Below are 72089 nucleotides of genomic sequence, written 5' to 3'. Positions count from 1 at the left end.
ATTTCTCATATTATTTTGCAAACAATCAATTTGTGTTCTGCGATTTCCGAACTTGACTTTGTCATGGAAGTATTTAGTATTTAGGTCATCGAATTTAAGCACATTTTCTTTATCTCTCTACTAGTAAAAATCTTGTTGTACACTGTGCCAGTAGTTAAGTTTGTCCTCCACCTCTATTATCCTCTTCTTTTTTGTATTCTCATTCAAATGCATACTACCTAGTTCATCCCGACTATCTTGAACTTATCGTTTGATATTACCAAATGTTTGGAGATTCCAGGGTTTAAAGGCTGCCTTAAAATGTTGCAGAGATTTAACTAGCCTAAAAGCATAAGAACCAATTGCATTAATCTCCCAATTAATAGATATGATATCGCTACAAGAAGTATCCATAAGACGATATATGCTAAATCTAAGTAGTTTTCTAGTAGGATTGTCTTTCCTATAGCTAATAAGAAGTATAAGAGTATTAGGAAAGTACATATTTCATCCAATCACAATTAGCTAAAGCCTTATCCAACCTTTCTAAAATCAATCTGTCACCACTTATCCTATTAGTCCAAGTATATTGGCCTTCTACAAAGCCAATTTCCATCCTTCCCAGACTATTAAGATGGTCATTAACCTTATCTAATTAAGATTGAGGTATATGATTTCCTCCTAGATTATTTCCATGTTTGTGACAAAATTAAAAACACCAATCATCGTCCAAATACACACAAACCTATTAGACATACTTTCTAGATACTGCCATTGTTGAGCAATCCCTACATCTGACAAAGTACCATACATACAATACATTAGAGCAGTTTCACATCATGCATCAAATTTCACATGCACAATAATAAAGTTATGATTCATATCAACAAGGTTCAAATGTACTCAATCTTTCCAAATAAGCTACAAACCACCAGATAACCCTATTAGATTCAAAAAATGATAGTTCGGAAAGCTAAGTTCCATATAAACCTAGACATTTTTGGATCCTTGGTTTTAGTTTCTGCGAGAAACACTATTGTAAGAGCATTGCTCGGTCAAACTCACTCAAGCTTATTGTCAAATTTAGTTGTTAAAACTATATATTGATTTCTAGTCTATAATTAGTTAAGTCTCGGTCTAGGATAGAGGTAGTTGAGAAACGAACCAGTCATCATTTGCGTTATACCGTTTGAAGGCGAAGATCAACCGAAGATTTTGGAGAACTTAATCAACAAAAGGTAAGTGAAGACTGAACCACCTATTTCTCAAGTTATATTCACTTTTATATCCTTAAGAGGTTTGTCGCATAACTAATTAGACTAGCTTGCATAGACAAGAATTTCGAGTCGATAACTATTTATTTAGTTTACGAATTTCTCGAAATATAATGACTAAGCTTAATGAACATTTTTTCACACTTGATCAATCTCGGTGGAGAACAATTTAATGTTCATAACCAAATCATGATTCAAGTTTATCATTCGAAAATAACCTGAATTAGTGATATATGTTATTGGTGTTATTCAATAATGTTTCGAATTGATTTAGAGAAATAAATAACTACTATATTCGGAATACAAGACAACGTAATCAGTCTTATAAACCGAGATAATTGTTATATGTCTGAAGCTGTATTACATGTTATATCGACTTACAGATTCGCATGCACATCCTGGGAAAATCTGTATGTTTTGTGATCCGGATAGGTATGTATATTCGTATGCAAACCAATTTAGAACTGTGGTAAGGGAACCAGATTTAAGTATCAAACCGGTATGTGAACCAATACAGTTTTATATTCTATAACCAGTTTAAGTACCCAAACCGGTACGCAAACTGAAAAGGTTATGTGAACTCCGAAACCGGAAAGTCTTAAGGTTTACAAACCGGTTTATAAACTGGAAAAGTTCTGTCAACTTCGGAACTCAATTGTGCACCAGAGGTTCGCAAACCGGTACGTGAATTGAACAAGTTCTGTCGACTCCGGAACTGGTTTTTCTCATAAGTATGCAAACCGGTCTGTGAACTGAAAAAACTTTGTCGACTCTGGAACTGGTTTTGCTCATAAGTTTGCAAACCGGTCCGCGTAATGTGACTCAACCGATTCACGCACGACTCATGTACTTGTACCTTATACATTTACAAACTATGTCGATTATGTTCAAATGAGATTAAATTATTTATATGTTATGATTTGCATTTGATCAATTCTCTATTGACACTAGACTCATTTTATCACATGATTGTAGAAAATGAGGGGGTACAACAACCACACCCAACAATTCTTTTGGCAATCTGAGAGGACTTACTGCAATAATATTCTGAGAGTGAAAACTCAATCAAAGAATAATATTAAAGAGTTTATCTCTTTTTCTCAAATCAATCATAAAATCAAACAGATAGAAATCCATGAGCCTGATTGATGTGAGAAATACTTAGACGGTACCAAAGACCAATACCCAAGATCAATGAAAATCATATCTAACAAACAAGGTCGGATTTATCAATAATGATTGATTAACGCACAACCTGTGATATTTAAATTATAAAGATAAACAATATAATGCGGAAAAGAAATAACATAGACACCAGAATTTTTGTTAAAGAGGAAACCGCAAATGCAGAAAAACCCCGGGACCTAGTCCAAAATACACACACACTGATTATAAGATGTTACACCAATTTCCTACTACCTATTCAGACTAGATGTAATACCTTCTTCAGTAGTAATAGAACTCCTAGCAGAACACCGATTCTCTTTAGGAATTATTATCATATAACTTCTAGCAGAACACAAATTCTCTTTAGAGGTTATTCCCAAAAATCTTCTAGCAGAACAAAGTTCTCTTCAAAAGATATAACAACACGGTTGATATTTTTCGATCTTTTGTTTTCACAAAAACACCGATTCGATTTCCCTTTAGAAGTAAATCAAGGTTTTGGAAATCTTGTGTTTGTTTCGAACAACTACCAGATAAAAGTAGAGATACCGAAACAAACTTGTAGATTAGGGTTTTGACTTACAATCAATATGTGTACACACAAGGAGTCTGTGAACCTGATTTTCGTAAGTGAACTTGGGCGATTCCAAAGATAAATTTCCAAGTTAAGAAAACCCTAATAATTCTACAACAAGAACAACTAGAATAAATAGAGATATCTTGTTTAAAACTTCTTAAGGATTTTTACGAGATACCTTAATTGAAGTTTTCTTTCTAGCTTCCGATTCGACTAACAAGTGTTGGTATACGATCGGAAACTGAAATCTATCAAAACCTAGGATTTCTGATCAACAACTTTTGAATGGTTTTATATCAGAAGAAAAAACCTTAGAATAAACACGAGGTGAAAAACCTAGATTACAAATTGTATAATCAATCACGAAGATTAAATCCAACTCGGCTTTGTGATCCCAATACAAATACTTTTATCTCACTCCTGTTCACGAAGAACAAAAGACATGGAAAACAACCTTATGAAGCTTACTCAAATTTTCCAAAGGGGATGAAAACGTGCAGCACTCACAAACCCTTTATTTATAGTGAAAGGTAACTTGAAAGCTACACAAAGCTATTTTCATTTTTCAAGACTCTCCTAATTTGGAGAGTTTTTCCTAAGTTACAACTTTTGCCAAAATAATTAAATAAATAATTAATTAGCAAATATTTTATTTATGTGAATAAATCACATTTTAACTTAGAAAGGAATCACAAACACTTTAATATGGTAATCAAATATGTTTGGAGTAATACTTGCCTAGATAAGGAAACATCAAAAACATGACCAAAAATGGCTTCTAGTTACGTAATTGGGCTCAAGTCCGTGAACCGTTACAAACAGTTAATGGATTGTTTCTTACTAACGAACTGTAACAATTACAGTAACACTTATAATTGTTACTTTAATAAATCACTCATAACTTCATTGTTATAACTCGGAATTGAGTGATTTTTGGCTCGTAGAATTCGTAAGCTCATTCACTATAAGTCGTGGCTCAAATAACCTCGAGTATATATACATAAATGTACATTTACCGTCATAGGAATTGTTCCATAGAGTGAGCATTTGTTTCGATAGATTAGAAAGGTAGAATTGAACAAGAATCCAAATGAAATCAATTAACATATACCTTTGTTGATGAAGTCCTTGTTGATGTCTTCTTGTAGTCTTGAAACTTCATCCTTAAAGGATAGCTTCGATTCTACTTCTTAGACTTAATCTAGTACAAAACTATCTTTAGTATACCAAATCAAGAATGCATTTTGGAAACTATAATTGACAACTAAATTGACATACCAACGCTAGTGGGTTCAACCGAGTAATACTCTAACAATCTCCCCCTTTGTCAATTTTAGTGATAAAACCATTTTACATATGGATTGTACTTGTTAAAAGCATTACAGCTCCAAAATCTGACATGCTTGATTTCCTTGGTTCTTCAACTATGCGTGTGTTCATCCTGTACTTGTTGAAGATCCATCATAGTATTATTACACAACATCAAATTTCAATTGTATCACAACTTTGACAATAATACTACTGTGATATGTATCAATTCCCCGTAGTCAATACTTTATCTCACAATGAAAACCACTCCCCCTTACATAATATCCGTAAACCATATGTATTTGTAGTGTGAACTACATATTAATTCTCCCCATTTTTGTCAATATAAGTTGGAAAAGTTACGAAAACTAGTGGGATCCTCATGAAATTTTCATAGAGGTACTTCATGACCAAAAGAGAACACATGAACTTTACTTTAGATGATATCACAGAGTCAAAACTTAGTGACTTCATCAAGGAGTTTATTAAGATACAAGTTAACCCCTGCATGTTCCACAACCGCTTCTCCCCTCAAAGATATAGCAATTAAGCACAAGTTCATTTAAGAACTCTCCCCCATAAATGTCATTCCCGAAAGAACAACAAGAGTGTCATTTCTCCGGGGAGAAGGATTTATAAATTGGATTTTAGAAATCCCACAAGGAGATACGATCTAAGGACCAATGATTGAAAGTCTCTCATGAGATCGTGTTACTAAAGAAATAGAACTATCTCATGGTAACGATACACAATAAGTAATCATGAAGATCAAGTATTATGATCATGTTTTCTAATTTACAGAATTGTATAAACAAGAATTGATATGCTTAAAAAGAAGAATAACCTTTTCCATAAGGATTTACACCAAGAATGGTTACCATAAGAGTATGAAAAAGCTTCTTTCTTTTTTTTACAATAAAAACTAGCATCCAATGGCTTTGATTATTGCTTATAACCTGTTATACTTAAGAATTTCAATCACAAATCAAGTTAGGTAATTAAAAATCATACACGTGGTATTTAGCCATATTCATCTTTATCACAATTAGTTCACATGACTCAAATGAAACTGTTACAACATTGCCCCGTCGAACTCGCATGCGTTGCTATCTCAAGCATGTTTTTCAATGTTAGTGATCAAAACTATAAGTCTTGATTTCTAGTCTATTATAGCTAAGTCTCGGACTAGGATAAAAAGTGTAGTTGAGCTCAAGGACTTCATGGCGGTTCATCATACAAGTAGAAGAACTACTCAAGGAACCGGTGGAACTTCTCGACAAAAAGGTATGTGAAGACTTGAACTTATCTGTCACTCAAAAGTCTATCTACTCTATCTCCTACTCTTTGAGACAAGAAGTCGTATGCTATATATATAGGCTTGGATTATACACATTTGGAATTTTGAGCCGAGTATACGTCGCCTATCTATATCTCGAAATATGTGTTGGTAAGCTTTTCTCTTTAACCGAGTTTATGTTTACCATGTGACGAAAACCATAATATATTTCAATCATCTTGAAAATTGCTTTGACGAGAAATGGTGTAACAACTATATAACGTCCTCTAAGAATGTTTCAATGATTGAAATGAGAGTTTAGATTACATAACCAATGGTAGACATAAGCATTATTGTGGAAACACATTTATGTATAAGTCTTATTCCTTGAACGAAAGTTTGCGAACATTGTTGATCAAGAGAACCGGAAGAATGGCGTGAGCCAAGTCCGCGAACTGCCGAAGTTCTCAAACCCGAGAATTTCTGCTAGAGTTGAAAAACTACTTGCGTGAAGCTAAGTCCGTGAACCCAGTCCGCGAACCGTCGAAGATCTCAAACCCGAGAAAATCTGCTGGAGTTTGTAAACTCTGCCCGGTAACGTAAGTCCGCGAACCTAGTCTGCGAACTTGAGAAGGTTATATATCTGAAGATGATTTCTGAACTTAAACTTAAAAAGACTAAGGAATGCAGTTTGCAAACCGTGTCTATAAAAGTTCATGAATCGATTCAAGTGAATCAAATCATCTTTGCTTCAATTGTGTCTTGTGTACTACATGAGATTTCCTTGCAATTGAACAACTCTTTAACTAGTTCATTTGAAGTCATTTGAACTAGTTATGGTGAAGAAGAACATGGTTGATATGAAATGCTCATACGGATAACAATTTGGTTAACTGTTGTTGAACCAACAAGTGTACACGTTTGGGTACGGTTAACAAACCTAGAAGCGTGCATTTTTAAATGTGTATAACAAGCTAAGTTTTCGATCGAATGGTTGAGAAATATTAACTTGAATCTAAATAAGGTTTTCATCTAACGGTAAATATTGAAATGCTTTGTTACTAAGCTAACATTGATTGCAAACTGTGATTTGAAAGACTACATAAAGGAGACATCTAGTACTGTGCAAAACTAATCCCCACACCTTATGTGTGATACTAGTTTGCGTGCTAGAGTCGATTCTCCTGTAACCTTTGGTTTTCTTCTTCTAAAACCAGGTTAACGACTTAAAGACTTTATTGGGATTGTGAAGCCAGACCGATACTACTTTTATCGTAGTTGTGTGATCTGGTCTTGCATCTTCTATCGTGCGAGTACAATTTGTCTTGAGATTGATATCTCCGATAGGCAAGATATAAAAAGTAATCACAAACATCTTCGTCTCATTGTTTATGATTCTTGTGAGGTGATTGATAACTCTAGGTTGTTCTTCGGGAATATAAGACCGGATTATCAATTGGTTCCTGTTCACCTTGATTATTATCAAAAGATAGAACAAAACCTTTAGGGTTTATCTGTGGGAGACAGATTGATCCTTTGATAGACTTGTATGTGGGAGACAGATTTGTTTATTGTCAAAGCCTGCGATTTTGGGTCGTAGAAACTCTTAGTTGTGGGTGAGATCATCTAAGGGAATCAAGTGTGCAGCATCCTGCTGGGATCAGATGCGTAGGGAGTACAACTGTACCTTGGATCAGTGGTAAACTGATTTGGGTTCAACTACAGTCCAGTCTGAAGTTAGCTTGGAGTAGGCTAGTGTCTGTAGCGGCTTAATACAGTGTGTATTCAATCTGGACTAGGTTCCGGGGTTTTTTTGCATTTGCGGTTTCCTCGTTAACAAAATTTCTGGTGTCTGTGTTATTTCTATTTCCACATTATATTGTTTTATCTTTATAATTGAAATAATACAGGTTGTGCGTTAGATCATCAATTAGAGTAATCCAACCTTTGATTGTTGATTGTCATTGATTGATCCTTGGATATTGGTCTTTGATACCATCCAAGTTATTCCTTGTGTTTGATTAAAGACTCGCTGATTTCTATTAGCTCGAGTAAATCAAAACAAGAGAGAGATATAAACTCGTTATGTACTTTTAATTGATTGAGTCTTGTTGATTCTCTTAAAAGTATATTCGAGTTTGTCCATACAGATTGCTAAGCGAAATATTGGGTGGTGTTGTTAGACCCCCGCTTTTTCAATTGGTATCAGAGCAGGCAAACACGTTTAAGACCTTACAAGTCTGTGTTTGTAGCGATCTGACTCTATGGACGATAAGTACATCTCTGATAACGCAACACCATTTCAGAGCCACTCATGTGAGTCTCAAAGGGTTGAAACTTCTGAGAAAAACTCAAGAACTTGTCCATTGACTGAATCTACTTTCGACTGGAAAAAATCTCTTGAGGTACAGTTGGATGATCTTTCAGATGATAGTGATTCAGAAGAAGGACAAAGTATTGATGAAGAAGTCTCTCAATATATCAAGATGTTTGATCGTGCCTTGAAAGAAAAGAGGTCAACAACCTTCTTGAGTAAATACACGGGTCCTCTTTGTCAAGAAAACAGAAAGTTGAGAAAACTCTTTAAAGGATACGATGGTGGATATAAACTCTTACAATCTATCGTTAAAGATCGTGAAGAATATGTACGCACAAAAAAATCTGAATGTGATAATCATTTTTGAAATCTCTTCGTGTTGAAAGAAAGACTTGTAGAAACTGAAGCAAGATATGACTCTCAACAAAAACGTTTTTGCGACAAAGAGCGTAGACTTCTCGCCAAAGAAAAATCCTTGGAGACTGAGCTTGCAGCTGCTCTTAATAAAGTAAAATCACTGGAAGAGAGTCTGAGTAGATTCAATTCTAGCTCTATAAAATTATCTTATATGCTTGGAGCATGTAAAGAATACCGTGATACACGTGGTCTAGGCTATAAAGGAATAGACGCTCCAAAAACTAGTAAGATCAACTTTGTTAAAGCTAGTGATAATTCTCCATGTGAAAAACCTTTAGCAGCTTGCAATGGTCCCAAAAACAAGGATTCTGCTCCTTCTAAATCTGCTCACAAGAGAACAGTTAAAAATAATTCCTTTAACTGCTATTACTGCGGGAATAAAGGACATTCTGAGCAAAGATGTTGCTATCGGTTGAAGAATGAAAATCTTCATAACATTCTTACTTGGATGTCTAAAGAAGTCATTAAACCGATTTCACACATTGTTGGAAAAGGCACTTTAAACACTCAAGGAATGTACTGTGATAAGTCCTTTCTTAGTTGTGTGTTCAAAACAAAAAATTCCTATAATGGAAGAAGGAAGAATGGCGAAAGGGTGACTGACCCTGCAAAGATAAAAAGGCATAGGAGAAAGAAAGAAAAGTTGAGTTCCTCATCTCTCCCTGAAGAAAGCTGCAAATCCAAGACTTCCGCTCCATATTTCCTACATATCAACAATCGAGTCTCATATCTAAAAATCAGTGTAAACATACTCAAACGGAGTATCAAGAAAATATGGAAAACAGTTGACTCAGGTACTCCTAACCCTTTTCTTGATAAGACTTCTTCAACTATGATGAGTAATGTCTCTCTAAATATCGTTGATAAAGGAAAAGAAGAAGTGAAAATTGATGAGCAAGATGCTCATCTTAATACACCATGAGTTCTTGAAGCTGCATCCCTCTTTTATGTAAAAGGTGGATGCTCTTTGTTCTCAAGATGATTCATCTTGGGAAAGTTGTCGGGTTTGTATTAAATTCGTTGTTAAGTTTTTTTTTAAATTTTTTTTTTGGTCCTCGTGTTTCTTCATCCCTTCTCCGAGTGTCTGTCTCTCATCAATTCTTTGAATAATTGTGCTTTTCCTTTCCCGGGTCTCACATGTGTGATTGACCAAGTACACATACCGGACCCACACGAACGTCATAGTTCCTAGGGTTTCTTGGAACATCTTTTAAATACAATGTTCCAAAAGGTCAAAAGATTCTATTGGACTTTTTTTGTACACAATGGATGGAAACAACAAGGTTGATGAAGTTGAGAAGGACAATATTCTTGAGTTGAATCATGTTTCTATAACATGCTTTCATGTTGTTGATCAAGAAAACAAACTACCAGTTCAGATGTCAACACAACTGGTAGGAAATCTTCTTCGAGATTTTGAAGTAGTTCGTGAACAACTCGGTATTGCAACAAGGAATCTTGATTTTCTGAAAAACAAACTGTAGAAGGAAACTGATGAGCTCGTCCATGTTCAATCTCTAGTTGCTGACAGAGTTTAGGGTGTTTTAATCATGTTTCTTGTTTTATCTACCTCGTATTTCTTCTTTTTGGTTTAGTTGGAAGAATAATTAGTTCTTTGAATAGCAATGATTGTGACTACACATAGCTATTATTTTCATTCTCTTGTTCTTTTTTTAAGTTTATTGGTTTAAATTCTAAAAAATATTTGGAGGATGATGTTTTTGCAGTATTAAACTTTATGAGTTGTTATATTGCAATGGGTTATGGGATTGGTGTTTACGTCCGTGAAGTATATTTGTCCCATACTTTTTCAAAACTAAAGTCGTTCGTGAACGGTATTCACGTACTGGTAAAAGAATGAATGGACTTTTGACAAATACAAAAGTTAAGCCTATATTGTCAAACATTTGATGGAAGATAGGTTAAAATCTTTTTTTTTTTCAAGGATTATGTCTATTAATTGTCGTTACGCAAATAGTGATTGAAGATATAATGAATCCTTGTGTTTTCCGCAGTATTGATCATCCCTGATCCTTATTTTATGTATTACCGTGAGACTCCGTAATGTGTCTTATGTTGAGCACTATATAACCAAGTTGATTTTTTAGCTTAGTTGGTGTTCCATGAGGTATGTTATGTCGAGCATATTGAACTAAATTAATCATCTTGTTTGGTTATTTAGTTATTACTCCGTAAGTTTTCTTATGTCGAGCAAAACATGACAATTAAATTGATTACCTTTGTAATTAGTTTGGTTGTGTATTCCAATTAGATTAATTATGGGTTCTCTTGTAATTAATCTAGTTGAGTATTTTCATGTCTCCATAAGTTCTCTTATGTTGAGCATAATCAATTGAATTGATCACTTTTTGTGTTTAATTTGATTGTGTATTCCGATTAAATTAATCATGGGTTTACTTGTGATTAATTTGATTGAGTTCTTTGGATATAGAAAATCGTTCTCATGGTTTTTGGTGTCCAATAAAATCTTTCTTTTCTTTTGAAATTAAGGTCGCTCTTGTTGTTCTTTCGGGAATGACATCCAATGGGGGAGAGTTCTTTTGAACTTGTGCTTAATGGTCATATCTTGAGGGGTGTGCGGCTGTGGAATTTTAGAGGGGTTATCTTGTATCTTAAAACTCCTTGATGAATACATTTAACTTCGGCTTTAAGATTGCATCTAAATTAGTTGGTATGTATTTTTTGTTTTAGTCATGAAATGTCCCTTACGGAAATTTCATTATGATCCCGTTCTTGTACCTTTACCAATTTTATTGACAAAAAGGGGAGAATTAATATGTAGTTCACGCTACAAATACATATGGTTTTCGGATCATTGTGTAAGGGGGAGTGGTTTCCATGTGAGATGGAGTATTGAATAAGGGGGAGTGCTACATATCACCATAGTATTATTGTTGAAGTTGTGATACGATTGGACTTTGACACTGTGTAATAATACTATGACATTGTATAACAATGATCAAGACCGATGCTTTCTCATTGTTATAGATACGGATCTTCAACAGCGGTGATGCTAAACTTACAACCTTTGGGATCATTTTATTACTTGGAAGTAACGAAGATTTCGAGGAATGTTGAAGATTAGACATATGGAATAGGAGCTACTAAAGTTTTTTTATCTTTTTTGTATTCCATATATATTGATAGTTTTGTCACTAGAATTGACAAAGGGGGAGATTGTTAGAGCATTGCTCGGTCAAACTCGCATGCGTCGCTATCTCAAGCATGTTTGTCAATGTTAGTGATAAAAACTATAAGTCTTGATTTATAGTCTATTATAGCTAAGTCTCGGACTAGGATAAAAAGTGTAGTTGAGCTCAAGGACTTCATGGCGATTCATGATACCAGTAGAAGAACTACTCAAGAAACCGGTGGAACTTCTCGACAAAAAGGTATGTGAAGACTTGAACTTATCTGACACTCAAAAGTCTATCTACTCTATCTCTTACTCTTTGAGACAAGAAGTCGTATGCTATATATATAGACTTGGATTACACACATTTGGTATTCCGAGCCGAGTATACCTCGCCTATCTATATCTCGAAATATGTGTTGGTAAGCTTTTCGCTTTAACCGAGTTTATCTTTACCATGTGATGAAAGTCATAATATGTTTCAATCATCTCAAAAATTGCTTTGACGAGAAATGGTGTACAACTATATAATGTCCTCTAAGAATGTTTCAATGATTGAAATGAGAGTTTAGATTACATAACCAATGGTGGACATAAGCATTGTTGTGGAAACACATTTATGTATAAGTCCTATTCCTTGAACCAAAGTTTGCGAACTTTGTTAATCAATAGAACCGGAAGAATGGCGTGAGCTAAGTCCACGAACTCAGTCTGCGAACTGCCGAAGTTCTCAAACCCTAGAATTTCTGCTGGACTTGAAAAACTACTTGCATGAAGCTAAGTCCGCGAACTCAGTCCGCGAACAGGCGAAGTTCTCAAACCCGAGAATTTCTGCTGGAGTTTGTAATCTCTGCCCGGTAACTTAAGTCCGCGAACCTAGTCTGCGAACTTGAGAAGGTTATATATCTGAAGATGATTTCTGAACTTAAACTTAAAAAGACTAAGGAATGCAGTTTGCAAACCGTGGCTATAAAATTTCATGAATCGATTCAAGTGAATCAAATCATCTTTGGTTCAATTGTGTCCTGTGTAGTACATGAGATTTCCTTGCAATTAAACAACTCTTTAACTAGTTCATTTGAACTAGTTATGGTGAAGAAGAACATGGTTGATATGAAATGCTCATATGGATAACCATTTGGTTAACTATTGTTGAACCAACAAGTGCATACGTTTGGGTACGTTAACAAACCTAGAAGTGTGCATTGTCAAGTGTGTATAACAAGCTAAGTTTTTGATCTAACGGTTGAGAAATATTAGCTTGAATCTAAATCAGGTTTTCATCTAACGGTGAATATTGAATGATTTGTTACTAATCTAACATTGATTGCAAACCCTGATTTGGAAGATTATATAAAGGAGACATCTAGTATTGTGCAAAACTAATCCCCACACCTTATGTGTGATACTAGTTTGCGTGCTAGAGTCGAATCTCCTTTAACCATTGGTTTTCTTTTTCTAAAACCATGTTAACGACTTAAAGACTTTATTGGGATTGTGAAGCCAGACCGATACTACTTTTATCGTAGTTGTGTGATCGGATCTTGCATCTTCTATCGTACGAGTACAATCAGATTGATATCTCCGATAGGAAAGATATAAAAAGTAATCACAAACATCTTCGTCTCATTGTTTGTGATTCCGCAACATCTTGTTTCGCTACCATACATTAAGATTGTTGTGAGGTGATTGATAACTCTAGGATGTTCTTCGGGAATATAAGATCGGATTATCAATTGGTTCCTGTTCACCTTGATTATTATCAAAAGACGGAACAAAACCTTTAGGGTTTATCTGTGGGAGACAGATTGATCCTTTGATAGACTTGTCTGTGGGAGACAGATTTGTTTATTGTTAAAGCCTGCGATTTTGGGTCGTATAAACTCTTAGTTGTGGGTGAGATCAGCTAAGGGAATCAAATGCGTAGCATCCTGCTGGGATCATAGGCGTAGGGAGTACAACTGTACCTTGGATCAGCGGGAGACTGATTGGGGTTCAACTACAGTCCAGTCCGAAGTTAGCTTGGAGTAGGCTAGTGACTGTAGCGGCTTAATACAGTGTGTTTTAAATCTGGACTAGGTCCCGGGGTTTTCTGCATTTGCGGTTTCCTCGTTAACAAAATTTCTGGTGTCTGTGTTATTTTTATTTCCACATTATATCGTTTTATCTTTATAATTGAAATAATACAGGTTGTGAGTTATATCATCAATTAGAGTAATCCAACCTTTGGTTGTTGATTGTCATTGATTGATCCTTGGATATTGGTCTTTGGTACCATCCAAGTTATTCCTTATGTTTGATTAAAGAATCGCTGATTTCTATTAGCTCAAGTAAATCAAAACAAGAGAGAAATATAAACTCGTTGATATACTTTTAATTGATTGAGTCTTGTTGATTCTCTTAAAAGTATATTCGAGTTTATCCATACAGATTGCTAAGCAAAATATTGGGTGGTGTCGTTAGACCCCCGCTTTTTCAGAAACTAGTTTGAGAGTTGTTCAATTGCTTAAATCTCATAGAAGTAACAAGACACAATTGAAGCAAAATCGATTTTGATTCACTCGAATCACTTCATGAACATTATAGCCACGGTTTGCAAAATATTACGTTCCTTAATTTATTAAATGTATTGTTCATGAACAAATCGATTATAGAATATAACCTACTCAAGTATGCATATGGGTATGTGTACTTAAGTAGCCATACCGAGTTTGGGTTTCTCCAGTACGCGAACGGGTACGCATACTTGGTACACTTCCAAACTCCAGCGGATATCCAAGGAATGTGAACTTCCGCCAGTACGCGTATAGGTACACATACCATGGTTCATGGTTTGGACTTTACACAAATGTGAATACACACATTATGTTTATATCCAATCTTGGTTACTTGTTATAAACTCTCATTTCAATCATTTAAACTTTCTTAGAGGATGTCAAAATAGTTTGTATTCACAAACTATTTTCATCAAAGCGATTTTCAAGTTATTGAAATAATCAATATGACTTCCGTCATGAGTAAAGATGAACTTGGCTAAAGCGAAAGCTTACCAACACATATTTCGAGAAATATGTAAGCGAGTTAAACTCAGCTCGAAACAATATATTGTTTCACATACTCAAAAATTACAACATAATATGTTCTCCCCAATTCTTTTGCAATCCTCACCGCATTTACTAGGGCTTCTTGGTGATGATGCACTTTCAACACAATCAGGTTGTGTTGAGGTGAACAAAATCTTGCTCACCACAGGTATTTGAAACAAAATCATGCATGGACTCTAGGAATTTAACAACTTCCTTGAAACTTTCAGTAATTGTTCCATACCTTTTTAAGATGTCATCCCTTGTCGAACTCTTGTCTAGGAGATCCTTCTTAATAACACTCGTTGCTTTATTGATCTTCTTTGATACCCATTTCTGAGCATCTTTTGGAGCAACGTATTTTTTTTCTCCCCAATATAATTACGAAACTTCTTGGAGGGAATACTAGAAGAACTGATATTATGAGACTCAGTTTTTCTCCAGTTTGGAACATCTGTCATCTTAACAGAATCAGATCTGGTTTTATCTCGTTTAAGATATCTGCAATTCCTTTGCAAGTGACCTGGTTTTCCACAATAAAAGCAATGTTTAGTATAATGGAAAAATTTATGTTTAGTGTTACCTGAATGTGTATTGCTTGCTTTGGAGCTTGACAGAATTTCCTCTTTTCGTCATCGGCAGTTGGTAGAGATACTTCACTTTTGTCAACCGTGTAAGGTTTTGGTTGAGAAGAAACTTTAGCTCTGACAAATTTTACCTCTTTGCAAATACCAGGAGCGTTTATTCCTTCATAGCCCAACCCTCGTGTATCACGATGAATTCTACATGCTCCTGATAGACACATTTTTGTGACCGAATTGTCCTTAATTTTCAATGTTGTTGGTACTCGATTTTCTACTTATTATGGTGTTTTATGTGTTTGTAGGTATTTTTGGAAAATAAACGTTTTTGGAAAATTCGGCTCGAAAAGTTGGTATAGGCCCCCAGAGGACACATGTTATTCGGACTGTCAATTTTGGATAAGGGGCACCTAACTGATAAGGGGAACCCCAGTGAGCCAACTGCTAATCGCACCCCATTACTGGTTAAGGGGGATCCATCTTCTTCCTTGATTTGAAAAGAAAAATTGGCGGGAAATTTGGTTTCAACGGTAAAGGATTTATTATCTTTAAGATTAGAATATCTTCTTGCCTTACAAACATGAAGTTTTGAAGAAAAAGGAAGTTATCTTGTATTAAACAAGAAAGATATCTTAGAAGATTTTATCTTGGATTTTATTCTGCGAATTAAAGAAGATATGGGTTTAGTAAAGACATATATAGAATAAAGAGAAGGAAAAATTCCTGAAGATATTTTTAATTAAAAAGAAGAAGATTTTGGAGTTACGGAAGAATATATTTGAGTGATGTGTATTTGTGTGTATAAATAGAGAGCTAGAGAGCACATTTGGGTAGAGTTTTTGGGAGAGAAAAGAAAATCATTGCTTTAATAATTTCCTCACATTTTCATCATTTGTAAACCATCTTTGAGCATAAATGAAATCAACTTTTGAGCGTGTTTCCAACATGATGAGCTAGACCCCATCACTGGGACGACGGAGGAGGCTGTGTTTCGTACATGTGGTAATTAAAATAATTTTTTATAACTATTTGCATAGAATTTAATTATTTTATGATTTCTATTAATTATTTGTTAATTTGTTTGATGTCGCATACTTGGTTTTAATTACTTTTGATGCGTCATGCTCACAACTTACAACTAATGTTTTATGAAATCTACTTTGGCAAAGAATAGAGTTATTGTTTCTTTTGTTTTGAGCTATAAATGTCTAGGATCAATTTATGAACCCCATGAACATGAAAAGCAGTAGAATCCCGAGTCCCAGTAAATTCTTCATCCCGTGACATATTTTGTATATAATTTCTTATTTTTAGTATTTTTATATTTAAGCCTATAATCAATTCAACAAAGTCCGAGTGAACGACAAACTTATTACCACTATCAAAAATACCATCAGCTCCCAATATTGAGGTTAATTTATCTGAGCTGTTATTTATAGACAAACTCTCTTTTAAGCTTGAGTTTTGTTCTTCCAACCTTTTGACCTTTTCAAGTGCAAAAACTAGATCATTATTGGATGATTCACATTGAACTTTGAGATTTTCTCATTCTGAATCAAATAACAAGTTCATCTCAATGTTCTCCAAGTTATCTATCTTTTCTTGAAGAATAATTTCCCGATCACGACTTCAGGCAATTTCTTATTTAAGCTTTTGTATTTCGTTCAGATAATCTTCTGCACCAATATAATCAAGTTGGTCTTGCAAGTCTTTATTCTGAATACAGAGTCTGTCATATTTTACTTTCTCACTGAATATGGTGCTTTCAGCTTCCGAAAGTTTCTGACATTGCTTAAAAAGTTTATTAGCAACTGGATCTACATGGAACACTTCTTCGTTAGAATCAGTATCCGAAATAATTTTTCCAGAAGCTAATGAAACCTCGCCTGCGTACTCTTGGTGATCATAATATTCATTCCATCATCAAGAGTAGGCAAAGCTGCTGCATATGCCGATTGTCTATGGCTCCAGCTAGGACATACTGAAGAAAGATTCCCGAAACCACGACAGTTAAAGTATTGCACATCATAATTAGGAGATGTTGCACCTTTAAAAAAACTCTTTTTCTTGTCTTTCAAGATTTTTCTAAATTGTCATGGAGTAGCATCCTTAGCATCTGGCGAACCATATTTATCCTTAGAGGATTCAGAATTGTTTGCAGCTTTAAAAGAAATCACTTCTTTTCCAGACCGATGTTCATTATCAAAGATCTTTAACTTTCCAACAATAGTATTTCTGGAGAGTGTAGAAAGATCGTTTGTTTCTTCAATGGCATGTTTCTTAGACTCGTATCTTGATGGTAGAGACTTGAGAATTTTGCACACAATAACTTTCTCCGAAATAGTTCTTCCTAATGAAAATGAGGAGTTAACTATTTGATAAAGTATTTGGTTAAAATCATCAAAGGTTTCATCATCAGACATGCGAAGGTTTTCCAAGTCAGAAGCTAGATTTTGAAGCCTTGCTTCTTTCTATACGACATTCCCTTCGAATACGGTTTCTAAGATATCCCAAGCATCTTTAGACTTATTACACGTAGTAACGTGGTGCTGAAGATCTGTGGTAATGGCATGGATGATAGCATTTAATCCTTCATAACTTTGCTTTGTAGCGAGAATCTCAAGAACACTATGATCACCAATATCCTTTCCAATAGTTACACCGTCTACTGTAACTAATGGAGGATTATAGCCATTAACAATATGATCCCATGATTGAAAATCTCGCGCTTGAATAAAAGCACGCGTAGCAATTTTCCACCATAAATATTTCGTGCCATCAAAGACTGGCGGTACGTTTATAGAGATAGAACTGTCCATAACAATCAGATTGCTTCAAACACAGACTTATAAGGTCTTAGCGTGTTTTGCTGCTCTATATACCAATTGAAAATGCGGGGATACAACAACCACACCCAACAATTCGTTTGGCAATTTGAGAGGACTTACTCCAATAATATTCTGAGAGTGAAAACTCAATCAAAGAATAATACTAAAGAGTTTATCTCTTTTTCTCAAATCAATCAGCAAATCAAACAGATAGAAATCTATGAGCCTGATTGATGTGAGAAATACTTGGACGGTACCAAAGACCAATACCCAAGATCAATGAAAATCATATCTAACAAACAAGGTCGGATTTATCAATAATGATTGATTAACGCACAACCTGTGATATTTCAATTATAAAGATAAAAAATATAATGCGGAAAAGAAATAACACAGACACCATAATTTTTGTTAAAGAGGAAACCGCAAATGCAGAAAAACCCCGGGACCTAGTCCAAAATACACACACACTGATTATAAGATGTTACACCAATTTCATACTACCTATTCAGACTAGATGTACTATCTTCTTCAGTAGTAATAGAACTCCTAGAAGAACACCGATTCTCTTTAGGAATTATTATCATATAACTTCTAGCAGAACACAAATTCCCTTTAGAGGTTATTCCCAAAAATCTTCTAGCAGAACAAAGTTCTCTTCAAAAGATACAACAACACGGTTGATATTTTTCGATCTTTTGTTTTCACAAAAACACCGATTCGATTTCCCTTTAGAAGTAAATCAAGGTTTTGGAAATCTTGTGTTTGTTTCGAACAACTACCAGATAAAAGTAGAGATACCGAAACAAACTTGTAGATTAGGGTTTTGACTTACAATCAATATGCATACACACAAGGAGTCCGTGGACCTGATTTTCGTAAGTGAACTTGGGCGATTCCAAAGATCAATTTCCAAGTTAAGAAAACCCTAATAATTCTACAACAAGAACAACTAGAATAAATCTAGAGATATCTTGTTTAAAACTTCTTAAGGATTTTTACGAGATACCTTAATCGAAGTTTTCTTTCTAGTTTCCGATTTCGACTAACAAGTGTTAGTATACGATTGGAAACTGAAATCTATCAAAACCTAGGGTTTATGATCAACAACTCCTGAATGGTTTTATACCAGAAGAGAAAACCTTAGAATAGACGGGGGTAAAAAACCTAGATTACAAGTTGTATGATCAATCACGAAGATTAAATCCAACTCGGCTTTGTGATCCCCAATACAAAGACTTTTATCTCACTCTTGTTCACGAAGAACAGAAGACATGGAAAACAACCTTATGAAGCTTACACAAATTTTCCAAAAGGGGATGAAAACGTGTAGCACTCACGACCCCTTTATTTATAGTGAAAGGTAACTTGAAAGCCACGCAAAGCTATTTTCCTTTTTCAAGACTCTCCTAATTTTGGGAGTCTTTCCTAAGTTACAACTATTTCCAAAATAATTAAATAAATAATTAATTAACAAATATTGTATTTATGTGAATAAATCACATTTTAACTTAAGAATGAATCACAAACACTTTAATATGGTAATCAAATATGTTTGGAGTAATAGCTATCTTGCCTAGATAAGGAAACATCAAAAACATGACCAAAAATGGCTTATAGTTAAGTAATTGGGCTCAAGTCCGTGAACCGTTACAAACAGTTCATGGATTGTTTCCTACTAACAAACTGTAACAATTACAGCAACACTTATAATTGTTACTTTAATAAATCACTCACAACTTCATCGTTATAACTCGGAATTGAGTGATTGTTGGCTCGTTGAATTCGTAAGCTCATTCACTATAAAATGAGAACCTTTCCGGGGATAAAGGTTATTGTCACAAAATTAGTGGCTCAAATAACCTCGAGCATATATACATAAATGTACATTTACCGTCATTGGAACTGTTTCATAGAGTAAGCATCTGTTTCGATAGATTAGAAAGGTATAATTGAATAAGAATCCAAATGAAATCAATTACCACATACCTTTGTTGATGAAGTCCTTGTTGATGTCTTCTTGTAGTCTTCAAAGTTCATCCTTTAAGGATAGCTTCAATTCTACTTCTTAGACTTAATCTAGTCCGAAACTATCTTTAGTATACTAAATCAAAAATACATTTTTGGAAACTAAAATTGATAACTAACTTGACATACCAATGTTAGTGGGTTCAACCGAGAAATGCTCTAACAATTGTGACTCAAGATTAATGTCTTTGTGTTCATGGAAACGACTATTAGACTTTTAAGTTCAAACCGGCTAGTTTTGGATAACCATGTTGGACATAGTCTTTGTACACGGTTCGGTTACGGTTTACCTAACCAGAGTATATATCTTGTTTATGTGAATAAGATCTAAAGATTTCATCTAACTGTGAATATTGTTTGCTTGGTTCCAAAGCTATCTTATCTTAAACCTAAAGCAACCTATGCTTTGACGTCTATATAAGGGGAACTCTTGGCAACTGGGATCTTTGAATCATGATACTACTTTTTGGTGTGTCATAGTTGTATCTAGAGTCGTCCTCTCCAAAAACCCTTTTAGGGTTTAGTGACTATCAAAGACTTCATTGGGATTCGTGAAACCAGGTCCAGTTATATTTTATCTTGATAACTTGAGTATCCCGATCTTGTTCGATTGTTGATTTATAACTTAAAAAAGATAGATAAAAATCACAAAGTTCTCTTCATCTCAACTTTGTGATTCCACAAGTTTTATACTTGTGAGGTGAATAATAATCTAGGTTGTACTTCGGGTTGCATAAGTCTGGATTTTGAGGATAGCTAGACTTTTGTCAAGTTGTTATCGATTTCCATCACCTGAATCTTTCGTTTGTTCTGATCATCTGTTTAGATTGTAAATCAGGAAATCAATTATATAGGATTAATATGTGGGAGGAATATTTGGTTTAAATTCTTCAATTGAGTTGAAGCAACTCTTAGTTGGTGTGACGTCAGCTAACGGAATCAATTGCATGAAGTATGCTGGGATTCAAGAGGCGTAAGGAGCGCGACTGTACCTTAATCAGTGGGAGACTCGATTAAGGCTCAACTACATTCCAGTTCGAAGTTAATTGGTAGTAGGATAGTGTCTGTAGCAGCTTAATACAGTTTGGTGTTCAATCTGGACTAGGTCCACAGGTTTTTCTGCATTTGCGGTTTCCTCAATAACAAAATTTCCGGTATCTGTGTTATTTCTTTTTCCGCATTATATTGTTTATCTTTACAATTGAAATATCACAGGTTGTGCGTTTATCAATCAAAGTAGATACGTTCGATCTAGTTTGTTATATAATACTTGATTGATCCTTGGACATTGGTCTTTGTCACTGTCCAAGAACTCTCTTTGTAATTAGGTTCACAGATTCTGTAAATGTTCTAATCACAAGAGAGATAAAGATATAACTCTAGACACTTTCCTTGATTGAGTTTTAACTCTCGAAGTTGTGTTGATTTTTTCCATACAGATTGCCTACAAAAAAGTTGGTGGTGTATTTTGGTACCCCCAGTGTTTTCAACTATATCAGGGTAATTAGACCTAATAAGGTTTCTAAGATGATATCTAGTGTTCTTGTTACCAAATCCCTGAACATTCCACGACAACACTTTCATCACCAAACACCAAAATTACATTCTAATTTATGTAAAAAGTAATTCCTTCTCAAAGACTAATAATAATATCGCATGCATCCGACCAACTCTTACATAAATACATTCTGACGATGTTCTATAATATAAAACAAAATGAGTTTTTGAGCCTTGGACGGTCAGATAACATTTTGAGAGACAAACATTGCATCCGACCATCCCAGTCTCATCCCAGCCAAAGACATCTGACGAATTTAAGAATTGTAACTTCTTTTCATTACGACTTTGCATTGATTGGGGTCCCTCATATGACGTTTATCTCAGAAAATTTTACCCGTCTGTCCAAGGCTCAAAAACCCTTTGTGATTTGTATTATAGATAATTCTTACTTTGATAAAATTGACCAGATTTACTATCTCCTACACAATATAACCTAATAATAAGACTCACATAATGTATCAAAACTAGCATGTTATAAAAGCGTATTAGAGTAATTCTACATATTAACACATGGCTAATTTCCTTTAAATAAAAAAGATATATACTGTACAATTCACAGAAATTTGGGGAAAACGATTCAATCAAATTGTTTACCCATAATCCCTATGTACATTACGGGATTTGAAGACCTTAGTATTGAGAAACAGTTTTACTAGAAAATTCTTGATACATAAACTAACTAAAATCAAAAGACAAGATAAACAAGAAACTAACTCAATAGAACAAATCTTAAACCAAACAGAGGATTAGAAGATTGTAAAGAGAGATGCAAATTAGTTAACTATGCATCCAGAAGACCTAGTGAACAATTCTTTTGCAAACCAGAAAAAATGGACGAGCAGATTTATAATGAGATAAAATATTAAAACAAGTTTTGAGTTGGAATTGAAATTAAAACCTGATTTTCGGTACTCCTTTGTAAAGCAGCAACAGGAAGACGAGTATTCGGTGCAATTTTTTCCCGTCCTTCCATCTCGGAGTCCATCATCCTCATGTCTTCATCACTGGTAGTTTTGTCATGATTCTCCATGGTAATAACTCTACCACTTTCTAAACCTAGGTTTTCTTGTCTCCGGCTATCACTAAGCACATGGTTTGAGAATTGGGAGTTTTGGCCGGGAAGAACAAGGTTGTCTTCCATTCCATTCTCACTGGATATTTTTGAACTTATCGGGTCAAGCCTATCTACTTCATCATCTCCCTTCCCATCACAATTAACAGGTCCACCAGCGTTGCCAAACATTGCCTCCATCTTATGCGCATTAACACATACATACTTTGAAATTCTTCCTTCGGTATTCAGAATATGCACAAGTTAAAAACAATCTCTTCACACATTTCATCGTCATGCTCCATCACATAACACTTAGGGCATATGTTCCTTTGGTTGTTTCTCAAAGTGGTATTTAATCCACACTATCTGTCTTGCATCAGTATATAACCAAATTCCTCTTTTCATTTGTTTTCTTATATCCACTTCAATTTTTTTCATTCAAAACCCTTCCCCTAACAATATACCTCTTATTAGATTCTTCTGGTATTACTCTCCTTATATCCACATAGAGCTTCTTAATTATTTCTTCATCAATATGTTCCAACTTAAGCCCTCTGAATAAAACTGAAAAGACTTGATGAGTGAAATTGTACTCATTCAGCCAATTCTTGAATCATAGTAACGCAACTACCAATGTTTTATTGATAATACACGACACTTTTACTAGCACCTCATCATGCTTTTCATCGTTCTTGAATTTAAACATGAACAAACTTTTTTCCATGGTATGAGTACAAACTTTTCTATAACTTCCCTAAATAATATTCACTTCTTTTTTAAACTGTTTCAAATACAAGATCATCCTTATCAATTAGTTTTCCAATCAGACAGTTGCTCCATTTGTTTGCAGCTTCATCAATCTCCTCTACATACATTAAACTTCCCCTTTTTTTTGATACTAAAATAAATTTATTACTTAGACTGCAATGCAGCTATAATCATCTTTCAAGAGTTTTGTAATGTAATCGGGAAAATTTGACATAAAACAGAAATATGCATCCTCATCTCTTGCTTTACGAGCTAAAGAGTGAGCTACATAATTTCCTAGTCTATGAATAGACTTGAAAAACCATAGTTTACTACTTCTATTACTCTTAGACTTAATCCTCTCAATAATACTTGAGTTAAACCAATGAACATGTGACTGATGATCCGTGACAAATCTTATCACATTATCACAATCCATTTCAAATATAACTCTATTTATCTGTAATTCCTCCATCCAATCCACCTCAAGTTCCAATGCTTTACACTCAAAATGCTCAGCCCCATAATCTTCTTCCACCTCCTCTTCAAATCTGCAGCCTTTAGCTCCTAAGCAAAGACCTGCACAATCACGGATTATTAGTCAAACACTACCTTTTTTAGTTGCTGGTATGTAAGAACCATCAACATTTATTCTAATAAAATCCTTGTCAGGAGGAACCCATATTTGAACCTGCAACAGATTACTGTCACTAATATTAATTCCAATGCAGTTATTACATTGTTGTATAAGATTAGAAATTCTAGTACTAGTAGACTGAATATTAGGTTTAGTTCCTTGGAAAACAAGAGAACACTTGTCCTTCCAAATGTACCACAATATTCTATTCACATAATGGGCATTATTCAAACATAAGACAGAGTCATCATTGCCAAAACTTGTAAATCAAGAGATTATCCAAGCTTGCACAAAATCAAAATTACCAACAATATTGTCTATATTGACATTCACAGTTAGCCACATAGATCTAGCAAAATGGAATTCGAAAAACAGGTGATTCATGTTTTCCATTCTACAGTTACACAAGGAGCTCAACTTGAATTTCAGGCTTATAAACTGCAATCTTAGCTCTAACAGGCACAATGCCTTTAATGCATTTCCAAATAAAAAGTTGCATTCTATGTGGAATTTTGCATTTCCATAGGTGAGACCAAACATCTTTGGAAGTACTGTCCATAGCTACAATACTATTAACATCTTTAGTGCATATAGTATTATAAGCACTCTTAACAAAAAAAATTCCTTTTCTGCCAGGTTTCCGAATCAAAAAATCTTCACCAGTAGTAGGAATCTGCATGTTAAGGATTAACTCAACACAATCTTGGGAAAATAGTGTATTAACAATATTTATATTCCAAACTCTTGTTCCAGGCAGGAACAGATCACAAACAAGGTTGAAATTATTATAGCTAAAAGCTTCTACAATAGGAACAGGTGGGTTATCAAGACCTATAACCCAATTATCTAACCATATGCTAATTTTTGTACCACATCTAATTGCCCATACTGTGTGTTGTTTTATAACCTCTAAACCTGAATAGATGCTTCTCCATAACCAAGAGCATTCATCTTTCAGTTTGTTTACATGCAGAAAGCTATCATCATTTGCATATTTAGCCTTGAGAATTTTGAAACAAAGAGATTCCTCATCATTGCAAGCTCTCCAATCAACTTTAGCTAAAAGTGCAGAATTGAAATGTTCTAGATTTCTAAAGCCAAATCCACCTAGTGCTTTAGGAATCATAAGATTATTCCAACCTATGAAGTAAAGACCTTTTTCTTTCCCCCACCAGAATTGTCTTTGCAAGGTGTCCATTTGAGTTATCATGTTCTTAGGAATTCTAAAACTACCCATTTGATGGGAAGGGAGAGTATTGAGAACATGCTTGACCATTGTAGTCCTAGCAGAGTAGTTCATAGTTTCACCTTTCCAGTTTTTGAGCCTATAACCAAAAGATTGTAAAATAGGCTTGAAATCTTTAGTTTTATCTCTTCATAGTAATAATGTAACTCCTAAGTACTTATTAGTATCTAGCATTTCAGTCATATTAAGAGCATTGGCCAGTTTTACTCTAGTTTAAGGGCTTATATTCTTACTAAAATAGACACTGGATTTATTAAAATTGAGCATTTAGCCAGAACATATACCAAAAGTAGCAAGGACATCCATAATACCTGCTATATTATGCCTGTCTGCCTTAGTGAAAATGAGGATATCATCTGCAAATAAAAGGTGAGTTATACCTGGAGCTTTTCTAGCAGCTTTAACTCTAGAGATAACATGATTATTAGCATCATTCACAAGAAGTCTAGACAGATATTCCATAGCAATTATGAAAAGATAAGGGGATAAAAGGTCCCCTTGTCTTAGTCCTCTAGTAGGACAAAATTCTTTAGTAGGAGATCCATTTAGAAGAATAAAAATCTTAATTGTACTTATACGTTGCTCAATCAGTTTACAAAAATTTTTCAAGGAAACCAATTTTTCTAAGCATTCATAGAAGAAAAGACCACTCAATCCTATCAAAATCCTTAGAGAGGCCCAGTTTTAAAGCCATAGTTCCACTATATCCCTCTTTGTGTTTCATTGTATGTATGATTTCATGAGCTATAATTATATTATCATGAATGATTCTACCTGGCACAAAAGCAGCTTGAAAATGAGAGATAATATTCTTAAGATGAGTCTTAATTTCTACTAGCAACGATTTTAGAAATGATTTTATAAACTGTGTTACATAAACTAATTTGTCTAAAGTCAACTGCATACTTAGTTGTGTCACCTTTGGGTATCAAAGAAAGATATGTTTTATTGAATTCTTTGGCATGAAACCAGTAGAGAATAAACTTTGTACAGCCTGCACAATGTCTTTACCTACAATACTCCAATTAGATGGATAGAAACATGCTTGAAACCCATCAGGTCTCGGTGACTCCAAGCAGGCATACTTTTGACAGTATCAAAAATTTCTTTATCTGTTGGTATTCTACAAAAATTCTTAGAAGAATCAGTCTCATTAATAACAGTAGGCACAATATCAAAAATACTTTCAGGAATTTGGATATTACTAGAAGTGCTAACAGAGCTAAAATGAGTAACAAGAAGTCTAGAAATACCTTATCTACTATCATAGCAATTGTCACAACTATCAAAAATACAATCAATATTTTTTGACCATCCTCCTATTAGAGAATGTATGAAAGTACCTAGAGTTATTATCACCTTCAAGAATATATTTGTCACCAGATTTTTGCTTATAAAAATCAGTTTTGACATCAAACCAGAACTCTAAACTCTTGTTTATGTCCACCAGATTGTCATGTTGAGTAACATAAAGTGGTTGGTTCTACACAGCTAAAAGTTATTCCTGCAGTTTGTTAATATTATATCTATATCACCAAATTCTATTTTATTCCATTGAGAAAGTCTTCTTCTAGTTTCCTGGTGTTTACTAGAAAGTTGATATGCTGGAGAGCCACTAATGGTGTAATTCCAAGTAGTTTCTAACTGATACTTAAAAGCATTATGTTTGAGCCACATGAAATAAAATTTAAAAGGTCTCCAGATTTTATTACTAACATATTCAGTTTGTAACATTATGGGACAATGATCAGAGCCAGCTTGTACAAGATGATGAAGTTTCGCATTAGGAAAACTGTTAAACCAAATATAGTTGCCTAATACCATATCAATTCTAGATTTCTTAGAACTTGTACCCAATTTATTACTAGACCATGTGTAGTCTCTACCAACATATCCAAGATCCATAAGACAACACTCATTAATTTCATTTTGCATATATTTATCTTTTGGAGAGACAGGTGAGGAAGCTATATCATGCAAATGAACATTAAGGTCTCCAATAACTATCCATGGTTGTTCTAAGTTTTCTTTGATTCTTTTCATAATCTCCCATTGTTCTTTCTTCTTATCTAAATAAGTTGAACCATACATGAAAGTAACAAAACATCAGATTTGGCAATATGCATATTAGCAACTACATGAATCATATTGTGAGACACTTCTTGAATAACATATTTAATTCCATCCTTCCAGATTAACATAAGCCCACCAGCAAGACCTATTCTATCAATGCATATGAAATTACAGTAATTCAGTGATTTAGATAATTGGATCATTTTTTCTTGCTCAATTTTCGTTTCAGAGAGAAACAAGAAATCAGGCGAATGAGTTTGGATTAAAAAATTTAACTGATCTTTTGTATGTTATTTTGCTATCCCTAAACATTCCAAGCAATTATCTTCATGATGTAAAACAAACTATGTGGACAATAAAAAATGTAACTAATTTTAACTATAGATGAAATATGATAGATAATAATTTGCAATCAAGTTTTAGGATATACCTGCATAGCCTCTCTTTGACTTTCATTTGTGGTTTCAACAGTGCTTGTAATTGAATCATTTGTTTCCATCATTGAGTTTCCATGTTGTTCCATATTAGTAGTAGAAGTAGTAGCAGACACAATGGGTGGTTGAACATGGATATTGTGAGGATTCATGGATGGTTCCCTATTTAGGATAAAATTTCTCATTCTCTTAGATTGTCTCCCATCATCTCCTTCTTCACCAGGATGTTCATCAGTTCCCATTTCATTAATAACATTATCTACCATATCTTGCTCAACAGTATCTTTAGCTGCAGTTTGCTTCTCTTGTAGGTGAGCTTCATATTCAGCTTCAGAAAGTCCATCTAGATAAAGTAGATAGTACCATTCCAGACACTTACTGTCATCATGATCAATGACAAAGCATTTGTCACATATCTTCTTAGGTTACAGCTCCCAATGGTATCGAATCCAAACTTTTTCCCCAGACATAGTGTTCCACTAACCTCCACGATGAATTGGTTCATTCAGCTTTATCTCCAATTTAGCTTTAAGTGTATTGCCATATCTTGGTCTACAATTTGGGGGGATAGTTGAAATCTTTTTACCCATAAATCCAATGGCTTCATCAACAACTGCACTATTTAGATGTTCCAGCTTTAGATATTTAAACTGTAAAGTGTAAATCTGATGAGTGAAATTGTAATCCTTAATAGGAACACCATTGGTATATTTTAGGACAACAAAGAATGCTTCTCCCACTGTCCACGGACCATTTTGAATGACTTCATCCCTTTTTTTCTTCAGAGTTTAATCTTACCAGCATAAGATTAAGACCCATTACTCTAATTTGCTTGTTTCTATACATTCTCCACAAAGAATTGATTTCTCCTCTAATGATTCTCATATCAATCTTATGTTTCCACATTAGTTTTCCCAATATTCCAAAGTTCTATTCTTCAGCAGCTACAATAACAGTTTGTTGTGATCCAACAACTCTCCTCCTATCCGGAAGCTCAATTGCAGCTTTCCTCAGTTGTCTTCAAAGTTGATTGATATGATTCTCAGAGGATTGTGCCATTGCCAAAGTAAAATTGTTTCTCTCTACTGATATGAAGTACTGATTATGATATTGAATAATTCCTAAAGGATACTTCTCTACATTTATATTCTCCTTGGTAGTTTTAAGGTTTATACTAAATTTCCTTTTTCCGCTAAGAAAATATCGGATATCTGGTAATTGACCCTCAATAAAAGGATAAAAAAAATATAATATGAGTTGTGTGATAATTGCTGAATAAGGAAGGAAAATAATAATCCCTTAAAAGACGGCTGAAATAGCGTAATTTTGACGGGGGGAAGTTTTGAATTTGAAATCCACGAAGAAGATGAAGATTGCTACGATGGATTTGATGTAAATGAGCAAAAGTTTAGGTTTCTACCTGATTCCTGTCTAAGCTTAAGCCTAGACTTCTACTACTGATATGGACCATCACAGACTTGATGGTTAGCACCACTGATTGTAAAAACACATTCTTCGATACCACTGTTCTTGATTCAAGGAAGTTCCACATGTTGAACAGAAAAACACCACTGGATCCACAAATAAGTCAGGAGACCTGCAGGGAGGAAATTAGTTTCCCATTAGAGCAAGAAATCATAAGAGAAAAACTTAGTTATCTAATTTGAAAATAGATTAAAACCCAAAATTAGGTTATCCTTAAAAATTACAGACCAGTATATGAATTCCACAACCATTAATGGGGAAAGTAAAACCAAATCAAAAGAAAATCGAGATTTAAAACAAGATATTAGTAATCATTCGATGAAAGCAAAATTTTTAGAATTAAAAACGATTTTGAAAATGAGTTAACTCATTCATCGCCCGATTTACAGGAAATTAAACTTCCCCTTGTTCTTGAGTATTCCCCCATTAATATTGTTTCTTTCATTCGCTTTATTAAGGCAGCAAGTTGAAGTTGATTGATTTGAGACATATCTATCACGAAAAAAAAATAGCCGCATTTTTTTTTTCTTGAGGAATAATAAAGATATATAGATTTTGGTTCAGGTTTAAGATTTTTCTTATGAGAATATGACTTACCAAACTTATTGTTATTTTGTTGACCCAATCTAAGATATTCCTCAGTATTTATAGGAGATTCGTACAACTGCAATTTAGATAAGTCGAAAATCAAAGACGCCTTCAACCTAGTGTAATTCCCATATACCCTTACTGATTCCAGTATTGCCATTATTTTTATGTGATGAAGAAAATGGTATTGATGATGAATTTGGTTTTGAGGCAAAGAGAGTTTGAAAATGGTACTGAACATTTAGGCAATACATGAGAGAAGACTATAACCAAGAGTACAACTACTAAAGGCCTTGTTGAGACGAGAATATAAAATCGACTTGCACCACCGCTCCCAACAACCACTGAATATCTACTGTTAATACAAAGAAAGTACCACAAATCCAACGATTAGTGACTCATAATAAAAAATAAAATTTAAGAATCACAAACTATAGAAAAACTAATAAAACTGTAATCGAAACTTAACGATTTCTAATCATAAACCAGAACGAAGGAATAACATTCGATTCAAATCATAAGAAAATGAAAATTATAAAGCTTAAAAACACATAAAATAGAAAGAAAAATAGAGAAAACGGTTATGAATCTGTAAAACTCGAATAAAAGAGATACTATCATATTTTTTTTTCTTCAATTTAGCCAATTTTTAAAGCTAAAATAAAAATAAATAAATGATGGTATCATCGAAGGTATATTTCACAAGACTTTCCATTTGAGATTAAGCCTACTTCCCACTCTGATCAAACTACTTTATAATTATAAAAATCGGTTAAGTTTCTCAAAATGAACATGATTCGTTCTAAAAGAAATTGACGGTGGCCGGGACATCGACCAAAAGGGAAAGCAAACAATATATAAACGTAACCGCTTCACAGAGTGAAGTTGCGCGGTGCAGTTCCTGGGCTGCCCTCCCCATATTTTCTACTCCGTCTCTCTGTTACCGTACTCCCTAGTATTTTACAGTTTTTTGACTAGTATTTATCTTCACGTACTCCTCATTCCCCTTCTCCTCTTTCTCTCTCTTCAGTTTTCTTCGTCGTCTTCAACAGATCCTCTCGATTGTCTTCGTTCGGATCTTCGATTATCGACTTAGTTCGTTTTTTTTATCCATAAAACCCTAAAAAAAGAGAAAAAAATATTCTATCAAAAAACCCAAAAAAAGTATCGATTTATCAAAAACCCTATCAATCAATCAGTGTTGTTATCAATTTCTGGTGTGATTCGATCTATCTTTTTAAGGTTTTCGTTTGGAAGAGAGAGAAGCAAAAAGAAAATACAAAAAAAAAAAAAATTGGAAAAAAATCACAAAAATCATAACAAAAAAAAAGAGGTTTTCGTCGATTTGATGGCTCAAGTTCAAGCACAACCTCAACCTCCACTTTCTGGACCGAATGGAGTGGCTAATGCTGCTGCTGCTGGTGGTGGAAATCAGTTTGGGTCAACATCTTTGTATGTTGGTGACCTTGATTTCAGTGTGACGGATTCTCAGGTTTATGATATGTTTAGTCAAATTGGAACAGTCGTATCTGTTAGGGTTTGCAGGGATTTGAGTACTCGAAGATCGTTAGGATACGGCTATGTTAATTATGCATCCCTCCAAGAAGGTTAGTCTTTATTGGTTGTGTATAGATTATGAATTAACATTGCTCTTTTATTAGATGAAGAATTAGGGTTTGGTTGTGCAAAATTTAGGGTTTTGTATACATTATGAGGGGTGTTAACGTTAATAAAAGGTAACCTCGTGATAACCTTTCATTTTGCTGCAACTTGCATTTTCCTTTGGTTCTGTGAAAGAAGCAACTGTCTTGCGTGAATTCGTTGACAGTTGGTTACAGTAATATTCTGTGTAGGTGAGCAAGTTTGTTTTGTTTTAGTCAGATTATGTCCTCAACTGCAGCATGATATAAGTGAAATGGGTGTTGCTGTATGTTTATTATGATTTAAGCAATTTATTAGTAAAATCGCTTAAGATGAATATTTAAGATGGTTAGTTACTTTGGTCTTGCGTTTATGGTACATATACACAGTTAGTATCTAAGTTTTTTTATTGTTCAGAAATGGAAGTTTGGTTAGTATAGAATCACACTCGAGAAATAATGCCTCATCTTTGGTGCATTCATGGTGATGAGTTGACAGCAGCTTCTTCCATTTAAGTCGAGTTCGTTAGCATAGATTTAGTCCAGAAAAAGTGTCCCGATTCTTATGTATGTTGTTATTTTGACAGCTGCAAGGGCATTGGATGTGCTTAACTTCACTCCTCTCAATGGGAAGCCCATTAGGATCATGTATTCTCATCGCGATCCAAGCATCCGTAAGAGTGGGACAGCTAATATATTCATCAAGGTCTTGTATCATACTTAATTTGGTTGCTTTCTTTCTCTCCGTGTGTTACGATGAAGAGGTGTGTATAATATTCTTCTTCATATTGTTTCGTTCCTGCAGAATCTTGACAAGGCTATTGACCACAAAGCACTGCATGATACATTTTCTACATTCGGGAATATTCTCTCTTGCAAGATAGCTACAGATGGTTCTGGCCAGTCAAAGGGATATGGGTTTGTGCAATATGACAAAGAGGAATCTGCCCAGGAAGCCATAGATAAGCTGAATGGGATGCTCTTGAATGATAAACCTGTATTTGTTGGACCATTTCTTCGCAAGCAAGAAAGAGATTCTGCTACTAGCAAGACAAAGTTCAACAACGTCTTTGTGAAAAATCTTGCAGAGTCTACGACCGATGACGAGCTGAAGGAGATCTTTGGTGAATATGGACCCATTACTAGTGCTGTAGTGATGAGGGATGGTGATGGTAAATCCAAATGTTTTGGGTTTGTTAACTTTGAGAACCCTGAGGATGCCGCAAATGCTGTTGATGCTCTTAATGGGCGAAAAGCTGATGACAAAGAGTGGTATGTTGGGAAAGCTCAGAAGAAGTCGGAAAGAGAGGTTGAGCTGAAAGGGCGGTTCGACCAGACTACAAAGGAAACAGTAGATAAGTTTCAAGGGGTTAACTTGTATGTGAAGAATTTGGATGATAGCGTCGATGATGATAAACTGAAGGAGTTGTTCGTAGAATTTGGCACTATTACGTCATGCAAGGTGAAAATCAATGTTCTCCCTTCTACTCAACCACCATTTATTTTTCCATGTGCTTGAGGTTTAACTATCATGTTTGTATGTCTTTTATTATTGTAGGTTATGCGGGACCCTAGTGGCATTAGTAGGGGCTCAGGTTTTGTTGCTTTCTCAACTTCTGAAGAAGCCAATCGAGCAGTAAGTTGATTTCTTGTGACCTTCATATACATAATGGCATGGCTTTTTTGATAGTGTATTTACTCATTGTTTTTGATCTTTTTATAGCTTACTGAGATGAATGGCAAAATGGTTGCTAGCAAGCCACTTTATGTCGCACTTGCGCAACGGAAGGAAGATCGAAGGGCAAGACTACAGGTACATCTTTTTTTCAACTGAATAAACACTGAAATCTCTAACAATTGAACAATTACTTTGACTTTGATTTTTTTTATTTTTGGACATTAAGCCTGAGACTTCCAGATGTTATAATCGTGTTTATTTAATTTTTAGATTATGGGTTCCCGTTTCTGAACTATATGGCAGTCTAACTCTTTGGTTTTTTGAGCTATTATGTTATTTTATTACGTTGATTCCTAGTAGAGTACAACAAATTGTTATATTATGCACTTGGTAATGCTGTTCTGCTTGAAAAAGTAGTTTTGGTTGATTCAGGGCCAATGGATTGTGGTGTTGATTTTCTTTGTGTTGTGTACAGGCACAGTTTTCCCAGATGCGCCCAGTTGCTATGCCACCTAATGTTGCTCCTCGTATGCCGATGTATCCTCCTGGTGGCCCTGGTCTTGGCCAACAAATTTTTTACGGTCAAGGCCCTCCTGCTATGATTCCTCCTCAGGTAAACCCCATATTTTACTCTCTCAATTAAATTTGACAAATCATGCGTTTTTTTTATAACGCAGGATATGTCCATCCTCAATTCTCCGTAAAACTTACGATATGTGCTTTCTCTTCATGTGGAATATGGCAGCCTGGGTATGGGTATCAGCAGCAGCTAGTTCCTGGTATGAGGCCTGGTGGACCACCAATGCCAAATTTCTTTGTGCCTATGGTCCCTCAGGGCCAGCAGGGTCAAAGACAAGGGGGAAGGCGTGCTGGAGCAGGTCCAGTGCAACCAAACCAGCAACCTGTTCCTATGATGCAGCAACAGCAGGTGGGTGCTGCCCTTCTATATCTTTATATGTATTTTTTTAATAAATTGGATGAGTTTGTCATAGCTTCTATGTTTGATATGGCTGTTGGAATTACCAGATGATGCCAAGGGGACGTATGTACCGTTACCCACCTGGTGGTCGTAACATGCCCGAGGTTCCAATGCCAGGGGTTGCTGGGGGTATGCTTTCAGTTCCTTATGATATGAGTGGCATGCCGCTACGTGATGCTTCCATGGCTCAGCCTATCCCTATCGGTGCTTTGGCTTCTGCTCTTGCAAATGCAACACCTGATCATCAAAGAACGGTATGCTCTACGCTACAATAGGTTTATATTATATCTTATGGGCAGAAATGAATGCCTATGGGAAAGACTGAAATGTATTATCAGATTTGAACAATTGTCCTGATACATTTGTAATTGAAAATGGTGAGTTCCAACTTTCTCATCCATTGGTGTACATGTGTGTAGATGCTGGGTGAAAATTTGTATCCCCTGGTGGATCAGCTTGAGCATGAAATGGCAGCCAAGGTGACCGGCATGCTTCTGGAGATGGACCAGACTGAGGTTTTGCACTTGCTCGAGTCTCCGGAAGCCTTAAAAGCAAAAGTTGCAGAAGCGATGGAGGTTTTGAGGAATGTTGCTCAGCAGCAGGCACAACAGCAGACGAGCAATCCTGCTGATCAACTTGCAGCCCTTTCATTGAACGAAACCATCGGTTGATAGAACCCTGTCGGCTTGGTCTGTCCTTGTATTGAGGAGAAACTTTATGGTGATAGCTTTGAACTACTAGTTTTTAGGTTTGTGGTTTTGATACTATTTTAGTTGAGTTGAGTTGCTTTGGTAGTGTGGAAGATAGTGAGTAAAACTTATTGGCCATTTTCTTTTATTGTTTCAGTAATTGTAGTAGGATCTTTGGAGTTCGCTGACATATACTATTATCTATGTTTGGTTTTGCTAGTATGTTCAGACTCGTTAGTGCATGCTTAGTATATTTTTACCACGATAGAGCAACCATTTTGCAGGTTCCTTCTACTATGCGCACCACTTTTCGGTAGTAGTGATGTCTTTCTGTTAGTACTTCGTTTTTGTTGGCAGATATAATGTTAGGGTACCGACCCTAAACTCGTCATAAGTGGTAGAACTCAACTCGAAAATCCTCATAGATGAGGGAACCCATTGACCTATAAACTATCAATTAAGCCCCATCAAACCAATGTGATACCTAATTTACATTTACAAGAAGTCACGTCTTGGTCACTTGTTCAATTTGTATTTGTTGAGAGGCTCTCAAATGGTACCGCTGTTGCTAAGCTATAAAAAGAGCTCAAAGTAGAAAAAGTTTATGTTAACCTTTTTCCCTTTATGTTAACCTTCAGTTAATGAAATTCAGTGAAACTATAGGATCGTTACAAAACCTGTGGTATTGATACTTGTGAAAGAGGTATACATGGTTAGAATTAGGAACATCAGTACAGTTCGATGGCCAAGGGGATTCAGTTTAGTTATTTTCTTAATTCAATTTTATTAAATAAAAATTAGGAAAAAATGCATGGTTAGAAGTGAAGCGTGGTTAAGTGTTTTGAAATGAGGTCTAGACATCCCCTTATTTAGTACTACTTGTTTTTTTTTAATCAAAACCTTACCCATAAACTAGCTTCCAGTGGCTGCGGAAAAAAATGGCTTAATTTAACCTATCAACTCTTAAACTATGGAAACAGAGATTTTGCATTTTACTATTATGAAAGAAAAAGAAGCTAATACTGTGTGTTGCTAGGGAAAACACGATTCTTAGGAACTCCCATGAGATACAACTGAGGAAATGGATTGCGCTGAAATGGAAGCAGTTGGGCTTTCAACATCTCGATCTCCATTTCCATACTTAGCTTTATCAGTCATGATTTTGATTGATATTTGAGCAACTTCAGCAAACCATTCATCTTCTGGCAATACACTATACGGATCTTCTCCAGTTGTAGCATATGCTTCCAATGCTCTAGCTATTATGTCCTTGATTACTTGGTGAAGATTACGAGATAAGTAGCGGCCTTGGGATGTAAAAAGAGTTACGAACTCCATGTCCAAATAAAACTGTTGAAGTCCGAGAGGTCGCATTGGTCTTGGACCCGACTCAACTTCCTCCCAAAAGGCTTGGTCGTTTGAAAGCCACATAATTACAGTCTCTGTTAATCTCATCAATAAAATAGTTGCAAATCTTTCCCTCCCCACAAACATATCAGCCGCTATGGTTGCCATCCTACTGACTTTCGCAAATAGTTCTTGAAATATTGGTGATGGAAACCACTCATGCTCTTCCACATTCCCATCCATATTTAAATACGACCCCGCATTCAAATGGGTAAAACCATCTTCAGTGAAAATCAATTCAAGGGCATGTTGACGACAGAAAGTATCTCTTAATCTGTCCACCGAACGTTGAAGCCGCTTCTTCCATTCCCTTTGTTCTGGACCACGATTTTGCCGGTCTGAAGCTCCTCTAGGCAGTTCATCTTTTCCCCCAACCTGATTCTGTGAGTTGAGTTTCATGAATGCTCGTGGGAGTAGTTCATCTGCTAATAAAGATGCATTTGCTAATAAAGCCATCTGTTGCGTTTCAGTTTCAGCCATCCTAACAATTTTGTTCTCGCAACCTTCTAAGTTCCCTTCATCTTCCATCCCACCTGGCAGTGCAGTTATCAGCAAGTTCACATATGATGTGAATACTCGTAGTAGACCTTCCAATGTTGTACCTCCCAACTGCATGTTAATGATTGGACCAACATCTTCGAAGAATTCCTGAACCATTGAGTTGAACCTGTGGGCACTACTTGAAAGCTTAGGCTGGGAGGCTATCAAAGAACCAATAGATGTAGTTGCGGACCTCCCAGACGGACGTGTACCGACAGGAGGATAAGTAAGCACCCAATCATCAGCAGCAGCTAGCGCAGCACTGCTTTCTTCAATTCTTTTTAGATTGGCATCAAGTGCCTGTTCAACACTAGGCCTAAAAAGCCTCAACAATACAGGGCAGAGTGCCAAACCACGAGATTCCAGCAAAGAGCAATGACCCAACGCTATCTGAACACACTCGGCTGCAGCTCTTAGCCCTCCAGCAGCTACTGAAGCAGATAATGCATGTCTCTTTACAAGAAGTGCTAAAGTTTCAGTCAGATCAATCGACCAAGTCACGAGTTCAGATGTATATGCTGGTTCTTCACCAAATACAGCTAAAGAGTCACCTGCTGCTTGTGCGATCGATGAGAACACAAGTTGTGAAAGAACAGCTGTAAATGCTCCTCCATATGAGGTGCTTGATGGACGCAGACTTTGCATGTTATATTGAAACCTTCGGTAATGAGCATTAAGTAGAAATGTATGTGCACGAGGGCCATCCCCAAGCTTTTTTAAAGCTAAAATGTCGGCACGAAGCTCAGCGCCGCGAGTGGAGGGTTGGCAAGCAGCTTCAACAAGCTGGTCGGCCAATTTTTGTCTATGTTCCGATATTGCAGTTTTTAACGATAAGAGTGCAGCAGGATTCAATGTCTTCTTTTGAGATGCTTCTTTGGCTACATTTTCAGCTTCATCTAGTGCATGTAAAGCTTCATCGACTCTTCTCTCGGCCAATAAAACTTCAAGAGCGTCAGGCAACTCTGAGCACCACTTTTCAACTTTTGAGGACTGTGACTGTTCCAAGTTAGCTATATCATCCAACGTCGAATCATTTGTATCAGTAGGTAATGCATCCACATTGACTCCATCGGCTAAACCATGAACTAAAGCTGCTTGATTAGACAACAGGTTTCTTATAGAAAGAAGCTCACCTTCAAGATCTGAAATTCCTTTTGATGTACGGATAAAAGCGGCATAATTTGAGTAGACGCTTTTACGCATTTCCTCTGCTGAAGCTTTCCTCAAATCATGAAGATGACTACATAATCGTCTTATATCTTTTTCGCTAAGGGTTTGGCATTTAGATGTGAGATAAGCATCGGGATCAAACTGAGAGCTTTTGAAAATCTTAAGCTTGTCTGAAAGTGGTGGACTTTGATGGCCACTTTCTTGACCAGTTTCATAATCAGAAGATAAAACTTCACTGCTTCCCTCACTTGGGTTTCTCTGTTTTTTGGGCTTTGATTTTGTTGTTGAAGAAGCCATTTCTCTTTAAAACAAAAATTTGATTTAGAGTCGGACACCCAGACTTTGGAAAACGAAATCTAAAGAGGAAATATGTTTTGATATTGCATTAGGGGTGATAGTGCAGAAATGAAAAAATTCCAGAGATTCAAACATTCAGGAAACAACTTTGCATGATCCTAAAAATTCTGTCCAATAAGTTAAATATAAACTTTTCTTTGCACGATCCTTAAATAAAGCCTATTATCTGATTGATTCTGTTTACAGAGTCCGGACCATGTCCGGTGTTGCTCAATGGAAGATCAAAAACATTTCTTCTTATGCCTACATGAAAACTGATCCCTTCAAAACCGGAAAAATATGAAGCACTGGTACTGGGACACTGATTGGGATTCGTGTATTTTTAAAAAGATCTTATATAATAATAATTCATTCTAGTATAAAAATCACATAAAATAAAAAATATCACAAATACTATTTGGAATATTAAAAATAAAAAAGAAAGATAAAAAAATACGGAAAAAAAAATCTGAAAATGGGTTTTGTCGACGGCTATTTTCGTCCCGTTTTAGGAAAAAAAATGTATTTTCGTTCTGATTCAGAATAAGTGATACTTTCACCTCGTTTCAGAAAACTGATACACCAAATTAGGTTCGGAATTCTAGTTCCGAAATATCATTCGGTCAGTTCAAATACTTTTACGAATGATTCGTGAGGTCCATATAATCCACGAACTAGGTTCAGAGTTCAAATAGTCCGGAGATATCATTCGGATTCGGCCAATTCAGATACGTTCGCGAATCATTCGGAGAATTACTAACTAGGAAAAGGAGAAAACCATTCTCTCATGGCAATCTTAATAAGAAATGATCTTGCACGATATTGTTTAGATCCGTGTCATTCCAGAAAGCAAGCAATCGCCAGTCGCTCATCATATCTTAATTCTCTTATTTCCAAAATGGCGAATCTACCTTTGCTTAATTAACACTAAAAAACTGATTAGGTTATTCAATTTAGTTAGTTAATTAACTAATTAAAATTTTGAAATTAGATTTTGTTTTGATTGAACTTGTGGATTATGTGGGTAGATTTTTGAGATATTTTTTTGGAGGTTATTCTGTTTGTAACGAGAATGAAATTCTACTACCCAAACAATATGAGATTGTAAAATTTCTGGGTGATTTCAAACTCAAAATTACGGAAGGTCGACACTTTCAGTTTTGAAAGTATGAAAAGTCGGCAAGGTCGATAAGTTTGGATGATAATAACCACAAACAGCTGACGAGGTAGTAAAAAATTAATATGTCGACTATATGTTTTTTGACGTATAGGAAAGGTGTTGTGGATACTTGATTAGTCGGTATGTTAATTATTTTCGAACCTTCATGCTACACGGTAGTCGTCATGGTCGAAAATGCAACACACTTACAATTGTTAATTAGTCATCATTTTATTTCTACAAAACTATGACGATGGATACAAGAAGCTTGCTTTCTGGGAGTTATTAGTCGTCAAGGTTTAGAGATGAAGACCATGACGCCCCTGTAAAATGTTACTTTAAGAAACATAACTCTATGAAAATTCGTCACCATATTCATCCCACAACCTTGACGACTAAAAATAAATATGAAAAATCGTCACAGAAACAGAACTCCATGAAAAGTCGTCACTATATTCATCCTACAATCTTGACGACTAAAAATAAATATGAAAAGTCGTCATGACGACAGTGTAACTGCAAATCTGCAATTCAACAATTTCAATTTTTCCGACCTAATATGGAAATTAAAAAAATCTAATATAAGGAAGGAGAAAGGAAATTAATGATGAAAGAGAAGGAAAAGAATAAGGTTTGAATCTAAAACCAAGAAAGGAGTAGTTTTCGTTATTATTAGGGGAAGGGCAATTAGGTACTATATAGGTTCAACCCTCGTAGATTCCACCCTAGTTAGCAATTTGGAATACACAAACATACGAGTATTATACGGATTCGCGAAAATCAAATTCGGTCAAAAATCCGGTCAACGGTTCGTGATTCGGGAGTAATACGGAACGAGATACGTACGTGTATAATTCGTTTTTGAGATACTAATTCGGTGCTCAAAATTCGGCTCTGTCATATTATATGAAAACAGCTTTTACACCGGGTAATAGGTAAAAATTATGACGAAACTGTATATATTTGTAGTATATGGAAATAGACCAACAATCAACGCATAGCCCAATGGTTCTAGTGTAGCCTATTAACCTAGAGGTCATGAGTTCGATCCTCTCCCATGCCCTTAATTTTTAAACTTTAAAATACTTACGCCCAACTCACCACCAGGTGTCCGGGAAGCTCATAACAGACGCGTACCATGTTCGGTGTTACAACAATTCGCCACACGAACGCGGATTAATGCGGGAACGAACAATTCGCGAATAATACGCATATTATTCGGCGAATTACTAACTAGGGATTCCACTACCTCCCCTTCTCAACAGTAAAACATAACCTTCTTCACATTTTCCTTCAGAGTAGGGAGGTGCTTAACAGCTGCACCAGCACATGCACCAGGAACCCTAGTACCACCCCGAGCACCAGCTCCACCCATACCAGCAGCACCACTGCCATGGATCCACTATCAGATGTCTCGGGTTCCATGTAAAAACGAGCACGAAATGCAGCAAGATGGGCATAATACGCTGGTGGGACTATCAAAAAGAAACACAAAAGCACAGAGTCAGTCAAATTTGTAAATGTGGAAACTCTTGCTCTGCTACTGATACTACTGTACTAGACTTGGTCAAAATGGAACACCACTGGGTCAATTTCAACTGAACCCTTTCCTACCAAGTTAAGAGTACATTTCTTGTATACTATCCCCTAACTGGATAATAAATAATAATAAAAATATGGCAAGAAAGTCATGTTCAAAAAAATTAAACAGAGCGAGTGCATCTCGCGTAGCTGCAAAAAAATGGAGAAGATCAGACAAGTAGATAATAACAAGAGTAAGCGTGACTGACAAGTGAAGCAAAGACATGTCTTATGTGTAGCAGAGATTATCTGTGAGGGGTTGGAGCCCATCGGCGGTAAACTTGTTCTCATCCCATAACACGTGACAGTGAGCTGGACGACTTGTGCCCTACAATGATTTCCATGAATCATTTGTAACCAATACACCATGATTATACAAAAATCTCATATCAACCCAAGTATAACCAAAGAAAAACAAGAAAGTGTCTGGTATATACCTGAATACCAGCATGACTGCAGAGGTAAAAGTCAAACTCAGTAGGATGACAAATCTTGGAATCTACCACAGTTCCTGCCAAATATTATTACTGTTAAAATATTTCCAGGATGTAAAACCAGCACAACAAAAGTTTATTTTACCTAGTAAAATATTTCCACTCCTGTCAATTGTTTGACGATCATTATGGCTATTTGCAAACAACCTTGTATGATGACGTTTTTGAACCACAACAAATGTAACAGGTGGCTGATAGTTTGGTTCCAAAGAAGCACAAGCCTGTGTGAACAGAAAGTGACCAGTTAGCTGCTTGATTTCTACAGGCCATAAAAAAATTTAACCCCAAGGGGTATAAGTTAAAGAATCCAAAAATTATATCAGCATACGAGGACTGTCTTCTATTCAAGCCTACAACTGTTCAGCTATTTTCACACAGTACATAAAAATTCTCCACGTTTTTACTAGCAATAGACCTTTTGTCCCTAAGAAAAGTAGCAACTTGGCACTGGACTGAACATTACCTTGCGAATAGCATCAAGCTCATAGAGTAGGACTTGATAAAACTGACCCTCCCTTACTCCATCCCTGAAAGCAGAAAATGGATCAGAAAGAAGAAAAAAAAGGCAGTAGACATAGACCAATTAGCTACATTATGAACACTGGAATCACCTGTAAAATATAATACGCTGAGGCTTCTGTCCAATTGCTCTACGGAAAGAGATAACAAGTTCCCTAGTTCATGAAAAATACCAAAAAATTATCCCAAACAAACACCGAATATGCAATTCAGGTTGCAACAAAGAAAATAAATTGAAATGACAAAGATGCAGAAACAAAACAGGCAAAACACATACTTAACCATGCCTCCCGTCATAGTTCCTCGAACTGGATCGTGTCATACTTTAAACAGATCCTGAATCAACTCTTCGCGATGGGCTTGAGCACGAACAAAACCAGCATACTTCGTTACCTCTGGCCAATCTTGTGATAGAGCATTCCGATACACGAAACTTCATCATCCAGAAATTTTAATTTCAACCATTCATTTTCAACGGTTGATATTTAAAATGGTAGATGGTAGTCTTATACGTCTCGGAATGCTTTCATTTTTGGTAAGAATGTAGAGATATATAAGAGGAAAATTTCATCAAAAAATTAGCTTCAAATACTTTGTCGTTGGGGTTTTATAGAAAAAATGACCAAACCATGTCAGGATTATGTCAATATAACCATGTGATTGGATCCTACCCCTGATTAGATTAACTAAATTAAGTATAATTAGTAATTAAATTAGACTAATCTATATGGTTTAAAGATTTTGTCCACCAATCGCTGGTATGTTGCCCCGCGTTCTTTAGTCCAAAAGGCATCCTTGTATAACAATACAAGCCTTGTGGAGTAAAGAATGCAGTATGCTCATGATCTTCTTCTGCAAGGGCGATTTGGTTGTAACCTGAGTAACCATCCATATAGGACAGTCTCTGGTGTCCTTCGGTTGCATTGACCAGTTGGTCAATATTGGGTAGCGGGTAGCTATCCTTGGGGCATGCTTTGTTAAGATTGTTAAAGTCGATGCAGATGTGCACGCCTCCGTTCTTCTTAGGTACTATCACCATATTAGATATCCATGTGGGATACTTAACTTCTCGTATGAATCCTGCTGCTAGGAGCTTTTTCAATTCCTTCTCCACTACTTCGTGGTAGATATCCGCCACCTTGTGGATACGCTGCTTGAATGGTGCAAATTTTAGTAGCCTTTGTAGTTGCGTCTCCTCATCCTCTTATAGTAATGTGCCGATGCTGATCATCCTTGGTTCTGCCTCCGTTCCGATGTTGATTTCCTTTGTTGGTTCTACCGGTGACAGGCTTTTCTTCTGAATTCGTTGAGGGGCGCTTTTCTGTAATTGTCATTTGACGGAAACGTTGGCTCCTGGGGTAGCGGAGGTGCTTGCATCCGGGACCGAGGAGGCTTCGGGAACCAAGAAGGTTCCATCCTTCACTTCCTTAGTATTTGCTTTTCGTCTTTTCCTTTCGTTTTGTTGTGCAACGACTCTTTCTTCGTTAAGTTTGACCTCCGCCAAGTTGCATAGCCTTGTATCTTGTTGATCCCCTTTGATTTCCATTTCTCCCATGGGTGTGGGGAAATGGAAATACTGATGATAAGTTGAAGTTGTTCCTCGTAAGCGATGGACCCATAACCGTCCCATAATGACGTTGTATGGCGAAGGTGCATCCACAACACATAATCTAGTGTTTGTCACCAAAGATCCTGCTCGTACCTGTAAAACAATTTCTCCTCTTGGTCTTGAAACCGCTCAATTGAAACCATAGATTGTGCAAGTGGATGAATCCATTTGCTCGGCTGTTAACCCCATACGTAGGTATGATTCATGAAATAACACATTTAACGAGCTTCCCCCATCAATGAGGACCTTCGTAACGCTCCATCCGTGAATTGGAAGGGTGATCACCAAAGGATCGTTGCGCATCTCAACCTCTTGGTTGACATCTCTTGTTGAGAATGTTAATGGCGTAGCCATCCATTCTTCCCAAGTGTTAGCTGGTGGTCCACTTAGTTTGAAGACGTCGTGGGTTTCCAACTTTCTCCTGTTTCGAGCCAATTCAAGGATATCTTTGAGTAACTCCTCTTGCCCCCCGTTATAGAATGTGATCATGTTGATGTATTTGTTGTCTTGTGGTAGCTCCACCCTTTTCTTGGGGGCTATCTCAGTATCAGCAGGTTGCACATGTACGTACTCCGTGAATTTTCCTTCATCGATGAATCTTTGAATCGTGTTCCTCAGGTGGTAACACGTGTCCATTGTATGCCCGTAGTACTGGTGGTACTCACAATACTCCTTAGCATTCTTTGTTTTGTCAGGTTGTTTTCCTCTAGTGTTAGGGTAAGGAAAACCTGGCTTTGCTCCTTCCTTGCTTAAAATGTGGGAGAACGTGGTGTTTAGATTTATGTAGATTTTATCTACGAACTCTTCTTTTCCTTTGCCATCTCCGTACTTTGATCTTTTTTCTTGAGAGCTGGTTCTGTCCCCGACTTCATTTTTTCGCTTAGGTACCTCCGGAATTGGTTCCAGAGAGTTTGTACGATGCGTAGCCACTGCTGCTTTTGTTTGTGCCCTTGGGTTGTACTTTTGTATCTCCTCGAGCCTGATGTAACGATCCTGAACAACCCGAAGCTCCCCTTCGGAATCCATAGCTCTGTTGTGAAGATCAACGAAGATAGCTGAGGTTCTGTCAAGTCCGTATTTATAACAATTAATGCTAATTTCTGGATTGACCTTTACTATTTCTTGGCACGTCTTTTTCCACCTGTCTGTGTATTGCATCAATGTCTCCCTGGGTCCGATGGCTAATGCAAATAGCCTATCTAACCCCGCCTTTATTGACTTGTTTTACATGTATGTCTCCAAGAACACAGTAGACAATTTCTCAAAAGATTCAATTGAGTTTGCTAGTAAATTATCATACCATGCCAATGCTGATCCTGTTAAGCTTGCGGGAAAGTACCTACAAAGTACTATCTCATCTCTTTCCCAATGGGCAAAGACACGAGTATAGTAACGTAGGTGAGCTGCGGGATCTGAGGTACCATTGTACGACTGAAACGTAGGTACCGGGCATTTCGCAGGGATAGGCTCCCTTAAAACGCGAAAAGACAACAGAGATGTTGTCGCTTCTTGGAGTACTTCTTCTAGCCTTGCTCCTGCGTCGCCAGTTTTCAATCCTTGTATTTTCTTGCGCATTTTCTCCATTTGCTCCATGACCATGTTCATGTTGTGAGCATCTCTAGAAAATGTATCATCATAATAGGACTGAGATGGCTTGTAAGTTGGATCTATCTCATTTGGATCGTGTTGCATTTTCCTTGTTCTCTCTGGTGGTTTATCCTTAGCTGGGTTGAGACCCACCCTTCTTCTTCCTGAGATGGCTCCGTTCTCACCCTTTCTCAGAGGCGGGTGAGTTTGAGAACCTTCGATCTGGTTGTCCAGCATGTCTTTGAGGTTCTGGTTCTCCTGAGCCATGGCGTGCATTGCGTCTTCATGCTCCTTGTTACGTAGTAGGAGAGCCGCTACCTGCGCTGCTATTTTTTCTTCTTCTTGATTTCCGCCACCCTGAGGAGTGTTGTTCTCCGGTTCCTCAGAGCCATCTACGCCTGCTTCTACTAATGGAGCGTCGGGGTCGAGATGCATTGGTGTTAGGTTTCCCAATCCTCGGTTCTGGGTAACCCTCCGTTTACCGTAGGTGGCTTTGTAACATTTGGTCGCTCTGGTAACGGCATGTCGTAGATTGGTTGTGCTCCCGATGTTTTCTCCATCCCTTCAGCAGGGATAGGTGGTTTTGTAGCAGCCGTTTTTCTTGCTATCTCGCTTTGTCCATCCTCTGCTTCATTTATTTGGTTTGTTCGAGATGGATTTTGAGATCTACCTCTTGTAACAGCAGGTCGTGAGCTTGCTGGTACATCATTTGGTTTCTGCATGTCTTCGGATTTTTGTTACCCTGCGAACATAGAAAAGATGGAAATTTTTGCTACTTGGTGCCTTCGTTAAAAAGTAGCAATTAATGCTCTGACACAGAAGACGGCTAAGCAGCTTTTTCAGAAAAAGTACTTGAATGATGTCTAAGGTTTTTAATGTCTGACGACAGCCTTGGAAAAAACAACCTTAAATGATGAAAACAAGTAAAAAGGTTGTCAAATCCCAAAAAAAGAGGGCACATTAAATGCTTTGTAAGAGATTTTCTCCTTAAACGGTTACTGAGATCCCCTAGTATTCGAAGGTGCTCATATCTAAAGGAGATTTTGTTGGAAAACTTTACTTTAGTACAAAACAAAAAATTTCACGTTTGGTGAAAAAATTTTGGTAAAACTTTGTAGATTTGAAAGGTTGCAAGTCTTTAGAGGTTATGAACTCAAAGAACTCACGTAACTTTTGGATGAACGGGTCACTAGGAAGTGCTATCCATCCTTGTTGTACTCAGATCTCTTCGTTAATGAAGATAGCGTATGCCAAAAAATTAAAGGATCGAAAAAACTCAAGCAGTTGAGCAAAACCTTCTAGCGCCAAACTGTGACTACTAATTTTCCCATAGTCTACGTAATGTATACAACTCAGAGAATCGTATACTAAGTAGTATGGATACCTCTGTTGAACTGCTGATGCTAAGTAAATAAAAGGTACTCAAGATCAAAACGATAACAATGAATAATAAGTAAAATAAATAAAGCTAAGTTATCATATGACACAAGAGATTACGTGGTTCGACTATTTAGTCTACGTCCACGGGGAAAAGAGTGATTCTTTGTATTCAATTTTGGTGGTTACAAGAGATCTTAAATGCTTCCCAAAGTAATAGAGAGAACTCAAGATATTATGTCTACTTAAGTTCTAAAAATTAAAGAGGTATAAGCTTAAGACTAGATCTTCTTCTCCTAAGAATTGAATGCCTTAATTTGTTGGTGAGGCTTGGTATTTATTGCCCCTTCGACTCCAGGTCTATCTTTGCTGTCTTGGAGTCCATCATTATCCTGATATACCTTACGTATAAGTGGTACCTTCGTTCACCGCATGTTTCCTCCAGTTGAACTCTGCCACCTCAGCTGGCCCACGTTCCTTCGGGAACTTCCCAGTCTTAGTACAGACTGTACCTTCGCTCGCCGCTAGCTTTTTCGTACCGGGTCCCGCCACGTCATCTCTCTCCACGTGCTTTGATTATGCATGTAGATAAGAGATTTGTGCATTTAATGCTGATTAGATTTGTTATCTAACTTTTTTCCTTTGCCAGCTTCCTCCCCTTAGGCTAGGCTTTACTTTATCCATCTTGACCGTCGAGACATTTCTTCTTGGGGGAAGATAAAGTAGATTTACAAAGTTATCCTCCGCTGCTCAGGTTCCTCTGTATAACGAGGGCTATACAATTATCTTGTATGCGACCGCCAAGATCGTGACGCGTGCTCCATGTAATATTGGTATTCACAAAGCCCATTATGTAATTTTTGATGGAAGATAGGATGAACTTTTGTTGACAAGGATTATGTCTATTGTATATCATTGTGAGAATAATGATGGAAAATAGAATGAATCCTTGTATATTTCGCAGTATTGATCTTCCCTGATCCATAATTTTATGTATATACTGTGAGGCTCCGTAATTTTTCTTATGTCGAGCATTATCAATTAAATTCATCACTTTTTGTGGTTAATTTGGTTGTATATTTCCGTTTAGATTAATTACGAGTTCTCTTGTGATTAATCTAATTGAGTATTTTTGGATTCAAATTCATATTCATATGTGATTTGTTATGTTCAAAGAAATCCTTATTTTTTTTTTTGAAATTAAGGTCGCTCTTGTTGTTCTTTCGGGAATGACATTTTATGGGGGAGAGTTCTTAATTGAACTTGTGCTTAATTGCGAAATCTTTGTGGAGAGTGCGGCTGTGGAATATTATAGGGGTTATCTTGTATCTTTATAAACTCCTTGATGAATGCATTTAGCTTCGGATTTATGATTGCATCTAAACAAGTTGATATATGCTTTCTTTTGGTCATGGAATGTATCTTTTGGAAATTTCATTAGGATCCCGTTTTCGTACCTTTTCCAATTTCATTTACAAAAAGGGGGAGAATTAATATGTAGTCACACTACAAATGCATATGGTTTTCGGATCATTATGTAAGAGGGAGTGGTTTCCATGTGAGATGGAGTATTGACTAAGGGGGAGTGATACATATCACCATAGTATTGTTGTCGAAGTTGTGATACAATTGAACTTTGATGCTGCATAATGATACTATAACACTGTATAAAAATGATTGAGAATTATATTTTCTCATTGTTATAGCTACGGATTTTCAACAACGATGATGCTGAACTTACAACTTTTGGGATCATTGGAGTACTTGGAAGTGACGAAGATTTCGAGTAATGTTGAAGATTAGGCATGTGGAATAGGAGCTACAAAAGTTTATTTATTTATTTTTGTATTCGATATGTATTGATAATTTTGTCACCAAAATTGACAAAGGGGGAGATTGTTAGAACATTGCTCGGTCGTACTCGCATGCGTTGCTATCTCAAGCATGTTTGTCAATGTTAGTGATCAAAACTATAAGTCTTGATTTCTAGTCTACTATAGCTAAGTCTCGGACTAGGATAGAAAGTGGAGTTGAGCTCAAGAACTCCATGGCGATCATCATACAAGACGAAGGACTATTCAAGGAACTGGTGGAACTTCATCGATTAAAAGGTATGTGGATACTGGAACTTATCTATCACTCAAAAGTATATCTACTCTATCTCCTATCTTGAGACAAAAGTCGTTTTGCTATAATGACTTTTATTATACACATTTGCTATTTCGAGCTGAGTTTATCTCGCCTATCTATTTCTTGAAATATGTGTTGGTAAGCTTTCGCTTTGGCCAAGTTCATCTTTACCTAGTGATGAAAGTCATGTTATGTTTCAATCACTTTGAAAATGTCTTTGACGAAAAATGGTTTGTGAATGACAACTATATAACGTCCTCTAAGAATGTTTGATTGATTGAAATAAGAGTATATATTATATAACCATTATTGGATATAAGCATTGTGTGGCAACACATATATGTATAAGTCCTTATTCCTTGAACCAAAGTATGCGTACTTTGTTGATCAGGAAAACCGGCACAAGAGCTGTGAGCTCAGTCCGCGAACCCAGTCCGCGAACTGACGGAGGTTCTCATCCCGAGAATATCTGCTGGAGTTTGTGAACACCTTCCGGGAACTTAAGTCCGCGAACTTGAGTTGGTTATATTTAAAGATGATTATTTGTGAACTTATATTTATATAAACTAAGGAATGCAAATTGCAAACCGTGGCTATAAAGTGCATGAATCGATTCGAGTAAATCAAATCGTTTTTGCTTCGATTGTGTCTTGTATAGTTATATAAGATTTATACAATTGAACAACTATCTAACTAGTTCATTTGAGTCATTTGAACTAGTTATGGTGAAGAAGAATATGGTTGATATGAAAGTGCTCATATGGCTAACCATTTGGTTAACTACAGTTGAACCAACAAATGTACATGTTTGGGTACGGGTACACAAACCTAAAATCGTGCATTTCATTTGTGTGTAACAAGCTAAGTTTTCGATCTAACGGTTGAAATATATTAGCTTGAATCTAATCAGGTTTTCATCTAACAATGAATATTGAATGCTTTGTTACCAAGCTAACATTGATTGCAAACCCTGATTTGAAATACTATATAAGGGAGAATTCTAGCAACTGGGAAACCTAATCCCCACACCTCATGTGTGATACTAGTTGTATTAGCTAGAGTCGATTCTCCTCTAACCTTAGGTTTCTTCTTGTAAACCAGGTTAACGACTTAAATACTTCATTGGGATTGTGAAGCCAGACCGATACTACTTTCTCGTAGTTGTGTGATCTGATCTTGCATATTCTATCGTGTTGAGTACAATCGTAACGATTGGCTTGAGAATAATATCTCCGATAGGAAAGATATAAAAGTAGTCACAAACATCTTCGTCTCATCGTTTGTGACTCCACAATATCTTCTTTCGCCGCGTCGATTAAGATTATTGTGAGGTGATTGATAATACTAGGCTGTTCTTCGGGAATATAATTCCGGGTTATCACTTGGTTCCTGTTCACCTTGATTTATCAAAAGAATGAAAAAAAACTTGTGGGTATTTATATGGGAGACAGATTTATCTATTATCATAGACTTTTCTATATGATACAGATTTGTTTATTAAAGTCTTTTGACTTTGGGTCGTAGCAACTCTTAGTTGTGGGTGAGATCAGCTAAGGGAATAAAGTGCGTAGTATCCTGTTGGGATCAGAGACGTAAGGAGCGCAACTGTACCTTGGATCAGTGTGAGATTGATTGGGGATTAACTACAGTCCAGACCGAAGTTAGTTTGTAGTAAGCTAGTGTCTGTAGCGGCTTAATACAGTGTGTGTTCAATATGGACTAGGTCCCGGGGTTTTTCTTCCTTTGCGACTTCCTCGTTAACAAAATTCTGATGTCTGTGTTATTTCTTTTCCGCATTATATTTTGTTATATAATTGAAATATCACAGGTTGTGCGTTAGAATCAATCAATTGGAAATCCGACCTTTGGTTGTTGATTAAAATTGATTGATACTTGAACATTGGTATTTGGTACCGTTCAAGTGATTTCTCTTGTATTCAATTAGATTCGCAGATTACTATTTTCTTGAGTAAGAATTGAATCGAGAAAGAGAGATATAACTCTTTGATATACTTTATTAAGATTGAGTCTAGTTGATTCTCTTGAAAGTATATTGAAGTAAGTCCATACATATTTCTAATCGAAATATTAGGTGTGGTTGTTGTACCCCCGCTTTTTTAGTTTCCATTACATATTTTCCCCCACAGGTGAACTAAATTACGAAATCACTAAGCCTCTTACAGCTGAATTCCTAAAACAAGTGGGTCACTAGTAATTGTATACTCCCTCCGTCCCACTATTAGATGATCTACTTGGTTCAAAATTTTTTCCCACTATTAGTTGACCTATCTCATTACACAAGGGGATATTTCTAAAACTATCATTTTGATTGATTATCGTTTGTATAAAAATATGTATAATTTGGTATCCATGTTTATATTGTTTATGTAGATGTTTTAAAATGCCTTTCAATGGTACAAAGTTTACGAAAATCCATGGTATCGTGTGTGAGATAGATCATTTATGAATTTGACAAGTTATTATCCATAAGGGTATAATTATAAAAGATTCCTAAAAATACTCTTTCCTATTGGTTGCCTTAAGAATTGTGCAAACTTCAACTAAGTCATCTAATAGTGGGTCGGAGGGAGTAGTAGATTAAAAGAGAACCGCAGCTTTGGGGAAGAAATATCATCAAATGATGTTTTTCCATCCATGGATACCCCGAAATAGATAACTCAACACCTCATTTTAACCCTTGATGGTTATGGTACAACTTCATTATGCCTGTCGTTTTTCCTCTGGTATGCCTGTCGTTTTGCCTCTTTCTTTCAGGTAGAACAACTTGAATACTTTCACAAGCTTGGGATGCAGCCTTGAACCTATAATTTTTAAGGTAAATGGACCATCCAGCTTTACCGTACAGTACATGGACAACTATGCCATAGAACAAGTTTAATGATACTGGCATAACCATACGTGCTGTTATAGCACCCATTCAAAGTAGATCGGCGCGTGAGTTTTTCTGGTTGTGCATTTCAAGTTGCTTTCCTAAATTCTTCAGTGCTATTCGATTTTAAGTTCTTATTGATTTAATAAAAGAGCTTACAATAAACTGTAAGGCCTATTCCTATGCACATGCCAAAACATGAAGTTTGGCATTGTAGATGGGGAAAAACGATTTGCTGGTTTTTACGGAATTGAGGAGATGACCGTGCAGAGACTCCTTGAACCGGTAAAATGCTCAACCTCACATAGATGCACTGCAAGAAGGAATTGCTTTAAGTTCGAGAGATCAATCTGTAGGACTCCGGCCTAAACCAAGACAACGGCCGTTCCAGAGTCAATTTGGTCACAAGAAAGGATGAGTTGATCTGTAGGAGGGAAGCTGAGAAATGTGTGAGATCAATGGTGATCGAGATTGTAGGTGTGCTGTGTATTCTGCGTAAGAAAGTTCTGAATGATTGAATTTACTCAGTTGAGAGTGATTGCTCAGACGATGAGTTCGTGTAGACGAAAGATTGTCTGTGTGAACTTGTCGAGAAATTCTTGTCTATTTCAATCATTATTCAGAGGCCTTTATATTGATGGAATTGTAAACACCTTTATCTCATGAAGTGTGAAAGTTGCTGAAGTCAAAGAGTGTGGAAATGGTAAGTCGTGTCAAAACCAGTTGCTCATCGTGCGAAGACTTGGTTGATTTCCCATCCACTACTTTGCTAACTCCTACAACTGATTGCACGACTTGCTCACATTCTCATTGTGTGTATGAACACACGTGCCGTAGACCGCCAGACCAAAACCCTAGTTAATATCCCCCATGTCACACGATTGACATCTCGTGGTTGTGGAGTCAGTTGATGTCCTCATGGGACGATGAGTTCTTGTATTGCTGAGTCGAACGTGATTTGCAAATGTTCTGAGACTCATGAATTGAACATGTCTGTTGAGACATATATATCATTTCCGAATAAATGTTGATAACCTGAGCAAACTGTGCTGCTGAATCGTTGAATATTGATAGTTGAACCAATATTCCTTAGTCTGAGAAAATATTGCTCATCTGAGCGACTGTTGCATGTATGATGATTGTTGGTGGAAGAACCAAACAAAGTATTAATTTAAGATACTGACTGCTAGGCCGAGTATAATAATAAAATTGTTGATCATGGGATCAACGTAAAATTATTAGTATTTGAATCTACTCAGCATTACGTTTTTGCAGAGCTCTGGATTCCGCAATTTTGATCAATTGTTGATCAATTGATGATTTATTGAAAATCAACCACGGGGTGAAGGAGGGACCGGATACATGGGATGATGAGTCTACCATGTAACGCTCAGATGCTCAAGTGAGAAAAAATACCAAAGTCTCCTAAAGACCAGTTGGTGAAAGGATGATTAAATGCTGGTTTAATCATTTATTGAAATAATGCTCGTATGAGCGTTAGGTAGTAAAACTGAGAGATGAGGGACCGACCAAGGGGTCATGAGACCTTCCCTTGGTGGTTGTGGGACCAGCTGATGGTCTTCTGAGCAAACTCCTTGTTTGTGAAGAGTTTGGACCCGATATGAGCAATTGAGCAAATTAGGTCAAAATTATTAAAACATGTGGGACTGGCTATTTGAAAACCTTAGGGCAAGCCTTGGTCAGCCAAGGAGACATGCTCATGTCACCATAATGTCCGCATCTCAATCCTGAGAATTTCGATATTTTCCGATGCGCGTTTGAGCAACATTTTGAGAAAATATGAAGGATTCAGGGTTTTGCTGAAACTGGGGAATCTTCAAGAGATGATGAAAAATAATTAGTAAAATAGGGGATTTGAAAGGTGCGGGACCGGCCAAGGCTAGGGCATGACCGACCAGCTAGCAAGCTCGGTCCCGCAGAGCCTTTTCCAATTTTATTTAATTTTATGTATTTTCCCTGATGTGAGGGAAATATCATGAAACTGAGGAATTTCATGAAGTTAAGGAATTTCCATGGGATTATGAAAATAATAATAATAAAATAGGGAGTCATGAAGTATGGGACCGGCTATGGCCAACACATGGCCGGCCGGCCAAAGAGCCCGACCCAAGGCACTTTTCCCAATTTTATAATATTTTTCATGATTTTAGGGAAATATCATAAAATCAAGAGGTTTGTTGAAACCAAGGAATTTGTTGAAATCAGAGAGTTTCCATGAGATGAGGGAAACATAAAAAATAATGATAATAAAATAAGGGGCGCGTGGGACCGGCTAGGGCATGACCGGCCGGGTAGGGCCCGATCCCACGAGTTTCCCTAATTTTACATTATTTTCATGACTTGAGGGAAACTTCACTAATTCAAGGAATTTTCATGGGATGAGGGAAATAATAATAAAATAATAAGGAGTCATGAGGTGTGGGACCGGCCACGACTAGGGCATGGCCGGCCGGCTAGTGAGTCTGGTCCCACGATATCTTTCCTAATTTATTATTATTTCTTTGATACGAGGAAACACCATGAGACTGGGGAGTTTCCTTGAGACGAATGAGATTTGCTCCAATTAAGAGATTTTCATGAGATCAGGGAAAATAATAAAAATATGATAAAATATAAAATTGGGCGTGGGACTGGCCACAGCACGGCCGGACGGCCGGTTGTTCCAGTCTCCCAGCGCCTCGATTAATATTTTATTATTTATTATTTTCTTCCTATTTTGCATAGGTTCATCGTTCCTTCGTGTTTTGGAATGATCGTTTGTGCATTCAGGTGCTCGTTTGTGCATTATTGCTGAGTAAACTTGCACCATTTTGGTCGGGGCTTACTCGAGAGCTGCTCAGATGCCCGTAAGTTGAATATTTATCACTAACCCATGGAATTCTGCTGGGAAGAACCACAAATTTAAGTGATGAAATATTACGAAGAATCGTAAAATATTGTTGAATATTCAGTTAACGATTATAGATAATTAACTGATGGCTCTATACTAGCAGGCATGTTGTTTAGGAGCATTAATTATCTGAGAATTGAGAGATATGAGCTTGTTGAAACGTCATATCTCTCCTATATAGTCAGGGAAAACGTTGTTGCATCCTGAAGACGTTGTTTCTATATACTAGCAGGCATGCTGTCTAGGAGCCGTCCAATCTTTCGATTTTATATAGAAATAATTACTGATATTTCTCAGTATTCATGAGATGTGTCGTTGCCTCAGCTGAGAGACTACACATCTACACATACTCTGAGAGACAGTCTTCTCAGTCAGAGATTTTATGGCATGAGCTTTCATGCTTCAATGAGAGACATGAGCCTCATTACTCATCTGAATGCCGAATCAGGAGCATGTATAATTATGGTTTTACGATTTTAACCCTTGTCGAAAATCCACCATCTACATTAAGTCCCCTGCTTAGTGAGGGACAGTCATGTTCCTCAGTCAGCACTGAATGGTGATTTTCTAGTTACAGATAAGATAAGTAATTGAACTTAGTCATAAGATAAGACGCTACCGGATTTTGACTGAATGAGCAAACATGGTTTGAATGAATACTACAGTGGCATAATAGAGCATCATCCATCGAGCATAAATTGGTGTAGAACCTCTGATTTGATGGTGGAACCTTGGTCGGTTTAGGATTCACGGGCCGGGCCCAAATAAGAAAATCCTTGTGAAATTAGGTTTTGGAAATAAAATTTGATATAAAAGGGATTAATCCCTTTTTTTTTTCATTTCTCTCCTTACGACCGACCACCACCCTCCTCTTTTCATCACCCTCACGTCCGAGCTTAGAAGGAAGCAGGAGAGAGGTCGACGGAATTTTGCTGATCGCCGGCGCTGTCCGGCCATACTCCGGTCGGCACCGACCAGGTAAACTTTTTTTTTTTTGCTTGCTGATTTCATGAGTTGTTAATGCTTTGATCATGTTAAAATTTTATACATGTGTATATATGAATGTGAGTTTTGTTGAAAACCCTTGTTTTAGAAAACGTATGTTCGTTCGATCGTTAGTTTAAGAAACTAGTAATAATTCCTGACTTAGGAGAGATTTTTCTTTTTGAAATAGACCTGTGTCCAATGATAAATTTTTTTTTATGAGCTTTCATGAAAACCAAAACTTTATCTTAAAAGGTATGAGCTTTTCGCAAGACCGAAATAAACCTTCGTTTCAAAGAAAAATGCTCGTACGAAGGAAAAGAGAGATTTTTTTTATTATGAAACCGTGACATATTATATAAAATATAATGTCAAATATGTATTTACGTGTGTTTGCTCACATTAGATAAAAAAAATTAAAAATTTACGTGAGTTATTCACGTTAGTTATTATTTCCTAAAATCAAAACATGGGTTTTGAGTAACCCTCGAAATTAGACAATTTATTTATGACAAAATATTGTCTTGGTGTAAATTTCATAGTCCAGCTGTGGATGTTTATACTCTGAAAATTATGTTCATGATTTTATGAAAAATCAGTTTCGATTTTCAAATAATAATGCTTTGTTCGTTACTGCAAGTTTCAAAGAACGAAAGTAATTTGGAGTATTAACTCTTATATCACAATTTCTGTGTTAGTGAACTTGTAAAGAGGTAAGAGTTAATAATTACCATTTTTGTAGATGTCTGCATAAGTATTCTATTGTCAGATTATACAACTCCATCATATTATCGAAGTTTGCACCTTGTATGATGATACATTGAAGTAGAATGCTTTGTGCACATTACAGCTACTTCGCAAGGATGTATGAATCCCAGGAAAATGATGCCTCCAGAGACGATACATGTATGGATGAGACTTCTGCTGGTGAAGAAGAAGAAGAAACTCCTGGGCCCAAAAACATTCCAAAAGATGATGCATTTTTGGCTTCAACAGGGAACTGAAAAACGTCTTCAATCTCCAGAATTTCGCCTTTTGATAAATCCTAGAGAGGTTGTTCAGAAGAAACTGGTGACTCCTCGAGCAGCCATTCGATTTTGTCTTGAACGAGGACTTTTCCTCTCGTCGATTATAGAATTCAATCTTTCTCGACGGACTTTAGAAAAATTCTCTGGATGGGCGAGAAACATGCTGGGTTTTCCTTGCGTTAGAGGCATGTTGGATAGAGCACAGGTGACCAGAGATATCCAAGCGTCTGGAGATTTGTTCATTTTCATGACGCGCGAGGTATTGTAGCTCTACTTGCTCGCTGGTGCATTCCAACTCACACATTCATATGCAGATGGGGAGGGTTTACTATTACCTTGGAGGATGTAGTTTCTTTTTTGCATCTCCCGATCGTAGGTAACTTCCCTGAAGAGATTTCAACAGAGGAGACAACAGTTTTCAATATCTTGACAACCGAGATGGAGAGAATTAATAAGGCGTCTAGCAAAGGTTGTTATGACCACTGGTTAAAACACTGGTGGCCACGAGATATTCCTCTTGACGAGCCTGACGGTATGTTATCTATTGCCTCTTTCTTGTGTTTATGGATGTCCAGGGACGTGTTTGAAGACATCGGAACTTTGCAGAAACTATTTGTAATACCTTTTGCTATTAAGATGGCACAAGGTGAACAACTTCCCATAGGTAGTCTATTCTCGGGTTCTTTGTACTCTAACCTGGATTCCTTGGTTATAGACTCCAGTGTTTCGAATGGCTTTATGAAGATTGAATGCTACGCCAATACGATGTTTCTTCAGGCTTTTATGTGGGAACGCTTCAAGAGTTATGCACCTATTCCCCGCAGCATCTTGCAAGGGCTGAATGCTGCTGATTCTCGTCGTATTTTTCCTGAGAGGGATAAAACCAGGATTATGCGCTGGTTTACGAAGCAACCTCAATCCAAGACACGCTTTATTGATGTGTTAGACAATGAATCTGAGTTTAATTTCCGTCCCCTGGGTGCTGATTCCTCCTTATGTTTCTCAGTTGCAAACTTTCAAAACCGGAGAAAGTATGATTTTGAAATATGGTGTTGACTTGAGCGATGGCGAGAGATCTTTTATGTTGAGTTGTACTCCAGGTCACTTGATATCAACAATATATGGAGACTTTTCAGTAGAAGAATAAAACATTGATAGAGCGGTTTGTCAAATGGGCATGGTGCGTTCCAACTTTTCGAAGGAAGAAACCACCAGTTGGACAGCTTAAAACCTGTTTAGATCGCACACGTGTGGAGGGAGGTTCTTACTAGTTCCCTGGTTCTGAATGAATTACATATGTAACTCCAGGTTACATAGACTTCTGGGATCAGCAACTTGAGCGTTTACACGATTTCTTAATGATTGGCCAACCTTTAGTGAAAGAGCCTCCTTACGCTGATATGATTGCTTTTCGACCAAGATTGAAACACATCTCTGGCGGCGATAAGCAAAAGATATCTCCAGGATTCACCAGTATGTATCTTTTTGCACATTCTTCATAAAATTAAAATAATTTCCTTTGATTATCACCTCAATTTCTTTTTGCAGGACGGTCGTGCGGTGAGACCTCGTCTTGAAGTGAATTTCTCGGAAGCAGAAACAGTCATTCACGGTGGAGAAGGTAGGAACAAGAATTGTAAGCTGCTACCTAACACCATAAAGTCCCCAGTTGTTTCCTTGGTGTGTTGTCAATATTTTTCTGCCGTGACTTTTTCCTATCCGTATTACTAGGATCGTAAACCAAAATTTGTTAATTGGTTACAGAACTTTGTTCCATCAAGTATTGATGGTCTTCAATTTTCTGCTGCTGGGCAGACGATTTCTGACCCGAGTGTTGAAGAAGAGAATGATGTGAGTACTCTTCCACATAGCCAAATATGATGCTTCATAGGTAAAGTTATAATGGTTTGAAAATATTTTCAGGAGGACGTCGCCATGGAAGTGGAGAGTGCTGATACTCTCTCATCCTCGGAGAATAAAGATAAAGAAAATTCCCAAGGTTCAAAACCGAATGGAAGTAATGAGACTCTTGATGTTGACGCGGGCAATTCTGATCCTTTTAACATTTCAGAGACCACCCAAGTAAGTATTTCCATTACATTTTATCCATAGAAACATGCAACTGTTGATTTATGAATGAGCGAACGATAATCCATGCGCATATACGAAAAACTCTGCTGAAATACGTCGCCAGAAAATTCAGAACTCAGTCTTTTAGCAAAAACGCCATAAAATCTTCATCTGAAGTGGTATTTTCATGGTCTTCATATGTATCTTCAAGCCCGGAAAATTTCCAAGCTTTTATAATAGAAGCTTTTTAAGTTTTGGGCATGTTTAGGGCCTGAAAAGGGTAAAACAGTAAGCTTCCAGGAGACTTTCAGAACTTTTTCAGACTGTATGTTTACCAATATTTTGACCATATCTCCTTGCTCGTTCATCGGATTGTTATGAAATTTTTACATGTTGTATAGAACATCCATATGAAGAGAATGGTATATAACTCATTCTCATATTCCTTGTATATTGCTCCCAGTTCGTCATCTTGTACAGGGCAGAGTAAAATCTCTTCAGATGAACTTGCCGCTAAGCATATTTTTATGACTTTCACGCTATTTGCTCGCGTATTGAGTGCATAGTGATGAACCTTGATGATGTTGGACTGCTTGTATGATGTAGTTTATGATCCTATTTGGTTTCCATGTTTAGATTACTCTAACCTCATGTAATCTTCGTATTAGGTACCAAATACCGAAGTTGAGGATACTGAAATCAATAATGATAATGCGAGAAGCCCTGGTGTTATTGATGAAGATACAACCATCCATGCACTTCGAGTCCATGAGATGGTTGTTACTGAACTTATGGAAACCTCGATTGTCGCTACTCCAGTAGTAGAAGAAACCGAGCCACAAGTAGAAAAGACTGAAGAAACTGCTGCCATGACCGTAGAAGTTGCTCCAGTAATTGAGAACCGTATAGTGGTGCATGAATATCCAAGTGCGGGAGTTTATTTTGATCCTCCATTTGATGCATCGCTTCTATATCATGAGTTAGTTAGTTGATTCAGCGTTCCTATTGGATATGCAGGCTTGTACGAGAAGATATGGAGGAAGTTTGGTCACATCATTGTTACCAGAGACCCTGGACGCGCTTATGCTTTAACAATGCAAGTAAGTGTCGTCTTGCGTGTTATAAGTGATATATGCACTAGGGCCATAAATATTGTGACTCCAAATGTACTCTTTGATTGGGAGTTCAACTTGGAGAATTCTAAAAGACTTGGCTTCAACGTGAAGTGGCTTCGTAAGAAAATATATGCAATCAAGAACTCGTGTGAGAATAACATACCATTTCCCAATGATGTTGTGATGGAGAAGGAAGACAAGATTTCTAAGTTGACTGAGGAGCTGAACACGGAGAAGGCGGCCTTGCAAGTCTTGAAGGATGCAGAGGAGCAAAAATCTTTCTTTACTGATTTTCTTTGATTTCCCTTTTCATAATCTCTTGAACTTATGAACTTCTGAGAGATGTGAGGGTTTATTTTGGTTTTGATATTGATTGGTTTTGGATTGGTAGGTGATTGAGGATTTTTTTTTGGGTTTGATAAAGATTTTCTTTAAGTAAAATGAATTGAATTTTGATAAATTGCTGAATTCAAATACTGAATGCAAGTATTGCAAACGTTTTGGAGAAATTGAAATGCAGTGAAAGAAAATCCTAAATGCCAAATCCTAGGCGTCATGAATTCCCAAACACCCAGTACCTCAAATTCCTAATAATTTTAGGCGTCAAATGTCTTAAGACAATTCCCGTGGATCACTGGAAGGGTCCTACCATCTGTGTTAATCAATTTGTAGTAGCCTTCAGTTATGGATCTTGCAACCACGAAAGGTCCTTCCCAATTGGAGCTCCTTGCAGAATGGAGATCACGCTTAGTTTCCTTAAGAACTAAATCTCCTTCATTGAATTTGTTAGACTTGGTCGTCCGCGCCTTGAATATCTTCTGCTGATTCTGAATTCCTCGTGTGGTGGAATTCCATGGTTGCGACACATATGGACACTCGTGCAGAAGGGAGTATCCAGCGTACTGTCAGTCATGCTTAGCCATGTCTTCAGCAATAAATCTTTTGAGAGAATTCTCAGTTTGAAGAAACTATGTATTCAACCATTTGGTGTAATATTGCCATGGTGAAGCTATCCACTCGTATCTCTTTGCGAAGACTAAGTTTTTAGTGGGAAGAAGTCCTCGAACCAGAGCAACATAATTAAACATTGGTAGTATAGCCGCATGAAGAGGAATCAGACTTGCCCGAGTACGGAACCTTTTGATGAAAGAGTGTGCACTTTCTCCAGGTTTCTGTGCTAATTCCACCAAGTCTTTAACTTCCTCCAGATGCTCGAATGATGGAGTATCTTCCATTTCTTCTGAGTCGGAGCTTTCTTCAATCGAAGGCATTAGAGTCACTTTTTTGGTGTGAATCCAAGGTCGTCCAAGAATCATGTCATATCCGGGATCTTCCCGGATTATATAAAACTTGGACTCAGTGCAGACTGAATTTTCTCTGACCTTGAGAGTGATGTGGCCGTATACATCTCTGAGTGTCCCTTCGTGATCTCTGATTGACATGGGAGCATGTGTAACTTCTTCTAGAGTAATGCTAGTGGCTCTGAGAGTTTTCAAAGGAATTATGTTGATGGCGGTGCCAAAATCAACAAATGTTCTCTTGAATTCGTTTCCTTTAATATGCACTGTGGTGAGCAGTCCCCAGTCATACATTTCCTTGTCAGTGGCAGGAGGTTCAGGAGGTACTTCTGGAATCGGTAGACGTTTCCCAGACACTATGTGGTTCAGAGCCATGAACATGTCTCCCCTCTGCGCCTTCGACAGATATATCAATTCGCAGACATGTTCGATCAACGACTGAAGTGCTTATTTGACTGGTTGTTCGGAGATGGAGAAAGTCCTGTATTGGAAAGGATCTCCGTGTACTCCGTCAGTCCCCAAATTAAGATCTCCCGATTCAACTTTTCTATGAATATGCACTTTAAGACTATGCAGTCACTTGTGGGATGATTGACGAACCTGTGGAAGCGGCAGTAACGAGGACTTTCCATGTATTCTTCAGTTGGTTCTTTCTTAACATATGGCAACTTGATAGCACCATCTTGGATCCAAGCATACAAGAGTCCGATCACCTCTTCAATGGAAAGGGGAAAGTCAGGTGCGTCTTGATCAAGAGCCACTGTGCGCTGGTCAGGGGGGTTGTGCATCTTGCTTATCCTTCCTTAGTGCTTTTGAAGGAGCTGAGGTATGCTTGTGTGGTGGTTCGGCTTTTCGTTTGCTCCCTTCTGCAACAGCGTTTGTGGAAGGTTGGAGGTTGTACTGCTTGTTGATCAGACGTCTGCTACCTCGAGAGTCTCGCGGTTCTTCAGCCTTTGTAACTTTTGTTCTTTCCAGTAAAGCGGGTGTAGTAGTTTCTGATCTCTTCCCCACTTCATGAAGCTCTGAGAAGGTATGGAAACGAAGATTTTCCAACAAAGCTCTGTAGACCGGGATCATGCCGTTGATACACAAGTCTACAAGTTGTTGCTCCGTGATGTTTAGATCATGACAGTCCAAGGCCTGGACTCTGAATATTTTCACGTAGTCATTGGGATGTTCATTGTTCCTCTGAAACATTCTTCCAAGATCAGAAAAAGTAACTTGCTCTGACACAAAGAAGTACTTTTTGTAGAAGGCGTTAATCATTTCTCCCCAATTATTGATAGTTTCTGGTGCGATGTTTTTGTACCAGGTTTATGCCCTTCCTTTCAAGGATTTTGAAAATTCTTTGAGGCGAACAACATGGTTATGCTCATGTTCACCCAAGGCTTCTAGGAACCGAGAAACATGCTCCCAAGCATTGCATGTTCCGTTATATAAAGTGAAGGTTGGAGAGGTATAACTTTTTGGAAGAGGAATCCTTTGCATAGCAGCAGGGTATGGGGGATGGTGACGATGGATATGTGACGTCTTGTCTTTTCCATGGTTCTCCAAGAGGCGTTCCAAATCTTCTCGAATAATGAAATTTGATGATTCCTTCGCTGATGGATCGTCTGCAGCTTTGCGGACTTCGCTATCATCCACCGTATGAATTGGAACTACTTCAGGATCAACATCTGAGGATGTTTCATTTTATTTTCCTTTTCCTTGAGTCTTCTCTGACATCTTGTCAGTGAGAGTCTTGAGATAATTGAATAGCTCCTTCTGTGTTGCATCCATGTCAGTTTGATTCTTTGCAAGAGTCTCTTGCACCTTGATGAGATCATCCATGGTATGTGGTGGACTCCCCCTGACTTCCTCAGAGTGTCGGCCGAACAGGGGGTGACCTTCCATGTTAGCGTGAGGAGGAATAACATCACCGTCAGTGTTAGAGGCCGGAATGGTTTCCGGGATATCCTCATTGTTATTTTTGCTAGTGCTCGCGTAGTTTGTGTTGGAACCTGTAACTAACCCAGACCTAAGACCATCCATCTTTGTGAATACTGAGATTGCAACCGAGAGAATGATCTCCCACTGTGGTCGCCAATCTGTAGATAGGGAAAAACGATTTGCTGGTTTTTACGGAATTGAGGAGATGACCGTGTGGAGACTCCTTGAACCGAGCAAATGCTTAACCTCACATAGATGCACTGCAAGAAGGGAGATCTTTAAGTTCGAGAGATCAATATGTAGGACTCCGGCCTAAACCAAGACAATGGCCGTTCCAGAGTCAATTCGGTCACAAGAGGGGATGGGTTGATCTGTAGGAAGGAAGCTGAGAAATGTGTGAGATCAATGGTGATTGAGATTGTAGGTGTGTTGTGTATTCTGCGTAAGAAAGTTCTGAATGATTGAAATTACTCAGTTGAGAGTGATTTCTCAGACGATGAGTTCGTGTAGACGAAATATTGTCTGTGTGAACTTCTCGAGAAATTCTTGTCTATTTAAATCATGATTCAAAGGCCTTTTATATTGCTGGAATTGTAAACACCTTGATCCCATGAAGTGTGACAGTTGCTGAAGTAAAAGAGTGGGGAAGTGGGAAGTCGTGTCAAAACCAATTGCTCATCGTGCGGAGACTTAGTTGATTTCCCATCCACTACTTTGCTAACTCCTCCAATTGATTGCAAGACTTGCTCACATTCTCATCTTATGTATGAACACACGTGCCCTAGACCGCCAGACCAAAACCCTAGTTAATATCCCCCATGTGACACGATTAACATCTCGTGGTTGTGGAGTCAGTTGCTGACTTCATGGGACGATGAGTCCTTGTAATGCTGAGTCGAACGTGATTTGCAAATGTTCTGAGACTCATGAATTGAACATGTCTGTTGAGACATAGGTATCGTTGCCGAATAAATGTTGATAACCTGAGCAAACTGTGCTGCTGAATCGTTGAATATTGATAGTTGAACCAATATTCCTTAGTCTGAGCAAATATTGCTAGTAAGATACTGACTGCTAGGCCGAGTATAATAATGAAAGTGTTGATCAAGGGATCAACGTAAAATTATTAGTATTTGAATCTACTCAGAATTACGTTTTTGCAGAGCTCTGGATTCGAAACCCTAATTTTGATCAATTGCTGATCAATTGATGATTTATTAAAAATCAACCACGGGGTGAAGGAGGGACCGGCTACATACCAAAGTCTCCTAAAGACCAGTTGGTGAAAGGATGATTAAATGCTGGTTTAATCATTTATTGAAATAATTCTCGTGTGAGCGTTAGGTAATAAAACCTGAGAGATGAGGGACCGACCAAGGGGTCATGAGACCGGCCCTTGGTGGTTTTGGGACCAGCTGATGGTCGTCTGAGCGAACTCCTTATTTGAGAAGAGTTTGGACCCGATATGAGCAATTGAGCAAATTAGGTCAAAATTATTAAAACATGTAGGACTGGCTATTTGCAAACCTTAGGGCCAGACTTGGTCGGTCAAGGAGACATGCCCGCGTCACCATAACGTCCGCGTCTCAGTCCTGGGAATTTTGATATTTTCCGATGCGCGTTTGAGCAACATTTTGAGAAAATATGAAGGATTCAGGGTTTCGCTGAAACTGGGGAATCTTCATGAGATGATGAAAAATAATTAATAAAATAGGGGATTTGCAAGGTGTTGGACCGGCCACGGCTAGGGCATGACCGACCAGCTAGCAAGCTCGGTCCCACAACGCCTTTCCCAATTTTATGTATTTTCCCTGATGTGAGGGAAATATCATGAAACTGGGGAATTTCATGAAGTTAAGGAATTTCCATGAGATTATGGAAATAATAATAATAAAATAGGGAGTCATGAAGTGTGGGACCGGTTATGGCCAAGGCATGGCCGGCTGGCCAAAGAGCCCGACCCAAGGTAATTTTCCCAATTTTATAATATTTTTCATGATTTTAGGAAAATATCATAAAATCAAGAGGTTTGTTGAAATCATGGAGTTTCCATGAGATGAGGGAAACATAAAAAATAATAATAATAAAATATGGGGCGTGTGGGACAGGCTAGGGCATGACCGGTCGGGTAGGGCCCGATCCCACGAGTTTCCCTAATTTTACATTATTTTCATGACTTGAGGGAAACTTCACGAATTCAAGGAATTTTCATGGGATGAGGACAATAATAATAAAATAAGAAGGAGTCATGAGATGTAGGACCGGCCACGGCTAGGGCATGGTCGGCCGGCTAGTGAGTCCGGTCCCACGATATGTTTTCTAATTTATTATTATTTCTTTGATACGAGGAAACACCATGAGACTGGGGAGTTTCTTTGAGACGAAGGAGATTTGCTCCAATTAAGAGATTTTCATGAGATCAGGGAAAATAATAAAAATATGATAAAATATAAAATTGGGCGTGGGACTGGCCACGGCACGACCGGCCGGCCGGTCCAGTCTCCCAGCGCCTCGATTAATATTTTATTATTTATTATTTTCTTTCTATTTTGCATAGGTTCATCGTTCCTTCGTGTTTTGGAATGCTCGTTTGTGCATTCAGGTGCTCGTTTGTGCATTATTGCTGAGTACACTTGCACCATTTTGGTCGGGGCTTACTTGCGAGATGCTCAAATGCCCGTAAGTTGAATATTTATCACTAACCCATGGAATTCTGCTGGGAAGAACCACAAATTGAAGTGATGAAATATTACGAAGAATCGTAAAATATTGTTGAATATTCAATTAACGATTATAGATAATTAAATGATGGCTATATACTAGCAGGCATGTTGTGTAGGAGCATTAATTATCTGAGAATTGAGAGATATGAGCTAGTTGAAACGTCATATCTCTCCTATATAGTCAGGGAAAACGTTGTTGCTATATACTAGCAGGCATGCTGTCTAGGAGCCGTCCAATCTTTCGATTCTATATAGAAATAATTACTGATATTGCTCAGTATTCATGAGATGTGTCGTCGCCTCAGCTGAGAGACTACACATCTACACATACTCTGAGAGACAGCCTTCTCAGTCAGATATTTTATGGCATGAACTTTCATGCTTCAATGAGAGACATGAGCCTCAATCCTATTCTGATTGCCGACTCAGGAGCATGTGTAATTATGGTTTTACGATTTTAACCCTTGTCGAAAATCCACCATCTACAGGCATATATGCACCCACTATGGGTATTCCAAACTTCCAAACTCGTATGCCTATATGCCAGTCCTGGCATATAAGCATACACGACAGAGTTTCCATCGAGCGATATAGATTCCATCGAGCGATAGAGATTCCATCGCTCGTTGGTCAGTCAATCGCCAACGTTGGTCAAGCTATCGCTCGATGATATGATTATCGCTGATTAATTCATCATCCAATGGCTGCAATTTTTCACGATTATAATCTATGAAAATATTATGATAAGCACCCGAATTCAACTCACAATTTAAGAAAATATTTTTGTAATTCAGTGTTGGGTTTCAGTTGCAAGGGATATAGATTTGAGATATTATTTTGAAATGTAAAACTAGATTTTAATTAAAAGATAGTTTTCATTAATTAAAATAAAAAGATTACGTTTGAAATATTTAAACTAAATTATGCAAATAAACTACCGATTTCCTTGATCGTTTCTTTCTTGACCAAAGACCCAATTACCCGCATTTTATGGATCAAGGGTACTGTTCAACATTTCAGTTATCGAGCCTTGTTCAGTTTGAGACTGACTTGGTGGTTGAGTCTCATCAGAATCACCGAAACCTTGGAAATTAATAGGATGCAAGGGAACACGATACAAATCTTGAAATGCGTGTTGTTGATATGGTGGAGGAGTTTGCTGATACAACTGATTACCAGCATTCATGTTCTCCTCCATATTCCTAGCATAACGTTGTAAAAAAATTTCAACCCAGCCACTTTTAACCCATTCGCTTTTATTTGTCTGTGTTCTGGATTTCCTTCTAATTCACTAGAGTATAAAGAAAGTCTTTGTTTCCATTTGTCTTCTGCCAACCAATTTAGTTTGTTAAAGGAATTAAGGTTCCCTCACATGGAATTCCAGTTAACATGTACAAATCTAGCGGGGAAACTCCTATTAACAATAATTATTCATAATTAGCGTTTGTTGCTTTTTATAAAACAAAATACATAAACTAAAAAAGAAATTAGTGGAAAAAACTAACTTGCCGCATTCAAAGTCCTTGAAAAGGAACGTGTTTGTAGTCTTCCACCATCTTTCAAATATAACTTGAACTCCTTGAGTCCGGTTGTTTCTGGGTTGAATATAATATATATGTCGTCAAGGATATCTTCTAACTCTCTCTTGAACAACAGGGGGAAGTAATTCATAAATCGTATTTAACTCAGTCCATCCACCTCTTAGAATTACCGAATTAACTCTCTCCTCATGGTCAGATAGGTGATTAGAGAAGATATCTTTACCGGCTACCTGTATAACATTACTAAACTCATAATTTGTATCCACAACAAAACTTATTCCACTTGCTGGGGTACTAGTACATCCTTTGGTTTTTCTGTTTTTTTTTTCTCTCTCTCCATTTTTGTTTAAGAAGTGATTGTGTTTGAGAAGGGAAAAGAGGAATTGAGAAGGAATTGTGAAGAATGGAATGGTGCTGGTTCGATATTTATAGGCGTTAGAATATCAAACGCTGGCGATATTGTTTATAACGCCAGCGACTTAGTTAATGTCGAGCGATATTATCTATATCGCTGGCGATAAAGACTTTATCGCTGGCGTTATAGTGAATATCGTTGCTAGAAAGTCTATCGCTAGTCGGTTTTCCCATAGTGACGCAAATGGTTTGCCATGCCACCTGGTACACCAAACACCATTTTTTTAGCGTGTGCAACTGTGCATAGACTTAAAAGTAATTATTTCCCACATTTGTCAGGTTTTTGTGCTATCCCAGATCAAATTCCTATTGATTTAATAAAAAAGGTTACAATAAACTGTAAAAGGTAATTATTTCCTTGCACATTGTTGTCAGATTTTTGTGCTACAGTACATATTGGGAGATAAGCCAATATGTCAAGAGTATGTAAACCCAAAATAGCTAATATGCAGGGCCACCGTGACAAGATTTTGCAAATAATAAAAATCTAACTTGTTTTTTAGTCTTAAAATCAGCATAACAGCACCACCAATTCAGCACCTTAACTAATTGTTACCTATACATTGCAGAATCGATTCACATAGACATACTTTTTTCGTTTCCTTCTCAGCTTCTCAAAACATAACTTCTCCACAGAAGAAGAAACAAAGTTATATGTCTCCCTGAGCTTTAACCATCCAATTCTATCTTAAAGGCCAAATGAGGCCAGTATCTCTATCATTATCAATAAGATTTTGCAACGCTGGGGGAACGCAATCGACTTCTGGAATGTTGAGATTGAGGTTGTTGTGAGCCAACCATCTTGCAGCTGCAGTACAAGCCCCAGCATATTTATATCCAAAGTAAATTTGTCGACCATTTTGTACTATTAACTCACGCACATCGGCCATAACATCCTCATTCCAATGGCGAGGAATAGATTCACGACGTGGATCATTGATTAAACTACTCGCTATAGCTGACTCATTATAAACAAGAACATCTAATATTTTCCCATCTGCTTCTGGTCCATTCTCAGCAAGAGCAACAATATGTTCATCAGCAAGAACATCTAATACCCATGATTGCTGCTGAAGTCTGATTGTAAGCTGTTGTCCACAAGTCCCCAAGCATCCCTGCAGCGGATCCGAACTGGATTACAAAATGGTATGCAGTAATCAAACCTCTCTCCAAATACTCCAATTCACCACTACTTGGTGTATTTAAAGGGACTGACGCTTTAAAGTTTTCCAGGACAAAGCCTTAAATCATTCTGCTTAACATGCCATGATGCCTTTTAGCCTAAGAGGCTGATCTGGATTCACTTATATCTACCAAGAAGACTATCCGCTGACAACCATTCTTCAAAGCACTCAAAAAGTATTTGAAGTGTGTGGGCTTCCAACTCAAAACCAATTGGCAATGAGTGGAATGGCTCACCATCTTATATTTTAAGATCTAGACTAAGGAGTTAACTATGTGGGACTATCTTATAGTTTCTCCAACATGCTCCCCCTCCACGTGTAGGGCGGAAATTAAACCACTACAACGTGGACCTCTGTACGGGTGGACGGGCGTCCTTTGGGTCTACTTCTCATTCCACTCTCATATGGGCCTAGCTCTGATACCATGATAAAAGTGTGTGGGCTTCCAACTCAAAACCAATTGGCAATGAGTGGAGGGCCCACACCTTATATATTAAGATCTAGGCTAAGGAGTTAGCTATGTGGGACTATCTTATTGTTGAGTGCTAACGTAATGTTCAAATGTAATAGGAGTGTAAGAATATAAGTAGTAGTAGAATTGTATGGACAATAGATGTCCACATGTAATATTATCTCTATGGTCTTATATTGACCATGTGTAGAGGGAGAAATTATTATGAAGAAAGAAATCAAAGAAAATAGAGTGAGTAGAAGCTATTAGTTTCCTACTCCTTCATGATGAAAATCCTTCTTAATCATCATCATAAATTCAATCAAATATCTAACAATTGGTATCAGAGCATAGATCAAGTGAATCTGATCTTGGAGAGTGAAAAAAAATCAATTTCTATCCATTAAATCAAAAAAATCAGCAACATTCAAAGTTTTCAAAAACTAGATCTAGAAAAGAAAAAATCCAATTTTTCAATCAATCTTCAACCAAATAAATGGCAAGTAGTAGCTACTCAAATCAATACATTCAACAACCTTCAATACCACTTTTTTCATGGAGAAAATTATGATTTTTGGGCAATTAAAATGAAAGCCTTGTTTATGTCTCAAGAAGTGTGGGAGATTGTTCAAGATAGGCATGATTAAATTGAAGATACTTCAACTTTAGATCAGACCCAAAAGGATTTGCTTAAGGAGAGTAGGAGGAAGAATGCAAAAGCATCCATGTACATCCAACAAGAAGTTGGAGACACTATTCTACCAAGAGTAATCCATTTTCCAAAAGCTAAAGAAGCTTGGGATATTCTACAACAAGAGTACAGAGGCAATAAGAAGGTAAGAGAGTTAAAATTACATTCATACAGAAGAGATTTTGAGAATCTTAGAATGAATGAGAATGAATGTTAAAATGATTTTTCATCTAGAGTAGTTGAAGTTGTTAATAATATGATGATGTGTGGTGAGAAGATTGAGGAAAGAATAATTTGTGAGAAGATATTGATGTGCTTGCCGGAAAAATTTGAACCCATTGTGGCGGTTTTGGAAGAGACTAAAGATTTTTCTACATTGAAGTAACAAGAACTATGGGCATCTTTGAAGATGTATGAGCAAAGGTTGTTAAGACACTCCGAAAAGTCAATTGAGAGTGCATTTCAATCAAAATTCAACTTGGATTCAAAAAATTCAGCAATAAAGAAAAATGAGTACAAGGGTGAATCAACATCAAACTTCAAAGGAAAAGGAAAATGGAAGAAAGGAGGAGCTAATTCCAACAATTATACAAAGAGTGATTCGTCTCAAGTACCAAGATGAAATTTTCGCAAGAAGAATGGTCACTTGGAGAAGAATTGTTGGAAGAAAACCATAATGTCGCAATTGCAAAATATATAGGCATTTGGAGAAAGATTGTAGATACAAAGAAGATGAAGAACAAGCCGGTAGAGCCGAAGAAAAAAAGGATAAACAAAATTTGTTTTATGCTTGTCAAAGTGCCATGGTGACTTCCAAAAGTGAAGTTTGGTTTGTGGATAGTGGATGCACAACTCATATGTCCGGTGAAAAAAGATTTTTTGTTGATATGGATACATCCATAAACTCTCTAGTGAAGATGGGTGATGGAAATATGGTTCAAGCTAACGGAAGAGGTACCATTTGTGTGCAAACTATCAATGGAGCAAAATACATTAGAGATGTGTTATATGTTCCGTACTTGGCACAAAAGTTGCTTAGTGTTGGACAACTTGTGGAACTTGGGTATGCGGTTCACTTTGAAGATGGATATTGCTCCATTTATGACAAGAAGCACAACAACAAGAGACAAGTCATGATGAGTATCAAGATGGAGAAAAATAGAAGATTTCCAATTGTGTTTGAAATGCAAAAAAATGTTGCATTGAGGATGAAAACCATTGATGAAACATGGTTATGGCATAAAAGACTTGGGCATTTGAATTTCAATAGTCTCAAGGTGCTTTCCAACAAGAATATGGTGCAAGGACTTCCACAACATATCAACCACAAAGATGGAGTGTGTGAAGGTTGTGCACTTGGGAAGCAACATCGCCAACCATTCCAAAAAGGTGTAGCATGGAGGTCAAAGGAACTTCTTAGTTTGGTACATAACGATGTGTGTGGACCAATGAAGACACCAACTCATGGGGGTAATAAATACTTCATTTTATTCATTGATGACTTTACTCGTATGACTTGGGTGTACTTCATGAGACAAAAGTCCGACGTTTTTAGCGTCTTCAAGAAGTTCAAGAGCCTTGTTGAAAAGCAAAGTGGCCACTACATCAAATTTTTGTGAAGTGATAGAGGCAAAGAATATAACAACAAAGAGTTTGATAAATTTTGTGAAGATGAAGGCTTTGAAAGGCAACTAACCGTGGGTTATACTCCTCAACAAAATAGTGTTTCCGAGAGAAAGAACCAAACCGTGATGGAGATGGCTTAGTCCATGCTTCATGAGAAGGGTATGCCTAGAGAGTTTTGGGCCGAAGCCGTTAACACCGCTGTCTACTTGATGAATAGGTGTCCAACAAAAGCCGTATGGGGACAAACTCCGTTTGAAGCATGGAGTGGGAGAAAGCCATCGGTAAGACATCTAAATTTTTTTGGTAGTGTGTGTTATTCTCAAATTCCAAAGGTGAAGAGAACAAAGCTTGATGAATCAAGCGAGAAGTGTATATTTATTGGCTACAGCCTCCAATCAAAAGGTTATAGGTTGTTTAGTTTGAAGAACAACACAATGATTACAAGTCGTGATGTCTTGTTTGATGAAGGAGCTTCATGGAATTGGGAAGAAGGTAAAATTGAGAAGAGAACCTCTATTGTTGATGA

General features: G+C 37.0%; 2 protein-coding genes and 1 pseudogene across 2 annotated transcripts; 1 reads left to right on the top strand and 2 right to left on the bottom strand.

Annotated features, from left to right (window-relative positions):
- The first annotated feature begins 30745 nt into the window (after nucleotides 1-30745).
- LOC113346681 (polyadenylate-binding protein 2-like) lies at nucleotides 30746-35021 on the top strand. The gene is made up of 9 exons (XM_026590164.1): nucleotides 30746-31420; nucleotides 32041-32159; nucleotides 32259-32915; nucleotides 33012-33089; nucleotides 33177-33266; nucleotides 33607-33744; nucleotides 33877-34059; nucleotides 34158-34364; nucleotides 34530-35021. The coding sequence occupies exons 1-9, from the start codon at nucleotides 31162-31164 to the stop codon at nucleotides 34779-34781; spliced, it is 1983 nt and encodes a 660-aa protein (XP_026445949.1). The 5' UTR covers nucleotides 30746-31161; the 3' UTR covers nucleotides 34782-35021.
- A 776-nt stretch (nucleotides 35022-35797) lies between these two features.
- Nucleotides 35798-38213, bottom strand: LOC113352922 (exocyst complex component EXO84B-like). The gene has a single exon (XM_026596671.1). It carries the CDS (start codon nucleotides 38211-38213, stop codon nucleotides 35850-35852), a length of 2364 nt encoding a protein of 787 aa, XP_026452456.1. The 3' UTR covers nucleotides 35798-35849.
- Nucleotides 38214-40536: 2323 nt separating this feature from the next.
- LOC113350599 lies at nucleotides 40537-44640 on the bottom strand (annotated as a pseudogene).
- Between the last annotated feature and the right edge of the window lie 27449 nt (nucleotides 44641-72089).

Source organism: Papaver somniferum, chromosome 2, assembly GCF_003573695.1.
Source record: "Papaver somniferum cultivar HN1 chromosome 2, ASM357369v1, whole genome shotgun sequence".
Classification (NCBI taxonomy): Eukaryota; Viridiplantae; Streptophyta; class Magnoliopsida; order Ranunculales; family Papaveraceae; genus Papaver; species Papaver somniferum.
Note: the sequence above shows the minus strand (reverse complement) of the source record. Positions and strands in the feature narration are given on the sequence as shown.

Bases quoted from the DNA above. Each gene is read 5' to 3' on its own strand.
- LOC113346681 (XM_026590164.1), top strand. From the start codon at position 31,162: ATGGCTCAAGTTCAAGCACAACCTCAACCTCCACTTTCTGGACCGAAT. The intron at 32,160-32,258 runs GTCTTGTATCAT...TCGTTCCTGCAG, and splicing joins CAGCTAATATATTCATCAAG to AATCTTGACAAGGCTATTGA. The intron at 33,745-33,876 runs GTAAACCCCATA...GGAATATGGCAG, and splicing joins CTGCTATGATTCCTCCTCAG to CCTGGGTATGGGTATCAGCA.
- LOC113352922 (XM_026596671.1), bottom strand. From the start codon at position 38,213: ATGGCTTCTTCAACAACAAAATCAAAGCCCAAAAAACAGAGAAACCCA.